The sequence below is a fragment of the Beta vulgaris genome, chromosome 3, assembly GCF_026745355.1.
Source record: "Beta vulgaris subsp. vulgaris cultivar EL10 chromosome 3, EL10.2, whole genome shotgun sequence".
Lineage (NCBI taxonomy): Eukaryota > Viridiplantae > Streptophyta > Magnoliopsida > Caryophyllales > Amaranthaceae > Beta > Beta vulgaris.
This window is the reverse complement of record NC_079204.1, coordinates 18,795,088-18,867,176: the sequence shown is the minus strand read 5'-3', so window position 1 is coordinate 18,867,176 and position 72,089 is coordinate 18,795,088. Positions and strand designations below refer to the sequence as shown.

The window sequence follows — 72,089 nt, the reverse complement described above, 5'->3', positions numbered from 1 at the left end:
ACCTTTAAAATAAAAATAGGAATGATGATCAATCCGATCCCATGAAAAGTCATGGGCTGCCACGATGTACTCAAACTCTCTACTTGTCCAACACTTCAGACGTGCACAAGTCTAAAGTTATTGCTATCCACGTTTCTTTTTACATGATTAACCAGTTATTACTTGTTATGACTCACAAGCAATACAGATAATATAATCATCAAACAAGCATAAACTTCCATTTTCATCTTAGGATTATATAAGTGATCAAATAACTTAACAACCCAAGATTAATTCCAACATTCACCTAGCCAACAACCAACCAATTTTTCAAAGGTATAAAATATCAACTTACCAAATAAGGCCCTCGGTCCTCATAAAGTAGTGAAATAATAAAAAAAGGGACAACATGATTCAATCATGATCCAAACTAATAAATATATATTAATCCCTCATATGAATTAATACAATAAAGTTCCCAAATCCCATTATGCTTGCATCAATCTTCCACACAAATATAATATAAATCTCACAAACAACATGTTTCACACAACGACATAAAACACGCAAATCCAACTTAATAGTAATCACATATGAACTCAATTAGTTCCCTATGTATGATACTACATAATTCTCATACTTAAAATCATGATACTAATCCAATCAACACATAGGTATGTACGTACCTTGTGTAGAAAAAACGAGTGGCCACTTTCACAAACTTAAAAGTCGCCCAAAGAGAATTCTCCGCCTAAAATAACCAATATAAATCCACAATTAATCCTTTATGAATTTACAGCAATATTAATAAAATACTTTAAACCCTTCATTAAAATGTTAAAGCCTTCTAGTATAGTACTACTATACTAGTTGCCAACAACTCTCAAAATTCATGTTTTAAAATCATAAATCTCCATTAATAATACTCTTTTCAAATTTCCAGCAGCACATTATATATTAAAACTCTTTCTAAACATGCTTAATGAAGGAATTATGTCCTTAACTTTATTGCAATTACTAATTATAATATGGATCGTAGTATGGAGATAATAAATTCATTAAATTGGATTGTCTATACGTCTTGCTAGAGAATGCTATAGAACTTCTTGTTAGAAAATTATAAACCTTAAGTCCAATATAATGGATCCTATTAGGTCACACAAAATAATTTGGATCAACAAAAGAAAAACCTAAAGCCCACAAGAGCTCTGGGGTGGCCAGCCAAGAGGAGGAGAGAGGGAAAGAGATTCCTAACCAAAATATGCTTATATATTTAGGCAAACAATCATAATAATATATTAGATATCTCTTAATATTCTTCTCTCTCATATTCTTTCCAAAACTCACGAAAACTCCATTAAAGAAGAAGAATAATTTCTTCCTTCCAACTAGCATTGGTGGAGTGTTTTCTTTTTTTTGGCAATTCAAAGTTATTCTTGATAACCAAAAAACACAAGTACAACCTAAGAAAGCAACAAGGGCAAGAAAAGAAAGTTACACTCTCCCAACCTTCTAGGAAGGGTTTGGAGATAACTAACACTAATTATCCCTGCACCACAACAAAATACATCACAAGCTAATCTCAAACAATGAGAAGCTGCCTTAGTTCCTTAGTACATCTACAAGCCACTCTATACACAATTTGCTTAAAATTTTTGTCTAGTATCTAAGCCATTTCCTCCAAACACAATATGATTTCTCTACTACCAAATGTGATAAATCGTTTCAGCAAAAAACATCAATAACATTCTGTCTTGAGGCCTCTTACTGTGAGCCTTAGCTGCAATGGCTTGAACTTCACTTGCTAGCATTCTATGGTGATTAACTATCCCAATCTGTTGAAGACACAGTTTCCAGATTTGTTGTGAAGATGGACATTCAAAGAACAGATGAGAGATAGTTTCACTAGCTCTTGAACAAAGAACCCAAGTGTTGTCAGTCAAGACTCGCCACTCGCACAGTCTGCTTTTGGTGGCTAATATTTAATGTAGCATTAACCAAGTAATGAACAGGGCCTTGGGGCTAGCCCTATTATTACATATAATTCTTTTCTAATGTACTTCAGGTTGTTATCCTCTCATAACCAGATTTAATTTTTTGATTGAGAAATAATCTGTAACATGAAGGTTCTATGTGTGGTGCTCCATGAATATATCTGTAACACCCCGAGCCATACAAAGTTGAGTATATTGTCACCAATGCACATCCAGGGCCAACAACTGTCCTCAATAACCAACATAAGTTCTTCCGACGCATTTTGTCCTCACTCATGCGCACCCTGAGAAACTTCCGAGGAGGTCACCCATCCCTAGACTACTCCTATAGCTAGCCAAGCACGCTTAACTGTGGAGTAACTAAGGAAATAGGCTCCCTAAAAGAAAGATGCATCTTGTTGGAATGAGTAGCCTGCTAAATCCCTTTAAAGCAATCATGAGGAGTATTACAATATCTCTGCTAGCCCAAATCTGCTTCAGAGCCCAAGAGAGTCAAGCTGGGATGATCATGGTGAGGGGGTTGCTATGCTTTATGTAATAAGCATGAATCCATTTGATCCAAATTCTATCTTGCTTCTGAGTGATAGCCTAATGGTGTTTGGCCACAACAGCTTTATTCCAGACAACTAGGTCTTTAAGTTCCACCCTCCATAAGACTTCTTCATGCAAAGAGTGTCCCAAGCAACAGAGGCCTTCTTACCTTCACTTTGGTCACTCCACAGATAGTTTCTATAGATGCTTTGAACTTCTTTCATAACGTTTTTAGGCAGCACAAAGATTTCACACCAATATAGCTAGAATCCTTGAAGAATAGAGCGAACAAGTTGAAGTCTAGCAGCATAGGAAATCTTTTTAACAGATCATGCCCTTACTCTAGCAACAGTCTTTTCAATGAGAGGTTTGCATTCCTGATAAAAGTGTTTCCTAGTTGTAAAAGTAACTCCTAGGTACTTAAATGGGAAAGAGCCCATTAGCATCTGAACAATAAGCTGCAGACCACTCTTCTCTTCCTCAGTAACACCTGCAGTGTACAAATTACTCTTCTCCAGGTTTGCCACAAGGCTTGAAGCATGAGAAAATTTATTAAAAGCATCAAATAGTAGTTGAAGGGAACTATGATCAGCTCTAGCAAACATTAGAAGATCATCAGCAAACATCAAGTGAGTAATATGAAGCCTCTCACATCTGGGGTGGAAATTGAAATCTGGATTATTCTTAAGGCTGCCAAGACATCTTGATAAGTACTCCATTCCAATTGCAAAAAGAAAGGGGGACATAGGATTCCCTTGTCTCAATCCTTTCTTAGCCTTGAAAGGCATACAAGGGGTACCATTTATCAATATAGAAAATGATACAAAAGAGACACAGACCATAACCCAACCAATGAATTTGGAGGGAAAACCAAGTTCACTCATCATCATATTCAAAAAAGGCCATTCAATAAAGTCGTAAGCCTTCTTGAGGTCCACTTTCATCATACATCTTGGAGATATATGCTTTGTTTTGTAGCCTTTAATGAGTTCAGTAGCCAGCAGGATATTGTCAGATATGTTTCTTCCAGGCATGAAGCCAGCTTGAGCAAGATCTATCACATCGCTGATCATGCTTTGCATTCTTCTTGTTAAAATCTTGGCAATGATCTTGTATAAGATTGTGCAACAAGCAATAGGCCTAAAGTCTTTCACATAAGAAGGGTTATGCACCTTGGGGACCAAAGTAATAAGTGTACAATTGATAGCTTGATACATCTCTCTAGTGGCAAAAAAGTGAGTGACAACATTATAGATATCAAATTCTATAAGGTGTTAGGCTTTTTTGAAGAAAAGGCTGTTAAAGCCATCAAGGTCTGGAGCTTTACTGTCTTCAATAGAGTTTAAAGCTTCATCAATCTCTTTGTGAGTTACTTCTTTAATCAACTCACTTGCAGCAATTTAGGACACCTGATTGCCATTTCTCACCAAGTTAACATCAATCATAGGCAGAGACTCTACTGTAGAGCCAAGGAGCTGCTTATTGAATCCAGTCAATTCCTTCTGTATATCACTAGATTTAACAAGTTGCCTCCCTTGATCATCATATAGCACCTCAATACTATTCTGATTATGTCTTTCCTTCATAGCTTGGAAGAAGAAATAAGAGTTAGCATCTCCTTGCTTCATCCATAATATTCTAAATTTCTGTCTGAGGGGAGTTTCTTCAACAGCTAGGAGCTTCTAAAGATGAAGGTAGTGAGTTTCTCTAGAGTAGTAAGCTGGCTATCAACTGGATTAAGCTTCAAGGCATTTTGAGTTTCACTAAGATTTTGCCTAGCATGATCAATTTGACTAGCTAAATAAGCAAAATCTCTTTTATGTAATCTCTTTAACTGCTGCTTAACATCTTTAAGCCTTCTCCATATATTCTGCATCATATTTCCTCCACTATATTGCCCCCAAGTGTTTTCGAAGATAGATAGAAACTCCTCTTGCTCAACCATATAATTAAAAATTGTTGAACCCTAGTTTTGATAATGACAAAGACACAAAGGAACAAACTAAGTAGTGAACTAATGAATTATTTAAGTGTATGGTGTCTAAGGTATCAATGCAAGGAACTGGGAGAATACGAAGTCAATGAAGAAGTCAAGAGAGGATTTCAAAGGCTAAGTAAAGAAGTTTCTATGTTGATACTGGAGCAAGCATTGGATCAAGAATAATAGAAGCTAGGCGTTTTATTTTCTAGTTCCAATGTAAAGGAACAAAGAAAGAATGGTAAGGAACTGTGGCAGAATATTTGAGAATGAAGCGTTTGTTCCTTGGTAAGGAACAAACTCAGTGGCACTTAGCAAATATATTAAAGGACTGAACTAATATAAGGAACTAGACTTAGGCGTGTACTTAGTATAACGTTAAAAGTAATGGAGTAAGTCATGCCTAGATTATAGGAAATTAGTTATTTCTAATTTCAAATGATAAAATCAGTTTTAAAAAGAAAATCTTTTTGGAAAAGATTTTATTTTTCGGAAAATAAGAAAATAAATATCCGGTTGTTAGAAAGATTTTATTTCAAAGATATTATTTTCTTAAAGATAGAAATTCAGATTTAAAGATAAAAAGAGTTTATAAAAACTGATTTTCGGATAATGCTCAAGGAACTCCTATTATTAGGAGTAATGGCTGCATTTATCCACGTTCATTTATAGTTCATGGGATCATGGGACATGATGTAAAACGTGTTCCTTAGGGGAAGGAACATCATGGGTAAATGGATTAAAACGTGTACTCTAACATTAATCCCACGTTCTTCATGATTAACACTATAAATATAGAAGTCTAGATAAGTTCCAAATTGTGTCTGACTAAGTAATTAAGTGAGTTTAACTTATTAAGTGTCAGTGCCTTCATTCTCTCATAATAGCCATTTGTTCTTTGCCTTCTTACTCTAATTCCACTAAGCTTATTTCGATCAATTGTATTTTGGTTTTTGGGGTAAGGGAACTTTGAGTGAAGTTCTGTAAGAGAAAGGCTTTGAGTGAAGCTTGTATGTGTGAGAAAACTTCGAGTGAAGTTGAGAGGAACTGCTGTTAAGGGAACAGTGGTTCAGGAACTTGAGTTTAGGAACTCAAGGTAGGGCTCGAGTTAGAATTAGGTTGTAACAGAGTTGTTTGGCCTAATTAGTGAAAGTGTTGAGTTTAAAATCCCTAGTGGTCGAGGTTGTTTCTTCTTGTTGGGCCCAAGAAGTTTTTCCTCGTAAAAATCCCTTGTGTTCCTTTAGCTTGTTTATTCGTTTAAGTTTTAATTTCCGCAAAAAGTTACGTTTATTTCTACACCTACAATTCACCCCCCTCTTGTAGTGTTCCTAGGGAAATAACAATTGGTATCAGAGCTAGAACTCACGTAAGATAGGAAACCCTATTGAGGAAAAAGATCCAAGGAACAATGAATACCACCGAGAAACTTGAAGAAGGTTATTCCACTCAAAGGCCTCCTATGTTCAATGGGAAGTACTACAACTATTGGAAGAACCGCATGGAGATATTCATCAAGGCTGAAAACTATCAGGTATGGAGAGTCATTGAAGTTGGTGATTTCGAAGTCACAACTACAAATGACAAAAATGAGGTAACTCTTAAACCCCTCTCTGATTATGACAAATCTGATTTTGAAAAAATGGAAGTAAATGCCATGGCTATTAAATTATTGCATTGTGGACTTGGACCCCATGAACATAATAGGATCATGGGATGCAAATCCGCAAAGCAAATATGGGATTTACTAGAAGTAACCCACGAAGGAACTAATGAAGTTAAAAGATCGAAAATTGATTTACTTATGAATCAATATGAACTGTTCTGCATGAAATCCAAAGAAAGCATCCGAGACATGTTTACTCGTTTTACTAACATTATAAATGAGTTGGCTTCTCTTGGAAAGTTTATTTCATCTGAGGAACAGGTTCGAAAGGTTCTTAGGAGTCTTCCTAAGGACAGATGGATGGCTAAAGTCACGCTCTTCAAGAAACAAAAGACTTCACTAAGTTCAACTTAGAACAGCTGGCAGGGTCACTTATGACTCATGAGCTTCACCTTGATACTGAATATGGTGAAAGCTCCAAATCAAAATCAATTGCTCTCAAAGCAGATGATGAAGATGATTCGGACTCTGAAGAAGAAGAAGCAGCCCTCATGGTTCGAAAATTTCGAAAGATGTACAGGAACATGAAGAATGGAAACTTCAAAGGTAAAACTAAGAAATTTTCTAACAAAGCTGCTTGTCATAAATGTGGAAGTACAGATCACTTCATCAAGGAATGTCCTCTTTGGGAAAATGACAAAACCAAAGAAAGGAACAAGGAACGCTTTGCTGAAAGGAACAAAGAATCAAAAGCACCTTTCTCTAAGGCAAATGTGCGCAAAGCTATGATAGCTGCTTGGGGAGATTCAGAGACGGAAGAAGAAGAGGAACAACCAACTGAAGAAACAGCAAACCTTTGCCTCATGGCAAACACTGACGAAAAAGAAGATGAAGAAAAATTGAGGTAAGTCAACATGGACTTGAGTCAGAACTAGATGGTAAAACTAGGACTGAAATATATGATCTTCTTTATGATGCAATTCTTGAATGTAGAGATGAACGTGAAAAACGTGAACAAACGGAACAAGCCTTAAAGGTTTGCAAGGAACACATAGAATGGCTTAAGAAAATGAGAACTGATGTCGAAACTAGATTTTTTGATTTGTTTGAAAAACTTAAAAATCAAAGAATGTTATGAGAGTTTGAAAAATGAAAATTATCTAATTAATTTAGAGATTTCACACTTGAAGGAATTTGTCCCTGTTCTGAGTTCCTTTGATATAAGATCAACCCCTTTGAAAGGATACAGATCTGAGATTGAAAAAATAATAAAGAGAAAAATATTTTAAAGGAACAGATCTGTAATCTTAAAAAGGAACTGGTTGTCGCAAGGAACAGAGGCAAAATCATGAAAGTTCCTAAGTGGATTGAGAAACCACAGACCAAAAGGAAGGAAGGTCTTGGTTTTGAAAACTACAAGAAAAGGAACAAGACAAAGAAATATGTTGATCTACCTAGTGAAAAGTTCTGTATGTATTGTGGCAAGGTAGGTCATTACATAAATCAATGTCAACTAAAATCTGAATGATTGGGAAAAATGTGACAATAAGTAAGAAAAAATGGGTTGTCAAAACAAATCCTAGTCAAGAACAGGAACCCACGAAAGATGGGGTTCCTTCAACTAACAACTAGTTGATTTTTGCAGGTTGGAGTGAGGGGGAACAACACTTGGTATCTCGATAGTGGTTGTTCCAAGCACATGACAGGAGACAAAACGAAGTTTCTCTCACTCACAACCTATGAAGGTGGCAGTGTAACATTTGGTGATAATAAGAAAGGTAACATTGTTGCTATGGGTAAGGTCGGTAAGTCACCATTACACTCCATTGAAAATGTATTTTTAGTTGAAGGTCTAAAACATAATCTATTAAGCATTTCTCAATTCTGTGACAAAGGAAATACTGTAAAATTTGATAAAGAAAAATGCTTAATCATCAACATTAAAACTAAGAAGGTTATTTGGAAGGAACAAGGAAAGGGAACACATACATTGTGGATCTAGACCTTGTTCCTCAAATCAATTTAACTTGTCTTAGTGTTATTGAAGATGATTCACTTCTATGGCACAAGCGTCTAGGACATGCTAGCTTTTCATTACTTGAGAAACTTAGATCAAAAGACCTTGTTTTAGGATTACCATCCATAAAATTTCATATTGATCAAGTTTGTGATGCATGTGCACGAGGTAAACAAGTAAGATCCTCTTTCAAATCTAAAACGATTGTAAGTACCACTAAACCATTAGAGTTAATTCATATGGACTTATGTGGACCCATGAGAATTCAAAGCAGAAGTGGAAAGAGGTATGTACTTGTGATTGTAGATGACTACTCTAGGTACACTTGGGTTATTTTTCTCCTAGTAAAGATGAAACTTATGATGAGTTCCTTGTCTTTGCTAAAAGAGTTCAAAACCTAAGTGGACATAAAATAATGCACATTAGATCAGATCATGGCAAGGAATTCGAAAATTATAAATTTGATGACCTAAGCAGAGATAATGGCCTAGATCATAATTTTTCTGCCCCTAGAACACCACAACAAAATGGTGTTGTAGAAAGGAAAAATAGAACTTTGGAGGAAATGTCTAGAACCATGTTAATTGCTAGTGAACTTCCAAGGAACTTTTGGGCTGAAGCTGTTAATACTGCTTGTCACATAATTAATCGTGCCATGATGAGACCTATCATTAATAAAACTCCTTATGAACTTTACTTTGGAAAGAAACCAAACATCACCTATTTTAGAACATTTGGATGCAAATGTTATGTGCATAATAATGGAAAAGATAATCTTGGAAAATTTGATGCAAGGAGTGATGAAGCAACATTTTTAGGATACTCCTCACATAGTAAAGCTTATAGAGTATATAACAAGAGAACTATGTGTGTTGAAGAAAGCATTCATGTAATCTTTGATGAATCTGACAAACATAAGTCAAGCATACAGGTTGATGACTATGAGATAGGGTTAGCACAATAGTACAAGGAACACAGATTCACAAGAAGAAGAAGAAGTGAAAGAGGAAAGGAACGAGGAATTCGAAAATAATGATTCTGTATTCTGTTCCTCAAGGAGGAGAAGATGCTCCTGTTCCTCTAAATGAAGGAACTGAGTCCACCGAGGCTAACAGAGGAACAACTGAGCAGAGTTCCTCATCCACTCAAGGAACTCATGAGGAACAACATGTTCCTATAAGAGAGTTTCAACCAAAACCTTGGAGATTACAAAAGTCACATCCTGTGGAACTCATAATCAGCACATATCCAAGAGATTTCAAGCAAATCCAAAGGAGTCTCACCTCACTGCTGTGAAGAGAATTCTTAGATACCTTAAAGGAACAGATGATCTTGGACTCTCATCAAGAAGTGATACATTCGAACTAAAAGGATATGCAATGCAGATTATGCTGGAGATCTTGTTAATAGGAAAAGCACCTCAGGTATGGCACAATTCCTTGGTCATAGTTTAGTTTCTGGAGTACCAAGAAACAAAACACAGTTGCTTTATCCACTGCTGAAAGCAGAATATGTAGCTGCTGCTGCATGTTGCTCTCAAATGCTTTGGATAAAACAACAACTTAGTGACTATGGAATAAACTTTGAATGTTTTCCTATTTATTGTGACAATACAAGTGCTATAAGTATATCTAAAGATCCAGTGCATCATTCTAGAGTAAAGCATATACATATTAGACATCACTTTTTAAGAGAAAATGTTCGAAAAAGGTTTGATTAAACTTGAGTTTTGTCAAACTGATTATCAGATTGCTGATATCCTAACTAAGCCTTTGCAAAGAGATAGATATGAAAATTAAGGCTCTAGGCTTAATAAAATATAAGTGATTGTTCCTATGTCAATTCCCCCCATGTTTGAATCAATTTGAGTGACTTTGTTGCTAAAAATAATTGTTTTAATTGCCAAGACCATTGCAAATTGGAATGTTGCAAAACATAACCATGAAGCAAAGAAACTAAACAACTCACAAATGTCACATAATACTCCCTTACTGTTCCTAAGGTCAAGAACATGCATAGTATGAAGGATATTGATATGTAGCATTAGTTGTTCCTATAGCACAAGTTCCTTAGCATTTATTTTCTTTCAAAAATTAAAATTCATAAAAATCCGAAAAATCCGATAAAATCCCAAAAATAAGGGGAACCAGTTTAATTAAATCTTGGTTCTTTTTATCTTTTCGTTTTCTTTTTTTTTTTTTTATTTTTGCTTTATTTTTTTTCCGCGTGTCATAATTACTATTACATGCAAAACTTCCTTCTTCAATTCATCTAAAGAAACCGTGTTCCTCTCAAACGTTTCATCTTCACCAAATCCGAAACCTCATCACACCCTTTGATACTCCATAAAAACCTCCAAACCTTCAAAATCATGGCAAAAACTTCAAGAAACTCACCTTTTCCAACACCAAAAACAAGACACTTCAAAAATGGAAATTTCTTCATCTCCAACTAAAACCCTTGAAACCGACATAATTCAAGAAAACCCCATAGAGGAACAGCAATTAGAATCTCCTAGAAGGAGCATGAGAAGAAGAAAATTGATTGGGGAAGACGATGAAGAAGAAACCCCGGAACAATCTCAGGGGGAAGAAGAAGAAACTGCACCTGTTCCTTCCAAAGGAACTGTTTCTTCGTCTTCCAAGAAAAGGGTCGAACGAAGTGAATCTAGGTATGTCTTGGGCTTTTGCGTCGATTTAGAATGGGCAAATAAAATTGAATTTCTAGAATTAACCTCCATTCTAAAGGAACAAGGCATGGAATTCTTGTTTGAATTCGCCTTTAATAATGCTCTTGTTCCTCTAGCTATGGACGAGTTTTGTGCAAATTTTGTTAATACTAATGGAACTTGCACAACTGAAGTTAGAGGCAAGAAAATAAGGTTTAATCAAGCAACTTTAAGCAAAGTATGGGAAGTTCCTTGCAAAGGAACTGATTTGTATTTTAAAAGGAAAGGAACTGTTTCCTTTCCGAATTTTCCTCAAGACAAAATCTTAGAATATTTTGGAGGAACAGCTGGCCAAAACAAATTAACCATAACCTACTCTCTCCCCTTCACAAAGTACTGTTTAACTTGGTTTGGAGAGCACTCATTCCTCGAACTGAAAAGAGGAATGAAGTGGGTCTCTTGGATATGTGTTACATGTTTTGCTTAGACCACCAATACAAATCAATTTCCCTTCCCTCTTCATTCAACATTTAACTCACTGTATTGAGAACCATTGTGTGATGGGTACGGTGCTCTAATAACTTCTTTACTTCATCATTTTGAAGTAAGACTTTCGGGTTGGACCACCATAGGCATCAAACAAGGGAACATCTTGAATGAGAAGACCCTAAATGGACTTGGCTTGTCTGTCCAAGAAGGTGTTCTCATTCAAGGAAAAATGGTTTCCAGTTCCTCAGGAAAAAGAAAACTGCCCAACTAGATTTGAAGAGACAATGATGTAATTTTGGATAACCTGTTCCTGTCCTAACCGAGGAACAAAACCTAAGAGGCGCAAACACTTGCCATAAGCCTAAACCCTCTGTTCCTCTGAGAGTGAGAAAAGCACTCGTAAAAATTGCTTCGTTCCTGTTCCTTCCAACGAGGACTCTCCTTTAGTCCTTTCGGATAATGAGGAACAGGACCCTCACTCTCAAGGAACCTACTACCACCACCATCTCCCAAATCTCTGTTCCTTTACAAAAATACCCTCCATTTCACCTTCGTCCTTCTCTGTTCCTTCAGTTTTGAGCAGTTGAAGGATGAAATAAAAGGACCAAACCTTTTGCTTCCACCTCCACAACTCTTCCACCCACACCACCATTTCTTCCTCCCATTTATCACCCTTCACCTTCTGTTTCCATTCCTGGAACAGATGAGCCTTCCATCAACCCCTCCAGTTCCTTCACAAAATCCCCATCTGCCTCTAGTTCCAAGGGTAAGGAACAGGAAATCCGGATGAACCTAACTGGGTTAATGAAGTCTGCCTTCCTGCACAACATATGATAAAATTTTACAATCATCTTCATTGGACTTTGGATGCCAAAACTGATACTATGCTAAGTCTTATGAAGAAATTGAGTGATACCGTGGTTGCGCAGCAAAAGAAGATGGACATTATGGCTCGTACTTTGGAGGAGCTGAAGGAACAGGTTGCACTACATCATGGGGTGGTGATGAAAAATTGGAGGATGTGGTTGAAGAAGAAGTTGTAGAGGAACACCATTCCCCTTCCCTTTCTTAGTTTCTATTGTTGTTTTGTTGTTCCTGTTTCTTTCATCAAGGAACACAACTTTTGTTTCTTCCTTTTTCTTTTCTTTCTTTGTTTTGTTATGGAACAAGTGCTATATAATCAATGACTTTTGCTATATTGTCTATGTTTCTAAATGCTTTGCATAATTTCTTCCTTGGAATGGCTAGTATTATGTGATTGATGTTTGAGCAAGTTTACTCTTTGATTTTCTAACTTAACCACTAATGGTGCTTGCATATTGGTCTTAAGGTGTTAAATCAATTCATCAATTCATGCAGATCTATTCTTTTTGAGGATGACAAAGGGGGAAAAGGATTTAAGGAACAAACTGTACATAAACTTAAAAAAAATTAAAATTGAAAAAAATTAAAAATTGGATAAGGTAAATGAAAAATCAAAAATAGGTTAAGGTAAATGAAAAATCAAAATTCAGTTACTCACATAATTGTGTTTTATTTTTCATTTTCTTCTTTATGTTTTTATTTTCATTCACTTATATTATTTGTTATTTTCCTTAGTTTGTACCTTTGTTGTCATCATCAAAAAGGGGGAAATTGTTGAACCCTAGTTTTGATAATGACAAAGAAACAAAGGAACAAACTAAGTAGTGAACTAATGAATTATTTAAGTGTATGGTGTCTAAGGTATCAATGCAAGGAACTGGGAGAATACGAAGTCAATGAAGAAGTCAAGAGAGGATTTCAAAGGCTAAGTAAAGAAGTTTCTATGTTGATACTGGAGCAAGCATTGGATCAAGAATAATAGAAGCTAGGCGTTTTATTTTCTAGTTCCAATGTAAAGGAACAAAGAAAGAATGGTAAGGAACTGTGGCAGAATATTTGAGAATGAAGCGTTTGTTCCTCTGTAAGGAACAAACTCAGTGGCACTTAGCAAAATGTTTAAAGGAACTGAACTAATATAAGGAACTAGACTTAGGCGTGTACTTAGTATAACGTTAAAAGATAATGGAGTAAGTCATGCCTAGATTATAGGAAATTAGTTATTTCTAATTTCAAATGATAAAATCAGTTTTAAAAAGAAAATCTGTTTTGGAAAAGATTTTATTTTTCGGAAAATAAGAAAATAAATATCCGGTTGTTAGAAAGATTTTATTTCAAAGATATTATTTTCTTAAAGATTAGAAATTCAGATTTAAAGATAAAAAGAGTTTATAAAAACTGATTTTCGGATAATGCTCAAGGAACTCCTATTATTAGGAGTAATGGCTGCATTTTATCCACGTTCATTGTTAGTTCATGGGATCATGGGACATGATGTAAAACGTGTTCCTTAGGGGAAGGAACATCATGGGTAAATGGATTAAAACGTGTACTCTAACATTAATCCCACGTTCTTCATGATTAACACTATAAATATAGAAGTCTAGATAAGTTCCAAATTGTGTCTGACTAAGTAATTAAGTGAGTTTAACTTATTAAGTGTCAGTGCCTTCATTCTCTCATAATAGCCATTTGTTCTTTGCCTTCTTACTCTAATTCCACTAAGCTTATTTCGATCAATTGTATTTTGGTTTTTGGGGTAAGGGAACTTTGAGTGAAGTTCTGTAAGAGAAAGGCTTTGAGTGAAGCTTGTATGTGTGAGAAAACTTCGAGTGAAGTTGAGAGGAACTGCTGTTAAGGGAACAGTGGTTCAGGAACTTGAGTTTAGGAACTCAAGTAGGGCTCGAGTTAGAATTAGGTTGTAACAGAGTTGTTTGGCCTAATTAGTGAAAGTGTTGAGTTTAAAATCCCTAGTGGTCGAGGTTGTTTCTTCTTGTTGGGCCCAAGAAGTTTTTCCTCGTAAAAATCCCTTGTGTTCCTTTAGCTTGTTTATTCGTTTAAGTTTTAATTTCCGCAAAAAGTTACGTTTATTTCTACACCTACAATTCACCCCCCCTCTTGTAGTGTTCCTAGGGAAATAACAAAAATTTTAAAAGGCATGTCTTTACTTTGATCATCAGCAACACACTGAATCACAAGAGGAGAGTGATCAGATATACCTGGATTCATGTAGTTCACCACAACATTAGCATAGTGAGCAAGCCAAAGAGAGTTGACAAGAGACCTGTCTATTCTGCTACAGGTCCTGGCCTCGCCAAGACTCTTATTAGACCACGAGTAAAAGTGCCCCACTGATTTGCATTCCCCCAAGTCAGATGTACTTAACAAGTGAGTAAAGTCTTGAGTTTCTGAAGTAGTAACATTAGCTTCATTGAGTCTATCCTCCACAGAAGCAACAACATTGAAATCACCCATAACACACCATGGAGCATTAATAGTTCCTTTGATATTCAAGAGAGCTTGCCGCATAGGTTTCCTTGTCTCCACTGTATGTAACCCATAAACAACAGTGAAGTATAGTTATACCCCCACTGCCTTTGTCCACAATAAGACCATGAATGAACTGAGGTGATTTACTAATGATAGTAACCACCAGTTTTGAAGGGTTCCAAGCTAACCAAATCCTTCCTCTATCAGAATAATCATAATTATCCTCCCATTTCAGGTTATTCCCAAACTTCTTTCTTACTTTCAAGTTATTGTGCTTCTTTACTCTAGTTTCTAGCAAAGCAAAGATATTCAGCTTATTATGGCTAAAGAACTTTTTTACTTCTACTACTTTACAGGGATTATTAAACCCCTGATGTTCCAAGTGCTCAGAATCATCAACAAGGAGATATGGTAAATGTGCTAGTACCAGCTTCATCCACCAAGTGAGTAATTATTCCAGGTCCTCCCACTTCAATATCATTTCCTTTTTTACCTCTAGTAACTATGTTCCATACAGAGGGTAGAGCTTTCTCTTGATGTATCTCTCTCACAATACCTCCTGTGTGGCTAATAGCTTCTTTAGGATCATCCTCGGCTTCTCTAACTTCAACATCACCCTTCTTCAATGAATTATCCCCAATAGTGACTTCTTGTATTGGTTCAGTACTTGTAAGAGTTGTTTTATCCCCTTGGCTAATGGGTTTAGGGACCCAAATCTGCTTAAGCTCTCGTTCTTTTGCCCTTTGAGGCACCTTCTTAGAACAATTGTGCCCAATAGCATGACATTTGAAGCAATAAGGGGGAGCCCACTCAAAATGCACCCTCTGTTCAATGATTTTACCATTAATATCTTCCATATTAATGGTTTTAAGCAACTCCTTAGTTACATCAACTTCAATGAGCAACCTAGCAAATGTAATTCTTTGTTGCTTAGAAGTACATTCATCTGCAAATAGGGGTACACCAATCATGCTACCTATCCTGGTCAATGATTCAGGCCCCAGCAGTTCAATGGTAAATTATAGAGTCTAATCCATAATGGAATCACTCGTAGCACTTCAGCTGGGAAATCAAAGTTAGGGGTCCATGCTTTGATAATCATAGGTCTACTGTTAATCATGCGAGGTCCAGAATATAATATCTCATTTCTATCTTCTATAGTGGCAAATTTAACCAGAAAAATAACCTTTTTCATGAAGAAAGACATTAGTTTTAGCAACATTATTCCATGATTGCTCTATAAATCTAGTAACAGCCCAAATACAGGGTGTTTGCCCAACAACATAAAGAATGACAGCAATAGCCCATATTTCAGATACAGATTCTACTTTAGTTCTATCTAACTGAACATACCTCTTACCTTCTTTCACCATGGGAGGGATTAACTTCAGTGAGGTCCATTTAGCCGTGAGTGACTTATCAGTAGCAACAGTAGACCATTTAACTGGTGTAGAAATCTCCAGGGTTCTCGCAACATTATTACCTCCTTCTCCTTGCTTCCCCTGTTCCCCTCTCTGGTTTCCTGAAGAAGTTTTCACCTCTTGAGTTCCAGAATGCTTGCTTTTACTTGCTTACATTTGTTCCTGGTGGAGTAACAAACAAAGCCTCTCTATTAGCTTGGAACACATTCTTCATTGCTTTAATCGTTTCTTCCATCGATCTCGTAACTAAGGTATTTCCAGATGAAACCCTAGTTACTGTTCCATTAGATTGTCCCTAATTGTTGTTACTTGTAGCTCCTCGAGCACTTTTTCCTTGATCTACTAACTGTTGTGGTGTTTGTGGTTTTTTCCGACGACCCATTGGTGGTGGGTGAATAGCTAGCTTAATCCCTAAGCTACCATTCACTACCCATGGAGAGAAAACCCTTTCAGAAGCTCCATTGGTGGAGTGTTGAACCGGGTTGGTGGACCAAGTCGAGGAATCACAATTGCGGTCCTTTCTCTGGGTTATAACAAGCTTTGTGGAATTCACGCTTCAAAGGTTAATACTAAACTATTATGTGATCCTCGATTGTATATGCATGTGATCCTGTTTGAAGTGCTTATTAATTAGATTCATGAAATTGCGCTTATACTACTTAGAATGCTACACTAGTACCAGTTTTAGCTTTTGCATATAGGTTTTTGGTCGTAAAGTTTAGTTTTTGTATGACTAATTTTAATTGAATTAACGGGATGAACTAAATTATGGATTGTTTTATTTAATTGGATTAATTAAATGGAGATTTAATTTGCTTTTTTTTTTTTTTTGCCAAGGGCCTAAATTTTAACTAATTCAACCTAAATTATTTTTCCGAAAATTAATTAAGGTGGCCGAATTTTTAAAATTTAAAAACCTCATTTTTTGAAATCTTTGTAACTATAGATCTAAAAAAAAAATTAGTAATTTTGGAAATTTTAATTCATATTATCAATCTAATTTTCATGTTTAAAATTGTTTATGTAGGAAAATTAATTCATGTGAAAGAAAGTTTTATGTGAATTAGAGATTAAATTTATGTGAATAATACTAAAATCAAATAAAAGAGAGATTTTATTAAAGTTTCTAAAATTTAGGTAATGTAATTAATCTAAAATTTTCATATTTAAATTCCTTATATATGATAAATTAATTCATATAAAAGGGGTTTTATATGATTTTAGGTTAATTGACATGAATAGACCTAATGTTATTTAAAATGAAGTTTTAATTAATTTTTCAGAATTAGGCATAAAGGAGTTTATGTTTAATTTATTTTGATCACTAAATTACATTATAGAAGGTTGTAATTTAATTTAATTCCACAAAACAAAAAAAAAGCAAAAAAAAAAAAGGAAGGGGAGCAGCCACGGTTGGGTGGCGCAACCACGGCTGGGTGGCGCAACCACCTGCTGGTGGGCCATGTTGGCTGCTCCGGTGATTAGAACGGCAGCCTTGGGCTGCGGTGGCAGCTGACCTGCTGCGGCATGTTTAACGATAGCTGCGGCAGCAGCAGCGTGCAGCAGCAATATATTAATAAAAACAATTTTGAGAAAAATCATTAAAATAGATTTTCAGAATATTAAGCAGATTTTCAGTTAAATATTTCCATAATTTTGTTCTTTAATCAAAATAAAATTAATAGGCTAGATTTTATAGGATAGAATCTTTAGGTGGTTAGGAATTACTTAAATTCTTTATACTCTTGCTGTAATTAAGAATATTTGATATTTTAATTATTGGCAAGTATAATATGTGATATTATTATGTGGCTTTTATATTTTGATATAATTGCTATGTATGACAAGTATGGCCCAATTAAGTTAGAAAATACGATCTGCGTATCGTGATGTATTCTTGTAATTTTATATACGATCTGGAACCGTTATGTATTTTTGTAATTTATTTAATTTAGTTATTATTTAAATCTTTTTGATACTTATGTAATCCAAAGAAGAGCCCATCAAGAGAAGGCCGATGACTAAGGTGGATGGAGATCCATGAAGAGTCCAAGAAGGAGCCAATGATGCTTAGTTCTTAGGATTAGTGGCCATAGTAGATCATTTTATTTTTGCATTTTACTATTCTTTAAAATGCTTATAAATTTATTGTATGTTGTTTATCGATGTGCTAGATATCACTAATTCATTACAAAATAATAAACTTAGGTCCCGCAAATATTAAGGTTTGCTTTTCCAAACATAAAGTACTTATCAAACCCTTAATTAATAGTAATAGGTCATGTCTCTGCAAGGTATTATCATTAATTTTGGGATATAAGTTAAAATTGCGAATTTTACAACTTAGTTTGGTTGTCCTTAACAAAAATTATCAAAAGCGTTTTGAATTTTGAAGCAAGAGATAATTAAGCATGCGATAGTTATCAATCGAAACAAGAGTTATAAAATGTTATAATTAGTAAAAGAGTTTACTTACCTTGAGAATGTAACGTCAAGATAAGGCCTCCGTCTGCTTAAAGTTGCATGTTGATTGGATCTTGTAAATCACTTATTCAAAGGGGACATTAATATTGAGTAGGTGGTCAATCTAGAAACCTTTTACATGTTTTAGGCTGCTTTATAAACATAACATTGAACTTTGTTTTATTTTTCTGTCTGTAGATACCATGTCTAATAACAACAACAACTCTGGTTTCAACATTCGTCCTTTTCTCGAAAAGGACGGGCTGAATGGTGAAAACTTCCTAAATTAGGAAAGGACCTTAAGACTCGTTCTGAGGTTTGAGGGTCGAGAGGCCGTCTTAGATAACCCACTTCCTATTGTCACTGATGAATCAACTGAGGCAGACAAACGTTATGCTAAACAGGCCAATGATAAGTCTATACCAATCACTTGCTTGATGATAGCAGCCATGGAGCCGAACCTCCAAAAGAGGTTCGAAACCAAGGATGCCTATACGATCATGCAAGAGCTGTGGGCCATGTTCAAAACTCAGGCCCGAGTTGAGCGGTATAAGACTAATCGGGAGATAATTGAATGTCACATGAAGCCGGGTCAAGCTATTGGCCCCCATGTTTTCACAATGATGGGTCTTTTTGAAAACATGAAACGACTTGGATTTCCTTATAGGATTGAGTTGGCTACTGACATCATTCTCCACCCATTGCCTGATAGTTTCAATTAGTTCAGAATGACCTACAATATGAATGAAAAGACTTTGCAAGAGCTGCATGGATTGTTGGTCAATGCTAAGAGGAACATCCCTAAGATTGAACTAAAGAAAGAGGTTTTGATGGTTCAAAAGGGAAAGGGTTTGAAAAATAAATGGGCAAGAAAGAAGAACAAAGGCAAGAAAGTTGTCGTTGTTGCTGAAAAACCAAAGCCAACCGCCAAGCCAAAGGTCGCTGCGGAAAGCAAGTGCTTCCACTGTCTCAAGATAGAACACTGGAAGAAGAACTGCCCGATTTATTTGGAAGAAAAGAAGTTTGGGGCTTCCACTTCATGTATATATGTTATAGAAATCAATTTGACTTCTACTTCTTTACGGGTCTTTGATACCGGTTGTGGTTCTCAAATAGTTAATGATGTGCAGGGACAAAAAATAAGTAGGAAGCTGGCAAAAGGCAAGGTAGAGCTGCGCGTTGGAAATGGAGCACGGGTTGCTGCACTTGCCATATAGTTTGCATTTGCCATCTGGATTTGATTTAGAACTAAATAATTGTTATTTTATTCCTGCAATAACTAAGAACATATTTCTGTTTCTATTTTGGATTCTGAAGGGTTTTGTTTTGAAATAAAGAACAAGTGATGTTCCATTTCTTACAATAATATGTTTTATGTCAATGCTAAATTGATAAATGGCTTATATGTGCTTGATAGGTCATTACAAGTCTCTAACATAGATAGCAAGAAACAAAAATCAAATGATTCCAACCTAACCTACATTTGGCATTGTCGAATGGGTCATATAAACCAAAAGAGTATCCAAAAGTTACAAAAGGACGGTATTCTTCCATCATTTGATTTCGAATCATTTGATGTATGTGAATCATGCTTAATGGGTAAAACGACAAAATCACCATTTACTAGAAAAGGTGAAAGGGCCAGCGATCTTTTATGACTCATACATACAGATGTGTGTGGTCCTATGAACACAAAGGCAAGGGGAGGGTTTAATTACTTCATTACCTTCACTGATAATTTGAGTAGATATGGATATGTCTACTTAATGAAACATAAGTCGGAATCTTTTGATAGATTCAAAGAGTTCCAAAGTGAAGTACAGAATCAACTTGGTAAGATAATAAAAGCACTACAATCTGATTGTGGTGGTGAGTATTTGAGCCAAGAATTTGATGATCATCTAAAGGATTGTGGAATTCTTTAACAATTAACTCTACCAGGAACACCACAGTTGAATGGTGTATCTGAAAGGAGGAATCGAACCTTGCTAGATATGGTTCGCTCAATGATGAGTCTTGCTAATCTTTCGATTTCTTTCTGGGGATATGCTCTCGAAAATGCTGCACACACATTATATAGGAGCCCGTCAAAGGCTGTAGAAAAGACTTCATATGAGTCATGGAATGGACAAGCTCTAAACCTGTCTTTCCTTAAAATCTGGGGATGTGAGGTCTATGTAAAGCGGTTACTATCAGACAGAGTTGCACCCAGGTCAGATAAATGTCTCTTTGTGGGATACCCAAAAGAGACAAGGGGTTATTACTTCTATAACCGTCAAGAGAACAAAGTGTTTGTTGCTCGTGATGGTGTCTTTCTTGAAAAGGAATTTATTTCTAGAAAGACAAGTGGGAGTAAAATAACAATTGAAGAAATTCGAGATGAGCAACAACAGGACATGGCTCACACCATGTCAGAGACGTCCCAACAAGACGAAAGTCATGTTCAGGAGATAACATATTCAACGCGTGAACTTCCTACCGTCCCACTTGAACTTAATTCAACTGAAAATCTTCAAAATGTTGAAAAAAAAAACATTTCTCTTGATGCTCAGGCCCCGTACAGGTCTAGTAGACCAATGATTCCAAACAAGAAGTTGGTTGCTTTTCTGTTAACTGAAAATTCTGAAATTATGATTTTGGAAAATTCAGAACCTACTACCTATAAACAAGATTTGACGAGCTAGCCAGACTCTGAGAAATGGCTTGAGGCCATGAAATCCAAGTTAGACTCCATGTCTGAAAATAAAGTTTGGACCCTGGTTGACTTGCCTGATGGGGTTAGCCCTATTGGATGCAAGTGGGTGTTCAAATTGAAAATAGACAATGATGGAAATGTTTATGCCTACAAAGCAAGACTGGTTGCAAAAGGATTCGGGAAAATTCATGGTATAGACAATGATGAGACTTTTTCTCCAGTAGCAATGCTTAAATCAATTCGGATACTTTTAGCGATTGCTGCATTTTACGATTACGAAATTTGGCAGATGGATGTCAAAACCACATTCTTGAATGGGTTCTTGAATGAGGATGTGTACAAGATACAACCTGAAGGTTTTGAGGATCCATAAAATCCTAAAAGGGTTTGCAAGCTTCAGAGATGTATTAATGGATTGAAGCAGGCATCTCGAAGCTAGAATCTTCGGCTTGATGAGGCAATCAGACAATTTGGTTTCATCAAAAGTGAAGAAGAATCTTGTGTTTACAAGAAGTTTAGTGGGAGTAGCTTAGTCTTCTTGGTTTTGTATGTAGATGACATACTACTCATGGGAAACGACATACCAATGCTTGAGTCAGTCATGGAATGGTTGAAAAGTTATTTCTCTATAAAGACCTTGGAGAAGCTGAGTACATACTGGGAATTAAAATCCATAGAGATAGGTCTCGAAGGATGATTGGGCTAAGTTAAGAAACTTATATTGATAAGGTTCTTGCATGGTTCAACATGGAAAATTTGAAGAGAGATTTCGTTCCCATGTCACATGGCATATCGCTTAGCAAGAGTCAGTGCCCGACTGATGAGTCTGATGAGTTAAAGCAAATAAGTAGCATTCCTTATTCTTCGGCTATAGGATCTATCATGTATGCCATGATAAGTACTCGACCAGACGTTGCATATGCCTTGAGCATATGTAGCAGGTTCTAAGCAAATCCAGGAGAAGCACACTAGACTGCAGCTAATAGCATCCTTAAGTACTTGAGGAGGACTAAAGGCATGTTCTTAGTCTATGGGGGACAAAGTGAGTTGGTTGTTGAACATTATATTGATGCAAGCTTCCAAACCGAAAGAGATGATTACCGCTCTCAATCAGAGTACGTCTTTCGTCTAAATGGAGGAGCAGTGAACTGGAATAGCTCAAAGCAAAGCACTGTAGCAGACTCTATGATAGAATCAGAATATTTAGCAGCAGTTGAAGCAGCTAAGGAAGCAGTTTGGATAAAAAAAGTTCTTGATAGAGCTGGATATTGTACCTAGTGCTATGGAGGGAATTGAGTTGTTATGTGACAATAATGGTGCTATTGCGTAAGCAAAAGAACCAAGATCACATAACAAGTCCAAACATGTGATGAGAAAATTTCACCTCATTCGAGAGATAGTTGACAAGAAGGATGTCAGAATCTGCAAAGTTCACACGGATGAGAACGTGCTTGATCCGCTAACTAATCCACTGCCTCAACCCAAGCATGAGTGTCATGCTAGGGCTATAGGCTTGAAGCAAATGTTAGAGTGGCTTTAGATTGTAATAGGTTTAGAGAAACTTGTTACAATGTAAAGACTTGATTTTGCTATTTATGTTTATGAGAATAAATTTTATATTATTTAATTATTGGTTTGGTATTAAATAAAATGTCCAAAATATATCTCGAATTCAATGGTTTTGTCAAATATGTGATTTGATGAATGAAACACCATAAGTGAACAGAATTCATAGAATATTAATGTTCCTAATCTAAGTCATTAAACTAAACATAAATGACTTGTTAAGAAGATTAGCATATAAGATAGATTGATAGCGTCGTTTCATGGGCTATGGGAACATGGAGATGTTTAATCAATCATATGGATATGTAAAGTTGATACATATCGAACAAGACCTACTTAGAAGTTTTATAATTTCGAAATTATATTAGTAGATTCCTAAGACATGAGTGGAATACTACTTAGCCTAATGATTGGTATAACTTTGATACTGTCAAACGTCATGCCGTATAAAGGGACTATAAATGCAACATTCGGGTTGTACGAAAAGTTGAGTGGGAGTTTTGGTTACCACAAGATTGAAAAGGTCCTCCTATATGAGATGGGATGGGTGTCTTGGCCCCTAGAATAGTGAAAATTTAAAAATGCATGGCCGTGCTCAAATGGATTATTTGATGATCATTTGTTTGTCAATTCGAACTCGGATTTCAAGGATTAATTTGAAAACTAGTATGAATGACATAGAAATATGATCATACTATCAAATTAAGACACTAAGAGACTTGAGGAATTAGATTTTGCACACTCGTCTCGGACAAGTGGGAGATTGAACGAATTATGTCCTCGACTTTATTGTAATTACTAATTATAATATGGATCGTACTATGGAGATAATAAATTCATTAAATTGGATCGTCTATACGTCTTGCTAGAGAATGCTATAGAACTTCGTGTTAGGAAATTATAAACCCGAAGCCAATATAATGGATCCTATTAGGTAACACATAACAATTTGGATCAACAAAAGAAAAACCTAGAGCCCAAAAGGGCTCTAGGGTGGCCGGCCAAGAGGAGGAGAGAGGGGAAGAGATTTCTAACCTAAATATGCTTATATATTTAGTTAGGCAATCATAAGAATAAATTAGATCTCTCTAAATATTCTTCTCTCTCATATTCTTTCCAAAAGTCACGAAAACTCCATTAAAGAGAAGAAGAATTCCTTCCTTCCAACTACCATTTGTGGGGTGTTGATCCGGGTTGGTGGACCAAGTAGAGGAATCACCAATTGCGGTTCTTTCTCCGGGTTATAACAAGGTTTGTGGAATTCACGCTTCAAAGGTCAATTCTAAACTATTATGTGATCCTTGATTGTATATGCATGTGATCCTGTTTTAAGTGCTTATGAATTATATTCATGAAATTCTGCTTATAGTACTTAGAATCCTACACTTAACATATTTAAAATTATAAGAATAATCAATTTCAGAAATTATACTATACTAATATGTTTTCCAACTTATAAAATTCTAAAAATCCATGCTTTGATAATTAAAAATCCAATATATACATAATAAGTAAGTCTGAATTTTGAAAACTTCAATACATAAATTAGATAAACTTAGATTCATAAATAAATCACCAAACTAAAGCTTTTAAACATAATCATACTAAAAACAAATCTTAAAAACATAAACTTTAATTTGAATAAAACTTGAGGAGGAAGAAAAGTAATCAAACCAAAGCAAAGGAAAGAGAAGGAGGGAAGACGTCGGAGCAAGGGACGGCAGCCTCGATCGGTGCTGGTGGCGCTGGCAGTCGGTGATGTCTGACGTGGGGAGGAAGGAAACCGAAAGCAAAAGAAAAAGAGAGAAAGAGAGGAGAGCGAGCTGAATTTTTTGGGAGAAGGAGAAAGAAAATAAAGTTGTGTGAGGAAAATTTGGGGTTTATAGGATTTATATATGTTTTCCTTGTGGGGTTAGAAAAAGGTGATTGGACTCAAATATAGTTTAATGATTGATGAAATTAGTGTTTGGGTCCCCATATCCAACTAGAAGTCATTTTCCCAATCCAAATAGTGTTTGGATTCCTCATACCCACTTTCTAAATCCGTTTTGAGTTTTTCAAATATTTTTCAAAGCATGCCTAAACAAAATATTTTAACTTCTTTACATCATTAAAATAATTCCTTTAACTTTCAAATAGTCAACCTTTGAAGAAATAAATCATTTAAATACTAAAATATATTTAAATATGAATAACTATACATTAAAATATATTTATAAAATTTATAAATTTACGGAGAATTACAAAGTAAATGTTATATTTAATGGTATTGTATCAAGTTGCTAGCAAAATTACAAAAATGTCATAATATGGAAAAAGTTGTCCAACATCAAATATGGCTCTGCACAGGAGGATAATTTCTCCATCCGAACTTGGCACAGCTTAACAAACAAGACCTTTTGTAAGGGGGGATTTCACTGTTAGAGTACTTTTAGTAGGATTCAATTCCATAACTCTGAAGTTTTAGTATACAAAATTTTATCAATAGATAGACCAAGTTATTATATACGAACTTGTGTTGGTTAATTTGAACTAAACTTATCTTGAGTTATGTGAACTTATCTTATTCAAACTTTAGTTATATCTATCAAATAAAATTATTATGAATTTTACAAAACATATATAATATACCAGTATAATTGATGGTGTATTACATCTTTTTCACTTATTTGAGTAACTTATTTTAACTTATAACAACCTATGATATTTTAAGTTTATCTGAATTTGAATCCTTATTAATCTCTATTATATAAGGCAACTCTTAATAGTTTTGGTATCCACTTGAATTACCTTAAATGCGCTTATTTTTTTGACAAATATTTTGTAATTTGATGTCAATATACTATCACTATTTTTTTACGGGCCCTCCCTAGGGACCCCATGATAAGATGAAGGGCCTTGCCAGACCGAAACCTCTCGCATGTTAACCAGGTCTGGGTTTGCGGGTAGACACTTTGAGAGGGGTGGGTAAGGGGAACCCCTCTTCCAAAGTGCCCCTAGTGGGGATCGAACCCCCAATCTTGAAATTGAAAGGTTCTTTCCTTACCAGTATTGCATGCATTTGGATCTAGTGTATAGTAATTCAAACTATATTTAGTTGACTTATACTATAGCAAATAATTTTGTCTGTCTCATTATCAGTCACTTGAATTTGTTAGTTAAAATTGTTTGAATAAATATATTATGATATATCATCATTTGAAGTTGGAATGGTGGAATCGTAAAACACCCTTTTTCTGACCTAATACTGGCATGATTTCAGTAATGACCTTATCTATCTGAATCTAATTTGAACGTGATAAATACCTAATATGAACTTCAGCTGAAAGTGAGATAACGTGATCTGCACTTAACTTGATATCGCAAATAACCCAATTTGCAACACAACTAAATCCTGAATAACTCTATATATTATTTGAATTAGAATTAGACTGACTCGGTCCAAAATTACCCAACTCAACATGACCCAAGTCAAATTTATTTTAAAAAGAATTTGAACCAAACATGATTCAAATGCCTGTTCGACATAACCTTAATTGAATTGATTCGGGGACACGAATTAAGGTGGGAAAAATAGATAGAAAAAAGTGGGGTGGATGATTATAAAGCCAAAGTTTGTAGGAAAACTAGAGATAAGTTTGTCAAAATTAGTATATTACAACTAGATGAGTACATCCTAAAATGGCATCGTTGTGACAAGATTGGAATAGGGAGAGTACTTAGCAAAATATTTTGTCCCATGTATTCGATCAATGGGGATATTTTTTGCAACTTGTTATTCAAATTTTACAAAGACCCTTAGAGATTAAATTCAAGGCCTAGTTCAAATATAAATCTAACCAAAGAGACAAAACTAAAGTCAATAAGTCAACTCAAGAAATGGTCAAACTTCTCCAAATTTAATTTAGCGCCAAAATTGAAGTGGTGGTTATTTCTCAACAAATTAAAGTAACCTCGGGAAATTTAGAGGGAAATTATGTCTTCAAAGCATTTCAAGTATGGTCCATGCAAATTAAACAAGAAAGTTAAGAAGAAGTCAAAAAAGAATTGATCATTGACAGAACACGAAAACACAACAAACTACAATTTATCTATATCCTAGTATGTTTTTCTATAGTTTCAACATAGTGTACCCTAAAATTAGAATTTTTTACTTTTTTTTTTTTTGATAATTTGGTTTGTCATTTCATTAAGGCAAGGTGCCAGCAGGTACAAACAATTGTATGCCACAAGGTTCAAAAAGAGAGTTTACGAATTACAGTATTAAAACCATAATGAGACTAAAACCAAGCAATAAAGTCAGATTGACGGTGAAGGCCTTGTTTGGCTAAAGAGTCTGCAACCGAAATGGATCCACGACCTTTATGAATAATAGCAGATATTAGGCCTTGCTTGAGAGAGGATTGAATACAATTGAGAGGAAAATTCAGGTTCCATGGGCCTCCATCACTAGAGTTACACCATCTCACCGCATTAAAAGAGCCCGATTCGATGATGATGCGGCGGGTATTAGACTTGGCAACAGTGGAAGAGACTTTTACGGCTCTTAGGATGGCATAGATCTCGGCACTAATGCTCTCCATACGGGGTATCGGGGAGGAGAAAATGCATTTGAACACTCCATTGCGGTTGCGAAGCACGCCCCCTACTGCGGAGACATGGATAACATGAGAGAAGGATGCATCCACGTTCAATTTAAGATGATTGAGGGGAGGAGGAGGAGACCATATTAATGGCGGAGAGGGGCTATCAATGAAGATCCAGGGGCACTTCCGGACCACCTTAGACACGATGGATTTCTAAAAACTTCTTTCGAAAAATAAAGGAATGGATCACCCCATCCTTTGATCCACCAAGTTAACCTTAGTAGAATCATGTCCTAGATGGATTCAATAGGAGATGGATTGTTGCAAAATATTCTAGCATTGCGCTCCTTCTGTATTGACCACAAGATGATGAAAAAACTTGCACTCCAAACTTTTTGAACAAAAACTGATGCACCCGAATAGGACCATTGACCATAAAGCCCTTTTAGATCATTAGGGAGAGGCCCATGAAGGTTCCAAAGACACATCCACCACATCCAGATGTTCCAAGATAACTTGCAAAGTTGTAATGGAGAAATAAATGGCAGCAATCTTCATAATGATGGTTTCAAAGTACGCAAACATTAAGAGAATGGGGAATAACACCCAAAGTTGCCAATTTATTCCTTGTATTCAACTTTCCAAGAAGAGCAAACCAAACAAAGATTTCAATACGATGTGGAACTAGTCCACGCCATAGTCCTTTGAAATAGTCGAAAGAAGATGAATTGCTAAGTTTGACAATTTCCAAGCCACGTGATTTGACAGTGAAAGTGCCAGATTATTCCGGAGTACAGGAGAAAAAGTCAAGGCAATCAGCCGAGAGATGCAATCGATCAAGAAGAGATTGAAGAATTTGCCTTTCATAGTTATCTCGAACTCTAAAAGCACGGGCCTAGGAAAAATTCCACACCCACACGCAACCATCCCAAAAACCCAAAGATGTTACAGTTGAGTTTTGATCAATTGCACTGGAGAACAAATGACCGCATACCATTTTAATTGGTTGGTCTCCTAGCCATACGTCATCCCAAAACAAAGTATTTTTGCCATTACCTACACGTTTTCTGAATTTTGATGGTGGGAAGAATTTTGTAACTGTGTATTGAAGAATTGCAGAGCATATGCTTTTCCATGGACCCCCATTAGTCGGTTGATGAGTGAGAATTTAGTCTCACTCATATGCATATTTTGGCAAGATTTACATGATAATTTTGAATTCAAATGCGCTTTTTTTTTCCTTTAATTCCCTCATTTTCATCCTCTAACGATGCATGCTATGTAGATGGAATTTCATGGCTCTTTCCCCGTCCCCTTTGATCACTAACTATTGTTTAAAGTGGTTGTATTTGAGGAAAAGTGCAAATGGAAAAAGGAGTGAGCGCTCCCCCAGGCCCCTTTTGATTGGGTTTCTTAATTAATCAATAGCATGACTATTATATACTTGCATTCTAGTTGGTTACTTGAATGTTTGTTGATTGATGCCTTAGTCAAATTGAGAGAGGAGATTAAGGTTGATGTTTATGCTATTTTCTTGCTTAATTGCTCGTGAGAGTGAGATTTGAGTGAGGGTTTTATAAATTGGCCATGTAGTTTTATGCACCATTTGAGAGAGGGCTTAGACCTAGTTAAGAGCCAATAACCTCAATTAGTTGCTTGATTCTTCCCTCTATACTTCGCGCTTCTTATTTCCAAAATCATGATTGGGTGGTGTTTATCCCCTTCTCCCAATGTTTTTATCAATCAATTTCTTGTCTAATCATTTAGCATTTTCTTAAGGTCTTATTTAATTAGTTAATTTAGTTCTTAGTTTAACAAACCAAACATTTTGCTAAATTTTCGACTTAGCTTGCAACAATTAGCAACATTAGTGTTCTTCTTGCTATTCCCTGCGGATTTCCATCCTTACTTATCACTTTACCTAGTTTAGTGATTTAGTTAGGTAGGTTTTACTTGACTTAGGAGACTTAGGAGATTAGTAACGACCTAAATTATCCTTTGTCAGCGGTATAGCCAGATAACACTAGTGGAAAAATGAAGAAGGGCTGCGCTGAAAATGGCATGTAGGGCTGCGCTTTTTGACAGCAGCCCTTTCAGTAGCAGCCCTTCACTTTTTAAGTAGGGCTGCGCTAGAAAAGCGCATCCCTTCAGCTAGAAGGGCTGTGCTTTTACCTAAAAAGCGCAGCCCTTCCTACCAAAAAAAAAATTAAAAAAAAAAAAAAAAATTTTCGACATTTTTTTACTCATAATCTCACATTTTCTGAAATTAAACAGAAGAGAAGAGAAACGAAAATGAAAATACTAAACCCAAAACAAAAAAAAAAAAAGAACGAAACAAAAATGAAAAAAGGAACAAAAACTAATATACTAAAGAGAAGAAATTATAGATCTGAAAATACAAGAACATTAATCAAAACAAAGATGAAAATACAAGAACATTAATCAAAACAAAGAGAAGTATACAAGAACATTAATCAAAACAAAGAAAAGTATACAAGAACATTTAATCAAAACAAAGAGAAGTATACAAGAACTACCTCCAAACATTAACCTAATAATGTTTAAATACATAAAACAAAACCCTAATACATAATTAAGGAAAAAAAAATTCCGAAAAACTTAAAATGGCTATTTGGAGGCTTAAACGAACTCGGATGGCTTAAACTTATACAAGAACATTTGACTCGTTGGCCCGTTCCGCTTCCGAAAAGGTATCACAATAGGCAATCGGACTCCGTCGACATGATTAGTGCAAATCATTTCAGCGTTTTTGTCGCAACGTTTCTGGGAGTTTTTGAGAGAGAAGAGAGGATGAGAGAGAAGGAGGAGAGGGAGGAGGGACGTGAGAGAAGGAGGAAAAGGAATAATGAGGGACGTGAGAGAGGAGAGAGAAGAATGAGGGATATATTTGACTAATCCCGCTTAATATTTGAATCCCGCGAACTTTTTTATTTCAAATTTTTTTAGGAAGGGCTGCGCTTTTTTAAAAAAGCGCAGCCCTACATAGCAGAAGGGCTGCGCTTTTTTAAAAAGCGTAGCCCTTCACATAGTAGGGCTGCGCTTTTCCTAAAAGCGCAGCCCTACTATGTGAAGGGTTGCGCTTTTTAAAAAAGCGCAGCCCTTCTGCTATGTAGGGCTACGCTTTTTTAAAAAAGCGCAGCTCTTCACTAGTAGGGCTGCGCTTTTCCTAAAAGCGCAGCCCTTTCTGTTTTTTCCCCTAGTGTAAGCTAATGTGAAATTGGTGGTGTATTTGTATTTACAATTAACCACTTAACGCCAAAGTGAGTAGGGCTCGTTAATGTAGCACCAGACCCACTTTAGAAGGAGAGCGAGCCATGTTGCGGGCCATGAGATTCCCAACATTAAGTCCACCAAATGATTTCGGTAACTGAACAAGATCCCAGGATACTAAAGCGATAGAGCGCTTCCCATCAACACCACTCCCAAAAAAACGCCATTGAATGCGATTTATTTTGTCAATAAACTCCTTTGGGCATGGGAAACAATGAGATGAAGTATAGGGGGAGGCTAGCCAAGGAGGCTTTGATAATAGTTTGCCCTTCCAGGATGAGAGTTTCTTTTGCATTCGGTCAGTTATAAGTTTCCAGAAACTGATTCGTGAGGCATTGCCTCCCGATAGGGAGCCCCAAATACTTGAAAGGCAAACACCCTATATTACACTGAAGAGAATTTGTTGCGTTCCGGAACCAAGATTATTGCATGTTGATGCCGATTAAAGAGCTTTTGTGGAAGTTGATCTGAAGGCCGGAGGATAATTCGAAAAGGATGAGGGTGCTTTTTATATATATCAAGTAATCAAGGTTTTGAGGGCAAAAAATAACCATATCGTCTACATACTGCAGATTTGTAAGGTTTGGGCCCCCGAAGATACTTCAACCCCCTCCCATAAATTTAGGGATGTAGCCTTGCGCATGAGTAGACTTAAAGGCTCAACCACCAGATTGAAGAGGAAAGGTGATAATAGATCACCTTGACGTAAGCCTTGCTGCAGTTTGATGGGTGGTGTTGGGCACCCATTGACCAAAATCGAGGCAGATGTATTTGTTTCCTTTGCAATGTTTAACTTAGTTTAGTGTTACTCGAAGTGTTGTTCACCACTTCACCTATCTCATATTATAATGGATGTACTTTTTTCCTTTACAATGGAAACTTGCGATTAATTTCTTGTTACTATTCTTTATTTCTTTAAGTTTGCAAAATCATCTCGATGTTGTTACTATAAAAAAAAACGTTCTCATCAGATAATTTTGGTAAATTTTCATTAATTAGATTACTCATATGTTAGTTAAAGATCCTTCAACCTTTCATACAAGGATCAATAACTCGAACGGATATATACCTTTTAAAAAACTTCAAATCCCAAGCAATGGAGTGTCATTGACTTATTTGCATTTTTACATTAACATAATTTCATTGTGTTCAGGGTCCATAATTCCCAATTTAGTCTTGAGTGTCATCGACTTATTTGTATTTTTACATTAACATAATTTCTTTGTGTTCGGGGTCCATAACTACCATTTTAGTCTTGGACACCAAAAAACTTTCCACACGTCTGAAGATAAACATGCAAATGCCAATCATGGATTCCGTAGAATCTTGCAATCACATCGACATCACTTTTTTCGGTGTCTTAAGATCCTTAAAGAAAAAGAAAAACGGTGATAGATTTTTTTTGAGAGGAAAACGGTGATAGATGAATAAAAAGTAAGGAGGATTCGAGGAAGCAAACAAACGAAAAAGATGGGCTGAGGGCATCTTTAAATGATGAATACCTGCCTTGACTTCAGGGACTTGGTCTTCAGTATATGGAAAAAGTAATCCAATTGATTTCTTCTCTTTTCCATTTGTATTCCACTGCCAGGCAAGTGGGTTACTTCATCAGATATTTAGTATGTTTTGTTCGTGTGAGTGTGTATTAAATAAGAAAAATATGCCTTCATCCAAGTCAAAATGATAAGCTTAGTCTTCTAAATTTAAACAAATACTCCGAAAAGATGTCATATGAAACTCTAAAAAGATCATGGATGATTAGTAGGACAACTAATAGGTATAATTACATTTTAGAAGTACTTCAATAGTGAAGTTGAAATAGTAATTTCAGTCTTTTGAAATTTATACCACCTATTCTTATTATAGAATAATTGTCCCATATACAACTTCAGAAAAATCGAAAATCAAATCACAAATCTAAAAATAGATTAATATTAGAATTAAATTAGTTTACATCACTATATAAAATAGGGTAGTAGAGAAAGGATGGGAAGGAAAAGACAATAGTAAAAGACTGAATAGCAAATTGCTCGTAATCAAGAAAGAGGAAAGGTTCATATAATTCTACTTGTGTGTCCTCGTCCTATGTCTCTTATTTGCTCACAACTCACAAGTTGTTTATCATTTAGCCATACATGAACTATTAAAAGTGTTATGATAAATAATTACTTATAAAGATGTAAGATTATGTGACACCTAATCATAGAACAAATCTGTTGTTTTATAATAAGAACCAACTATTCATTTGCTCTTGTACAATTGATTGTCTTTAGCATGATTTTGGGTTCTTATAAGTACATATATCTCAAATAAATAAATATTTTCTCCTAGTAGACAAGGAAATCTTATGATATGATCAATAATTGATATTTGATCATAGAGTAACAAGATAAAAATATACACAATAATTGAAGGTTGGGACTTGGGACTTGGGGAGTTGGGAGTGTTAGACAGAGACCCACCAAAGAAGACTTCCAAGTTCACTCGCAGCAGCAATGCATCATATCCCATGACCATGTGGAAATTGGGATACCGGATACATGTCTTGTTGATAGGATATGACATTGGAGAGCAACTCTATTTTTTATTACTTTTAATTTGTTATGCCTATTGTTGGTTTCTATTTAATCTAAAGTGGTTATACGTTGAGAAAGGGGATTATTAATGTCTTTATCTAAGTGTATTTTTTATTAGTGACACTAATTTTTTAATCTCTCTCCCATGGTATGTATATTTATATAATGTCTTAGTGTCTACTATGAGTTTATGACCCCTCCTAGTGGGGGACACGAATAAAGCAGTGTTTTAAGTATATTAAATTGGGAGATTCAAGATATTATCTAAATTTAGTTTCATTTTTTTCATTTTTTTTTTATTTTTATTGAGGATATTTTTTTAATCATGTGTATGTATATTTCACTTTCTTGTTTCATACTATATGTCAGTTATAATGTCACATAATTAACACTTATTTCAAAATATAAGCTAAGCAATACCCTTTTGAACAGTTTATGAATTAAAACAACATAAGCCATAATGGTTTTGCTGCAAAAGTTTGATCAAACCCCAATTGAAGAACTTTGGGAGGTCAAATATCCTTTTCCTATTCCTAACTAGCTTTGGGGTTGATCTGTGCAAGATTCTAATCTAATATAAGACTTTTTACCAAACTAAGAGCAAGAATATCGGTAGTCTGGAGCACCGAGTCTCAGTGCAAGATTATCATTCTATAGGATGCCCAAAAAAAACATATTGATAATAGGTCAAATTCACTATATTCTCCAAAGATTATGAAAATATCATGGGAATGTTGGGAATCTAACATTAGCCTTGATGTAAGGATGTAGTCATGAGAAATTTGTATTCTCTTTCGTTGAAAAGTCAAAGTGTTAAAGATCTATAATAAATGTTTGCTTTGGTCAGCCAAAACCTATTTGGATTGAGGTTGATTTGTAATATTCTTTAAGCAAATATGTCTGCACATTACAAATTGACACTAGGTAAAGCTCAAACTGAGCAACATATGTACTCACTACTCCCTAAGGAAGCACCACCTAACAATGTGTACCTCTTTCGCTCATACTAAGCTTTAGTGCAGAAAGTTCTGTAAAAGAAACAAGAACATGCAACCAAAAAATCTCCATGCAATACTAATTGCAAAAAACGAGTTTTAAGTTTTGGGCACTAATTCATACCCTCACATTTTTTTTCTCCTATCAACCATTTCTATAAGGGGACCATTATCACAAATTACATTACTTTAGCTTCCATGTTGTGACTTGTCACTTGCCATTGTTTGAAATTCAGTAAAATCAAAAGTCAACTATAAATGGGACAGAACGCCTAACAAATAATTAAGGACAAAGGCGAAACATAATTTCAAAGCGTACAATAATGATGGCCAATAAACTAACGTCTACACATCGCAATCAAGGAAGAAATAAAAAATATCGACTGAAAAAGAGAACTAAAAATGCAGTTCTAGTTTTCATCCAGAAGAATCAAGGGAAAGCTTTTCAAGTTCTCGAGAGCCTTGATTTGCAGCTTTCTTGAGCTCCAAAGCCCTTTTATAAGGCGGAGCAATGGGAGGTTGCACGGGATCCAAGCTCTTGTAAGTCCCTTCGGCAACTTGAGGTAATGGGTATGACCGGTCTGAGTCGTATCCACCAAGATCTCCACAAGCCAAAAATGGAATATATACCTTATTTGGCCCTTCCAACCATGCACTGCTGCAGTCTGTAGTAACAAGGCACAAAACCAAACATACACAAGTATAACCATCCATTATAAATAGAGAAAAGCTAACCTCAGAATGTATGCTAGTAAATTCTTTTTCCCCCTTGAGTAGGTAGCTTTGCTTAGCCGTGAGGTTAAGGTGGCTGGCCATACTCCCTCTCGTGATCAGGAGATGGTACTTGTGTGTGTGTGTGTGTGGGGGGGGGGGGGGGGGGGGGGGGGTTTGAGGGATATATAATCATACCATGTCAATATAACAAATAAATCGAAAAAGAATAAGCATACAAGATTATCTACTTGTGTGCAACAAGTTGTTTAACCATAGACCAAGTGGACAAACATGAGGTTGCAGTAACATTCTTGTAATATTGATGATGAAAATGCACATGAACCGACGAAAAGGTAAAAGACTATGAAATACACTGTACGAAAAGCATGTCTCACCGTTTCATATATCATGATTACAAAGGTTCTCCATTTCTACATATAACGATCAAGTAACTTTAAGTAGGGTATGACATCTTACTATTAGAGAGAAATGGATAATAAGGCCATAGTTTGATTTTTTGCTCTTCTTCAATTGAAAAGAGGACAATCAGTCTCTATCATCAAAAGGACTATTCAATAAAGGTAATATTGATGGAAGTAAGATAGGGAGAAGTGTGGGCACCCAGTAGTTAAAACTCCTATTGCAGCCACTCCAACCACTGGTGGACCAACTACATCTGTACCTCAATTCTTGGTCCTGAGGGTCATCCAATCTCGAATACTCTCCCCTCCCATGCTAATCTATACATATTTCTTTTTTGAAAGTCCCATATTTTATCTATACATTATTATCCGTAAGCTTTTTCTTTTATGTTGGGCCCTACATCCACGGCCCACCCACTTTCTTCACTCTCCTTCGTCTCAGTGCAGAACTGCATATGGGATCGAGACTATATCCGGAAGCTTCTTTTTCATACCTGATTATCGTTATCCTCTCACGACCAACAAAAAGGTTCCCAAGATAGCTGTGGAAAAAAATTATGAAGCTTGAAACGTCCCCAGTTTAATTATTTTGTCCACATAAAGGAGCAAGCTTGACTTCACCATGTCCAGGATTCACAGCTAAGAGATGGCGGATACCATGGTACCAGGCTACCAGCAATGGTACAAGGGTGGTGATTGGAAGGACTGTAATTGACAGATAAATGTCATGAGTTATGACTATTACCATATTACCTGGAGCTATTAAAGAATCTAATAAAATTAATTAGATTTAATATCTTTGAATCCGGAGGACAAGACTAATGGATTGACATTTCGGGCAGAGGTGGTGATGAACTATTAGCAGCCAAACAAAATTGTTCGTATGTTTGCTTGGAGGTGCTCAAGAGACTACACATTTTAGTGTTGCAAGTATTCATTGATCCAAGTCATACCCAGTAAATTCTCGAGAAGCCAAAAATGGGGAAAAAAACCCCTTATTTGGACCCTCTAATTAATCCATGGCTGCATTCAATAAATGCATGACATGCAACAGACAGATGCAAGTTCATCCATCCACTAAAAGCAAAAAAGGGGCAAAACAGTATCATACTTGTAGAATTACCTTTGGCAGGTATTGGTCCACCATTGACCGACTACTTTTGCCAAATTCCTCACATTGCTTATGCTAAATTATGTGTGCATGACCTGACTTACAGCTAGGAATCCGTGTAAGATTGATGTTTATGCACACGAACCGAAAAACCTTGGTGGGTCCGGGTCCATATATATACACATACATACAGAAAGCATGTCCCAATCATTCTTTAAATTTCTTGGGTAAATAAGTTCCAATAAAATCAACCGACAATGTGATTAATTAAATTTCAAAGAATAGCATGCATCATTTAAGCATATTACAAAGAGCTAATGCTTACCTAGATCATCCGCTCCAGACGGACTGCCAATCTCCTTCAGAAGACGATATAAATCCTTCTCACTGAATCCTTCAGGAGGTGAGTAATCCTCACAAACTGCAAATGCCTCTGCAAAACAATCGTACTTTTCTGCATTAGCCAGCATAAAAATCCTGACGAATCCTAACTCTTTAATTCATAAGCTCTAGCAGCTATACACGCCAATATCTGATAATGCTAATAACATCCATCTAACATCTAAAGAACCTACAATTTATGCTCAATACTTGATATTATCAACATTCATGTAGTATTTGCTTAGTGGAGATAGAGATACTAAGGAGATAGAAGAATTTTTTATGTTGATTTCAGGAATTGGTCAGAGCATAAGAATCATAAGATAGACAAACTGATTATCCTTACTTCCCAGGGAAGGATTTGATAGTTAAATGCTTGAGAACTGAGTTACAGCAGAACTAATTGAATCCTTACTTCCCAGGGAAGGATATGATAGTTAAATGCTTGAAAAGTTGGTGCATATAAGATTCCATACAACACAGAAAGAGGAGAACAAATCTCCAATGACATGGAAAAAGGGTTAAATCAAAGATAAAATTTTCTCACCAATACTAGAATTACGGCTGCTTTTTGGTTTTGCAAATGTCACTTTGGGGAAAAATAGTTTCAGCTGCAGCAGAAAAATAAAACCAAAGGGGATATTTTGAGGTCAGATCATGAGTAAAAGAGTCATAAGAGAATGTTAGTCCATGATAATTGTTGAAATATAGAATTATTAATGATTCTTTTGCCTGTAAAATTCCATTCTTCAGACAGGATGAATGAAAACAGAGCTCGCAAACAACACCTTTGAAAAAAAGATTTCATGTAATACATTTCCCGCATATATAATATGTTAACACATTAAGATTACTAATTTAAGCAGCATAGTGACAGAGGAATAGCCACATAACTTTGACCACCCAGCTTCAGCTTCAGCTTCTTCTTGCTTAGAGAGGAAAACCATATTAGAAGATGGTTCAGAAAAAATTTACTTACTTCAGTCAACGAGGATTGTTATATTCTGAGACATGCCAAAACAGTTAGAAATTTAATCATATTCATGGGCGGGATAGAATTTAATTTAAAGGAAGTGGGGATCAATTTCTTTATCAGAAGACAGATATTCTTTGTTAGATATAACTTAATCATGATTTTATCAATAGTCAGAACATCAATGTACAATCACATTAAAGTTCCTCTTGCACCTGAAGTATGATCATTGCTGTCTTAAACAATGGATGACAGACATCACAAGTCAAGAAAAACTCTAAAGTGGAGATCATTACATAAATCTTGTAGAATCAGTTCCAAGTGTTTACCTGGCAATAAAGGAGACTCGTGTCTTTGCCGCGGAATATCTTTGCAATAAATTTTCCTCCCTTCCTCAATATGTGAGTGACAATTGTCAAACCCTTAAAGCAAAATTTCCAAATAGTCAGTTCTAACATAGAAATGGACAATTGACACAAATCAAACACACACAGATGGATGCAGGATTCAAAACACAAGCCCAGTTTCCATTCAAACATTCTGAAGCAGAAACAAAATATGCACCCAGATGTTTCCTAGGAGAAATCATTTATATCTGAAAAGTTAGCTTCAATTTTTCCTGGTAAGCTCATAGCTGAAAAACAATTAATCTAGCGTTTACTACCATGTTTACGTATTCTTTCAATAATACTACCAAATCCAAAATATATAATGGTGGTTAATCTTTGACATAAGGAACAGCATTCCCTGTATATTCATCAAAATGTAATAGAAAATAAGATAGTTACCTCTACTCCCTGAATAGGGAAAACATGCTATAGAAATAACAAGACGATCATAGTATCATACATGTAAGCAGTAAGTGCAGAACAACATCCACTTGGTTGTATTGATCTATTTGTCATGAGTTTGAGTAATAAAGCAGGTCAATGTAAGAGAAGAAGAATATATATATTCATATTTGATTGTACGAATAGGCTCTCTGATAATTGGCACAATAGCTACATGCAGTTGGCATGCATAAGTATTATAGAAGCGGCATAGAATATTCCTCTCATTCAATATCGACGCTGTATCCAGGATTTGGTGCTGTACGCAAGATATGTAAATCATTCATGACCTTCACTTAAGATAATAAATACAATTCAGGAGCTCACTAAGTTTGACCTTTTTCCTTCTTTAGATTTATAAACATATAAACCAAGCTTAAGCACTTCCAACCATCCTTCACATACAATGGACATATGAGTACTGGTGAATAAGCATGTCTACATATAATATATCCAACTCAAAAAATTACATCTATAGTAGTAACTATTGTCTTTGACTATGCAGCATCTACTGATAAGGAAATCACTAACCGCCAGTATGAGCTGAGATTGAACAAACTCGTCCATGTCATGAAGTCCAGTAACTGTGCATCAAGGAACCAGCCAAAATATAGTTATCCTAATATTGCAGTAACTACAGAAGCAATTTCTCTTTAGCCACAAGATAAGATTATATTAAGCTATAAAAAAAACAATTTACAGAGCTTATATGCATGTGAGTCATGGAATAAGCTAACCATCAGGTGCACCATCACAAACAACCAAGTCGGCCTTACATCCATCAAAATGTCGAATGACCTGGCAAATAATTGAGCTTTAGGCATTAGCCAGCCAAAGGATGGAATGACCAGCAAGTAAAACAATGTACAACTGCTAGCAAACTTTGATTTATGACCATATAAATTCCAAGTATGCATGAAGGAGAAACTGGCAAGTACATGGATATTTTGGAGCCACTACACAGCAATGACTGATAACAATAGTTCCTCTATCAATATAAGGTCACAAGGAGAAATCACCAGCAAATAAGCAAAACAAGAACAGAAGCAACTAAATACATATCAAGTCCACATCCATAAAACATATATCAGGGAATTGACTCCTGAATCTTCCCTCAAACAGTCCTTCAGAGGCTAGTTTTCTTTGACCAAAGATTGACCAAAATCATATTTAAGCTTTACCACCAAGATCAATAAACACGAAAGAATGAGAAGCAGACATAAATATTGCCCTGTCACCAAAATTCAGCAACCAAACTCATATTTGATGATTGTGGAGGAGCTAATCCAAACGTATATTCTTCTAACACAACCTAGAGAGCATGGTCTGAGGCAAAAAAAAAAAAAAGTAAAAGTAAAGTCAAGAGAAATGGAATAAGTATGCAATATGCTCCCAACACCAGTCATCAAAGCCCACAACCCATATAGTAAGTGATCTTCAAGTAATGATGACTGAGAATTTAGTCTCATTCGTTTAGGTTATTAGAGTATCTTTTCTATGACAATCTTACATTATTCGTGCATTTTTTCTTATTTTCATTTCATATTAGGATGCTTGCTAGCAATTAGGAAATTTCGTGTCTTTCCCCCTCCCCTTGACGGCTTGACCAGAACTCTCCCCTTTAGTGATGTGTTTTGATGGGAAAAAAAGGAAAGGAGCAGGCACTCCTTACAACCAAGGAGCGGCACCAATGATACAAGGAACGAAATTCGATACGAAACGCGGGACGGAAACGGAAACGGGAAACGCTACCTTGAGTGAATCGGGAACGTTTGGTGTTATGAGTTATGACAGTTTTTTTAAAAGGCCCAACTATACCTAGCCCACTTTAATGCTTTCTTTAAAACCCTAATTGGTAAAACTTTAAGAAAAAGTCAAAAAGAAAAAAAATAAAGAGAAAGGGGAGGGGCACACCCACGTAATTAGAAAAAACTGACTGGAGGCCCATTAAATGAAAAAAAAAAAGAGAGGAAGACAGAGAAAGGAAATGTCGAGAGGCTAGGGAAAGAATGAGAGAAAGCCAACTGCCGACCGCCGCTGCCGGAGATCCGGGGATCTGACAACACCATCTGGCTCGGAATTCTTGCTAGAACCAAAGCCCCATGGTAATTTATCCTAGTATAAGCATTTTCCTCTTCAATTTCCAGATCTAGGTTTTCGAATCAACCCTTGATCTGCGATTTTTCATCTTCTTTTCTTTCCTCCTCTCTCTCTCGGTCCTCTAGTGTCGACCCTTGAAGAAGAAAAAGGAAACGCCATGACCACCGTACTGAGACGCGAACCGCAGCGATTTGGGTCGCGTTCGTTCCGCGATTCGGTACGAACGACTCAGGACGCGATTCGGCCGTACGTCCCGCGTTCCTGGTTTCACTGAGCGGCACTCCTTACAACCAAGAAGCGGCGCTCCTAGAATCCTCAGTCAAGAGCAGAACAAAACCAGAAACTCTGAGCGACTGATGAGTGATGAGCGGCCACACCGCCCCACCCTAGACCTCAACCAATATATTTGGCTAGTAAGAGGTTGCTACTATTGTTATCTTCGAAATCTGGAGGCAACTAGGACAGTCTATAGATAAAGAGGCAGATATTGAATGGTATGTGGATAGTGAGCCCAAAGATGAAGACCCCAACCTCATGCCGAAAATATTACCCCCCTCCCCAAGGTCACTGTATTAGGCAAGCCCCATCTTCCTCCTCTTCCACCTTTGATTTGGAGAGTGCCATTACTTCCCTTTCTCTCACTCAAAATCGTAAGCTTTCTATGATGGAGGGTATGCTTAGAATATGATGGTGAAAACAAACCAAATCTGCAAATACCATGTAGAGAGAGGCAACTTTGCACCACACATGTAGTACCTCCATTCCCGCACCCCCAACCACAACATGGCACGGTCCCCAATTGGCAAGATAGCCAACCCGCCTACCCCTACTACCCTCACCATGATCCCCTTATAGTTATAGGGAGTCTGGTCGGCGGTGGCACAAACCTGGTTTACTCGAAATCTCACTTATCAGATTCCATTGTATAAGACACAATTTGTTATGAAGAATTTTCCATGATATATCTGATCCATGCATCCTAATAAACCTTCTGCGCCACCCAAAGAAGGATGGTAGTGGTAGACTAGTAGTAGTGGTAATGACATTTACCCACTCTCTTCTTTGGTAACCCCCCGGTTACTCCAGCAGTTGGGACCCTCATCCAATGCCCCACTTATGGCAATTATGGAGATCCTCTGCCTAGGATGAACTAGTCCAATGGCCTAGCCATTGCCCTTTCCACTTCCTTTGTTTGATTGCACATGATTCATGCACTCTAGTGCATATACTAAGTTTGGGAGGGTGTTTATATTGCAAAATATAAGGCTGGAGTAAATGCATCAGGGGTGAAGAAATTATTTGGGGATAGTCAACTTTGGAGGGGTATTCCAGTTGAGGGAATGGAAGATTCTTGCTTGTGGTCTTGGTCTATACCTTGCTTAGTTCACGCTCAACACTTACAACTGTATGGAAAATGGAATTAAGAATAAAATGACAAGAGGAAATTGGAGGACGGCTTCAAATTTTAAAATTATACGCTAACATATAGCATACATCGAAACAATTGCAATTCTTGCATCATGTTACCAAGCATAAATATACAAACCCCAAAAAAAACTTTAACCTCCTACCACTTCAGCTGTTCTTGCATTGGTTATGTCACCTTGCACTTGAATAACTCCTTCTATTGGAGCCATTGGCTGCAAATCGACAGCCACTATAAGAGGAATGTCGGTATCCCTGCATAGCAATAATATACAAACATGAATTTAATCATCTGGTCCCCTAAAAAAACAACACGCGTTTGCAAAATTCTCACATCTGAAGTACAATATGCACATTTTTCAAGCTGTTACATGTACAAGGCCTTCGTTTAGTGGGGAAATATCTTAAGCCAGGGCATGAAAGCAACTTGTATCTTTATAGCTCCAGCATTCACTGGTTTCAAAGGTCTTTTTAGATTCTTTTTTTTCAGTCTGTATCTAGTAAATGAGATTCGTAAAGAGGAAGAAAAACAACAGCCACCCTTAGTCTCGACAATGTTCTGCAAGGACCTAGGATCGGTTGTCCTGAAGAGAGATTAATTGCAGAAGAAGAAAAAAAGAAAGGAGAGAAAAAATTTTATTGATAATTCCAAAGGTTGTAACAACTTTCACAACTTTTGAGTGGTTAGGTGCCTGGCTTACTCGAAATATTTAATCTGAATATTTTACTAGAATGAATCTCCCTCCTCTCTTCTATGTTATAATCTCACTGGATGTTCTTCTCACTTTGACAAACTCTTCCTACGTCACATGATTGCGGCTTGCCTACTGAATTTGCATTACCCACTATACCCTTCCTGTTGCGCCTCACATAAGTAAATTGTAATACCGGCTTGGGTGGGAACATGATAGGTTCTTAGACTGGATATGATTAACACCACCAATATTACAACTTACAACTGACTTAAGATCCAGGTATATGGCATATACATTTTGACAAGACAGAAAAATCTGGTTTACAGCATCACAAAGTATCCTCCTTGGAAAAGTTTAGTAGGATTAATTCTCAAAAGTTTGCTTTATTAGCCTCTTCATTGTCGATTTATTGTTAGAGGCAAAGTGGGAAAACAAATTTAAAATTCATCATGAAATAATTGGAGAAAAATTATTGTGCAACTGATTTTGTCCAATTTGTCGCACATAGGCCACCATTATTAAAGTTCAAAGAGTCTTTTTCATTACAATGAATCAATTAAATGTCCCATTGACTATCAAATTAAAGGCCAAGTAAGACACTTCAAATCTGGGGCTAGTGTTGTTAATATTTGGACCTTGACATGATCTCCAGGTCTGCAACTTGACAGTGTAGTAAACACCTCCAAGCATAAGTGCCATGACCAAGGTCACATCTCATGTGAATAATATTCCCGCACTTGACAGTTATTCCGAGGAGAGATGATAGACTCCCTTGGCTGACGACATAAGCCATCATTGAATAGCCATCTGGGGATTCAGCATACTTCTGGAAATTGTGCAAGTATGACAGTAAACCATACTATGAGGTAAATTTCTAAAGACTATATCATCAAGTTATTAACAATCTAGTAATCAATGTGAGCTCCCACCAGAAGGCGGGCTTGAAACAAGTGAAGATATCGTGGTACTCATGAAGTTACGACTCAAAAAACTTCAAGGACACCCTTGGTCATGCATGATCTTATGGCAAATTGCCTGATGGTTTTGCAAGATTGATGTCTAAGCATTGGATAAGAAACCTAAGGCAAGCAATTATGAGGCACTCAACTTAATCCACTTTCAAATCAATAACAGAACAATAACCTTACATTTGAACTCAGTGCACCCCCATTAGTGCCAAAATGGTTCATCCGAAAAACTGTGATACAAAAATAGAAGTATGCTAGAAAACCAATTGTTTCTCCAGTCCCTCCCTCTATTTGTGCTCGACCAATGTGTCTTAAGGAGACATGACTAGCATCAGGTCCTAACAAGTTTTCAAAAACACTTATGGGTACAACTTGTAATGTGGAGATCAGAGTATGAGTGACACCATGTGATGGAGGTTGACGGCGGAACTAGAGTAAATCAAACATATGGAGATGTACCTGGGTAGATATAGCATCATCAGATGCACGATACACTCATGCACCACAAGGTCAGAGCATGACAACAATACAGACACATCTCATGCATGATCGTAGTAAGTCAATCATTTCATGGCATACTCAATGAAAAGTTCGAATAGAAAATGACTAGCATCAGACCTTAATTTGAGTCTCTAATAGATCCAAATTAGTTCACTTAACTAGATTTTGACTCAAGTCACAACTCACAAGACTATGTACCCAGAAAATTAATATAAAATATGGTCAACAATAAGCTAGAGATCAACTTGGTCTAAGCAAAGATAACACTCGCATTCAACTCTAACGTTGTCTGACTTAAAATTAATTTATAGTCCACTACGAGCTTGCTCGTTATCACCCTGCCTCTTAATCATGTCAATTTTGTGATGTGCTTAACATAGCACTTGACAATAAGCCTTGTCGCGGGATAGTACATAGGAGCTGAGTTTGGAAGAAAGCCGCTTGTTGGGCCAAGTCTCAAGCAGTAGCATGTTGGCACCACAAAAGAATTAAAAATGTAATGATGAGAAATGACCATGAAGTAAAGCTTTTAAAGAAATAAGCCATGTGGATTAAGTAGCATAATAAAGCTCAAGAATCTCCCTTGGATAAACCTATACGCTACATGACTTACCGGCCATTACATATAGAAAAAAAAAATCCTGGCACATCAAACTCATGGTTTGATTTCAGTTCTCATGGAATCCTAAATGGATTTAGTGCATTATCCATGCTTACAGTCCATTTATTTTCTAAGAAAGAATACATAGAAACAAAGAATTTCAGAGTGAAAATATTTGAATCTTTATTGATAGATGGCTGCATTTCTTGAAGAAAACTCTCTGCATAATGCAAATATATTATTCAACATTCTCAATTCCTTAGGAAGACAGCTTGAATCCTCATTGGCACAACTTCAGCAACATAGCAACCCAGCGTTACTTGGGCTGTTGGGCCATTTATTTCAATTACTTCCTCCGTTTCATATTACTCGCTACACTTCTCAATTCACGGACTCCTAGGCAATTTTTGGAGAAGAGAGAGGTAGAGAGTAAAAAGAAAAGGGACCCATGTGAGAGGAGAGAAGAGAGATAGAGAGAGTTTATTGCCCAAAAAGGAAGTGTAGCAAGTAATGTGAAACTTCCCACAATGGAAAGTGTAGCGAGTATTATGAAACGGAGGAAGTATTTACTTGATATACTAAGGCAAAGCATGTTATTTCCATGGTGAAGACAATCCATGTGATGTTCTAGTTATGAACTTTTAAATTTAGTCTGTGAGACTGTAGCAACAAGGATCCCTTTCCACCCTAAGCCTGGAAACATACATGTGAAGCATGAGGGAGCAGCAATATGTGCCACATATCTCGAACTACATGAGACATGGTAACAAGAGTGCTACAGATATATGATTCAAACATGACTGCTCTCTTTAACAAAATAAAGAAGGTAAATGTAAGCAGCCATGGACATGTCTCATTTGTAAAAACCCTTTGTATCAGAGTCAATTAGGAACCCCCCCCCCCAGCTCACCATTCAAACACTTAATAGTTGCAACATCCATACAAATGGCCCCTCAAAGAATCAAAATTGAGATAAAGAAAGCAAACCTTGAATCAGGGGTAAGCTTTGCTGGGAGATACAGCTTCCTACTCAAAACCTAGTACCACAATCCAAACATAAGACTTTCAGGACACAAGTTCTCACAGGATTCACACAAATATTGATCAGCTATAACTATATTTAATCAGTTAACTTTCATATTTTCTGTCAAAAAAAAAAGTTAACTTTAATATTTGATAAAGACACAGGTAGATGTACATGATTCAGAATATTATAAGAGCAACATGAAGATAAAGTTAATTTTACAGAAAAGCATATCATCACCTCAAGAACTAGGCCAGTGAGTAAATTAGTATTTATAGATCAATATCATCCAAAAAAATTGGCCAGGTTCAAGTACGGTAAGGTCGTGCAAGTATATCCCATAATCAGTGTTCGAGAGTGCAAAATCAAATTTACTCAGTACTAGGATATGCTTGCATTTGTGATTTTATCAAGTTGAGTGCAATAAAGTAAACGATGTAAATGAATAACAGAAGTTGAGCAACAACACAAAACCTGACTCCAGCTACCAGGTGCTGCACAAAGGTCCACTACCCTCTTCACCCCTGCGAATTCCACCATCAAGAATTTAAAAAGGATGAGTTAACAAGGTACACAATCTGAGTAGGGGATACACTACCTTCAAATATATTGAATTCCTCATCAATTTGAAGGAGCTTAAAGGCACTTCGAGCTCGCCATCCTTCTTCTTTTGCTTTTCTGTAGTAAATATCCTACAAGATCAAAGCAACTACCTTCAAAAGAAAACTTGACTTCATTTGTATTTCCAGATGAAAAAGATAAAGGAAATGCACAAACCCTCTTGTCCCTTGAAGCTTTACCCATTCTTGACTTGACGCACGGCAAACTGAAGTTCAATATAAGTTTTTAGTCAAGAAAATCAACTTAAAACTGATTTATTGAAGTAAAATTATGCATTCCCAATTGCTAAACAAACATTTAAACAGCAAAACCCACAGTGACAAATCCCAAAATTTTAGTATGAAATTCAAACTTAAAATCAATGTAATACCATAGTCTTCTAAGCTCTAGCATATAAGGAGCATTTCACCACAATTACAATGAATTGAAATCAAAATATCAACAAACTAAATTGTTCTTCAATTAAAAAATCTTGCCTATAAAGTTCATAATCAAGACACGAACTTGATTAAGAGATAAATGAAGCTTTCATCAAATCATAGTAAAAGGAATCTCTCTCAACTACACTGAAAATACCAAGTAAATATATATAAGGAAAAAGAAATATGGAATGTCATAGTCTATAAAATGCATGAGCAATTCCAATTTACACATGCATCAAAATAATGGCGTATCCTGATCAGTGGCGTATCCAGAAATTACAGGATAGGGGTACGGATGAGAAAAAAATCAAATAAAACAAAATACAATACTTGAATTGATTTACGAGTAAAAATTCAAATAAAAATACAATGCCAATATCAATGAATGATTCAAATTACAAAATTTAAAACGACAAAAGTACATGAGTTTTAAATAAATAAAAATTACAAGTGCATCTGACGACTTTTCATAGATTGGAAGCACTTAAATACATCATCATCACTAACTTGCAAAAAAAAAATCTCTCTCAATATAAGTTTCACAACATCTAATTCCAAATTCAACTAATTTCAGTTCACAACCTCTATTTCAATTTTACAATTTCTAATCTCTAATTTCAATTCAAGTAATCTCAATTTCATTCCAGTAATCTCTAATTTCAATTCAAGTAATCTCAATTCCATATTTCCATATTTCACAATTGCACAACATTTAAATTTCACTTTCATAATTTCTTATTTCAATTTAAAATATCAATTCACATCAAAATGAGAGTCTATAATTTATAAATTAGCAGAAAATATATTAAAAAAAAGGGCGACCTAATGCACTGGTTCTGGCCTTCTGGCAACTGGGCAACTAGGGAGTGTGGGCGGTGGGCGGTGGCGTCGTGACGACAAGAATAACTCCGGCAGACCGGCTGTCGGGCGTCGGCAGTAGAGGCGAAAAAGAAAGAGAGAGAAAAGAAAAAGTATGAGGGAGAAAAAAAAGAAACGTCACTGACCAAGTGACCAGAGGAGAGAGAAAGAAGGGGAGTAGGGAACGCGTGAGACGTGAGTAATGTGGAGCATCTGTCACTTGCAACACTTTTTTTGAAAATGGGGGTATAGCTCTTACCTCTGTAAATCCGCCACTGATCCAGATATTGTAGCAAGTATAAGTTCCAATACGTCAATGTTACAAGCAATAAATTCAACTGAAAAATCGTAATGGTAAAATAAGCTTACAAACAGAGAGCTTCTGGTGGAAGGAGGTCGCTGGTTTTCGTGTGCCGTGTGAAGCTGCCGACCGGAATGACAAGAGAGAGGAGACTGGGGAGGTAGATTATTTACTCATTTGGTAAACACAAACTTTTATAATTTAGCTAAAATTGTCAACAACTACCTAATATATATCACTTTTCATAAACAACTACCTAATATAAAACTTTTTTAATTCAACTACCTAATACAGCTATTCCGTCAACATAACACTACCAAAACCGTTAACTTTTGAATTTTCCGTTAATTTTTCGAAAATCCCCAATTACATGAACCCTAACTTTAACCATTTTAAACCCCATTTTAATAAATCTTAATTTCATCAATTTTCCCCCAAATCCCAATTTATAAACCCATATTTCATTAATTTCCCCAAAACCCCAATTTCTAAACCCTTATTTGTTAAGTAATTGGGGATTTCATTAATTTTCCTTAAGTAGAAATGCTCCACCAAAATTCATGGATGAAAATACATATTTGAGCTTCCTCCATGCAGTGAAAGTTTAACTAAATCTTTCAAAGTAATCCCAGATTTTTGGGGGTTTTGAGCAATTTTTTTAGGTGGGCTTTATGATCCCTTGATTTAATAAGGGTTTAAAAATTGGGATTTTGGAGAATTAATGAAATCTGGGTTCATAAATTGGAATTTGTGGAAAAATTGATGAAATTAAGGTTCATCAAAATGGGGTTTCTTGAAATGATTGAAATTAGTGTTCATGTAATTGGGGATTTTCGAAAAGTTGACGGAAAATTCAAAAGTTAACGGTTTTGATAGTGTTATGTTGACGGAATAGCTATATTAGGTAGTTGAATTAAAAAAGTTTTATATTAGGTAGTTGTTTATGAAAAGTGATATTTATTAGGTAGTTGTTGACAATTTTGGCTATAATTTATATGAAACGGAACTCACCTTCAACTAATGGTGTGGCCACCCCTTCTCTCCCCCCTCTTCTTTCTGCATTCTTTTTTTTACTTTTTTTTTTTCTCTTTGATTCTCTCTCATTTTTCCTATTTTTTGCCTCATTTTCTCTCTCCTCTTATTTCCCCTATTTTTTTCCTATTTTATCTCTCCTTTTATTCCCTCTAAAATCTACCATTAACACATTGATAAATAAAGATGTGACCAGCTAATAATAAGTCCAAACTAGATCTTATAATGATGTTCGTGTCACCTTTAAAAAAAGCCCAAGCGTGAATCTGTTTTCGGATAACCCTATCCGAATGTACGTGTAACCCTTATTATTTGTAACCTTATATTATCATATGGGGAATTCATTACTTCATAACAAGTAACGATTATTATTTGTACCCTTATTTTATCATACGAGTAACCCATTTATTACTACAAGTAAACCTCATATATTTTTCAAATGACCCATTATATTATAGTAGTAACCTCATTAGTTAAGAAAAGTAACCCTAATTAAATGTATGAGTAACCTTATTTATTTGTTTGAGTGATATCATATGTTCACAAAAGTAACCCCAACTATTATATAATAGCTTGAAATATTTACAAAAAGTAACCATAATAAATGTACAAGTAACCCCTTAGTTCATAAAAAGTAACCCCATTATATATTTAAAGTAATCTCATTTATTCATAAAAAGTAAAACGCGTTGCTTTTCATTGCTAAGGTGTTACTTTTAGTGAATTAGAGATTACTTTATCGAATGCTAAGGGGTTATTTTACTGACACTAAGGATTACTTTTTATAATGTTAAGGGGTTACTTTTACTGAAAGTATAAATTACTTTTTGTAATTATAAGGGGGTTACTTTTTATATAAATAGGGGTTACTTTTACTGAAAGTATAAGTTACTTTTTGTAATTGTAAGGGGAATACTTTTACTATAATTAGGGGTTACGTTTACTATAACTAGGGGTTACTTTTTGTAATGTTAAGGAGTTACTTCTACTAAAAGTAGGTGTTACTTTTGTAACTATAAGGGGTTACTTTTATTGAAATTAGGGGTTACTTTTTAATTATAAGGGGTTACTTCTACAATAAATAGAGGTTACTTTTTGTAATTATAAAGGGTTACTTTTTGTAATTATAAGGGGTTACTTTTGTAATTATAAAGGGTTACTTCTGCAGTGAATAGGGGTTACTTTTTATAATTATAAGAGGTTACTTTTACTGAATTGGAGGTTACTTTTTGTAATTATAAGGGATTACTTTTACTAATGAAAAATAAAAAAAAAAAACTCAAATCTCCTCTCTCTTCCTCCACCACAATCGTCGCCTTAGATAACTGAGGAGAGAGAGAAAAAAATCCAAATTTGAAAATTCAATATCAAACTCAATTCCCTTAGATAACTAATAAGTGATTGATTCTTATCTTGAATCTATTGAAGCAAACCTCTTCAAAATTCCAACAGTTTCCAACTTCCATATTGAATCAGACCTATAGCCATCACCGTTGACACTTCTCGACTATCAGCCATGACGAAACACCTTTTGCAACTACATCAACACATATTACATCCTTCATATTCATCCTCCTTCGATTTCAACATAATTATTGTTCCTCTAAATCATGAAGATATTGTGTTTTTTTTATTAATTTAAATGATAAGTGAAAAAATCGAATGAATTGAATAAGAGTGAGAAAATTGAGAATAAAAGAAGAGAGAGAAGATTGAGAATATTAAAAGTGAGAGAACCAATTATACTTCCTTTTGATTGTTTTTGGGCTGTAAAATTCAAGGAATTTTTTTTCTACTACTGTGTTTTAGATAGTTCCTAAAACCGTGAAAGTTTTGTTATGTTCGTACAATACACGCGCATGGCCACACCATTTAATATGGTGTGGCTAGTTGTACCAAAAACATTCTGTTTGGTAAATGCCGCCCTGGATTTTCCTACTAACGCCCTGTATAAATACATATACATGTATTTATACTTTAACACTCACTATCCCACTCTCTTGCACTCTCCTTCACTCTCCGTCACTCCCCCACTACATCTCTTTCATCAACAAGGATCTCCCATCAAAAACTCCGGCAATTTTTCCGGCGACAATAACTCCGACAACTTTTCCGACTAATTTTCCGGCCACATTATTGCATTATTAATATTAATGAAATTTTATAATTTTTTTAATATACAAAATCAGACTATATTGACTTAAAAAAAAGTATCTAGGCACCTAAATTAGGTGCCCGAACCTGTGGTCAGGCACCTAAATTAGGCGCCCAACCACAGGTACAAGCACCTAAATAAGGTGCATGTACCTGTGGTTGGGCGCCTGACCACAGGTTCGGGCACCAGGCGCCTGTACCTGTGGTTGGGCACCTAATTTAGGCGCCTGACCACAGGTTCGGGAACCTAATTTAGGTGCCTGAACATTTTTTTTAAGTCAATATAATTCGATTTTGTGTATTAAAAGAAGTATAAAATTTAATTAATATTAATAATGTCGTCGAAAAAGTTAACGGAGATATTGTTCGATCATCTTCCCGCCGAGGCTGACAAAGAAAAAAGGTTTCGATTGCGAAGGTTCGTTCATCTGCTCCGGCGAGGTTCGTTCATCTGCTCGCCGACGTCGTTCGTCTCCCTCGTCTGTTTGTCTCTCGTCCTCATCCTTCATCTCCCCGCTAACGTCGTTTGTCTCTCGTCCTCGTCTGTTCGTCTTCCTCGTCGATTCGCGCTTCATTCTTCGTTCAACGACAACAACGACGCAATTTCTATTTTTTTTTCGTTTTTTTGTTTTCATAATTTTTTGTTTTTTTTTCGTTTTTTTTTTTCGTTTCTTAAGTTCAGTTTGTAGTTAGATTTCTTTTTTATTTTCTGTTTTTTTATTTTTTTAGTATTATTTGTTTTTATTAGTCATTTACTTGTAACTGTTTTTTAATTTTGCTTTTCTATTTTACATTTTATTCTTTTGTAATATTGATGTAATTAGATTTTTCATCTTTATATATTAATGAACATTTTATCTTCTGTTTGTCTGCGAATTTAATGGATAGTGAATATGTTAGTTGTTTGGTTTTAATATTTCAAATTTAATTGGCAAATGCAAAAAAAATAAAATGTCCGTACCAGGTCATATTGCTGTAGTTTTGGCTAGAAACCGCGGCAATATACTGGATTTTTTCTGATATAAAATAATAATATTGATGCGGTTTTGTTCTAGAAATTGCAGCAATATTGAAATATTGATGCGGTTAAAAATCGCAGCAATATATTATTTACCTATTGCTGCCCCCTTAATTGTTGCGCACCCAAAATCGCAGCAATATGCCACTTTTTTATCGCAACAACAAGCATTTATTCTACTAATGCTTCAAACCAAACTTAAATATAAATGTACTATCTATAGAACTATAAATAAATCAATATGCCACACAAGCTCTCCATTTCCGAATGCCATGACGTATCATCTGCACACCTGTAGATGTCAATGCACTAGAGAAACTGCTCACCAAGAATGGATCATCACAGGATCAATAAGGCAAAGCCATGATCAATACATTCAAACAAAACATGTAGTCAACAAAGCTGAATACTACATAGTAAATAATAAACAACCTTACTAAAATTCCAGCAACATATAATTTATTAAAACTCCCTTTAAACGTACTTAAACATGCTTAAATTCACAAATTTAATCAATTTCATAGTTTAACACCCTAAAAATCCATGTTTTGATAATTAAAAAATCCAATTTAAACATAATAATCAAATTTTAATTTTTATTCTTTCAATACATAATTTATATAATCATAAATTCATCCTTAAAATGGTAAATTAAAGCTTCTAAATATAATTAGTACTAAAACAAATCATAAAAGCATAATCTTTAATTAAAATTTGAGGAGGAAGAAAACTAATCAAACCAACACAAAGAATGAAAGAAGACAAAAAGGCGCCAGCGTGAAGATAGAAGCGGCGGCACCAACCCGGTGGTGGTCGGCGGTGATGGTGGTGTGAAGTGGATTTCTTGTTGAGGAAGAAAGTGTTCCTTGGAAGAGAAGAAAAGAATAAAGAACGAATGACGTGAAAGAGGAGAAAGAAAACTATGGCCGCCGGTTCTATGTGGGAGGGAGGAGAGAGAAAGTTTTTGTGTGGGTAAAATATTTGGGTTCAAGATATTTATAGGTATGTTTTTCTTTTGGGCTTAGGAAAAGGAAATTGGGTTTTAAGTAGAGTTGAATAATGAATATGATTGATGAATAGAACTCCTAAAGTCCTAACACCACTAGAAGTCGCTTCTCCTAGTCTAATTAGTACTTGGATTCCTCAAGCGGTCAAGCCCATTTAATTTAAACTCCTTTTTCAAATCCAAAAAGTATTCTAAATATTTTTCAAAGCATGCCTTAACAAAATATTTTAACTTCCTTAAATTCTTAAAATAATTCCTTTGACTTTCAAACTAGTCAACCTTTTAAATAAATTATTTTAAATTAAATTATATTTAAATATAAATAAATATATATATATATATATATATATATATATATAATATATATATATTTATATATATATTTATATATATATTTATATATATATTTATAAAATCCATACATTTGCGGGGGATTACAGGGTTAGAGGAATCCAACTATGCAAATCACCCAACCATTAAATATTATTAAAGCCCAAACATCTTTTTCTAAGCCCAAAAAGGAATAACTATATAAACCCCAAAAATTTCCCACACTCTATTTTCTCTCTCTTCCTTCCCCTAATTTTTCGGCTCCCCTTCCGTTCTTTTCTCTCTCTCTTTTCTTCTCTCTCTCCCGGTTTCTCCCTTCATCCCTTCAGACCACTGTCGACGGCAGGCACTGGCCACCGCCAACCACCAGCGCCACCCCTTGTCGCCGGTTTCTCCCTCTTCTGCTTTGGTTATTTTCTTCCTTCTCTAGTTTTATTTAATGCAAAGTTTATATTTTTAAGGATTGTTTTATTGTGTTTATGATTAAAGTTGTAGTTTGATGATTTGAATATAAATTTCGAATTATGTAATTTATATAATGAAGTAATTAAATTACAGATTTATATATTATGTTTAAATTAAGGTTTTAAGTATCAAAGCATGAATTTTTAGGGTTTATAGTTTGAAAATCATAGTAGTCTATTATAGTTTATGAAATTGATTACTCTTATGATTTTGATATTGTTAAAGTATGTTTTGAAAGGGTTTTTAATAAATTATAAGTTGCTGAAAATTTTATCATTAGTATGCTTATGATGGAGTTTTTAAAATTAAATTATGAGTTTTTAAGGATTTTATACTAGGGTGTGTTAATAATTGAAGTTTTGACGATGGGAAAAGTTTTAACACACTTTCAAAGAGGGTTTAAAGTATGTTAATATTGCTGGAAATTCATGCAATATTGATTGGTGGTTATGTTGATTATTGGTAGGCGGAGAATTCTCTTTAGGCGACTTTTAAGCTTGTTAAAGTGGGCGCGAACTTTGTCTACACAAGATACGTACACCCTATGTGTGGGTTGGATAAATATAATGTCCGAAGGATGGGATTTATGTAGTATCATGCATAAACAACTATTTATATTTCATATGTGATTTTATATTCAATTGAATTTGCATGTTTTATGCCGTTGTGTGAAGCATGTTGGTTATGATGATGACATTATGTTTGTATGCATGATTGATGTAAGTATATGGGATTCGAAAATTTTATTTTATTAATTCACATGATGGATTAATAATTATGTTGGTATTGGATCATGAATTGGATCATGTTCTTCCCTTTGGATTATTTAAGTACTTTATGAGGACTTATGTCCTTATTTGGTAAGTTGGTTATTCACCTATGAGAGGTTGGTTTGGTTGTTGACTTGGATCAACAAATAAATAAAGGTTATGAATTTAATATTGAAACTATTTTTAATTGGGTTGTTAAGCTGATGATCACCTTATCTAATCCTAAGATAAAAATGGGAGTTTATGCATCTTTGATGATTACTTTGATAATTTGTTAATCACTTAAAGCGGAAGTGAATAGTAATAGCTTTAAACTTGTGCGTGTCTGAAGTGTTGGACTAGTATGAGTTAGAATATATGGTGATAGCCCATGGCTTTTCTTGGGACCGGATTGATCACCATGTCCTATTTTTATTTAAAAAGTTCCTCGATATTGTAGGTTAGGAGAGTACAGAGTCGCGCCCGTACTTCGTATTCTAGATTGAAGACTGGTTTGGTTTGGACAACTCTTTCCATTGCCTATTCCATCTAAATTAATTAACTTATAAGTTGTGGAGTCTAGTTCAGTAAAAGTAATCTGCTATGTTATTATATTATTATTTATCCATGCTTAATGTTTATTAGTATGATGTTAGGTTTTATATTTATTTACTAGCTATGTAGTACTCAACTTTGCTAATTACGTGCTTCATGTGTATGTGTTGATCATGGCTATGCCTTATTGATTCTGTGACGAGCCATTTAGTGAGCGGTCTCTCGAGATTAATTGAGCATTGTCTATCACAGGTTTGAAGATTATGCATCATGGGTTCGGAAAGTCACGGAGAGCTTGTGTTGACTTCATTATTCTATAGTTGACTTTTACATTTGTGGTTGACTTTTGACTTTATGTTGGTTTGACTTTTGGTCGACTAAGTTTTATTTTCAAAGTTATTTATTCTTATTATGTCCGCTGCAAAATTCTGAATAAGTCGATATGTTATCACACGGGCGATAATGCTTTGATAATACTCTAAGTTCTATATTAAAAAAGTATTTTGGAATGTAGAGAATTGTCGGGGTGTTATACATGTATAGTTAGAGGTGATTATGCGTCGAGCTTTAGCTGAAAAAATTTGGCATGTGTCTGGGCCAAAACCTCCGGCCAAATTTATTGAGCCAAATCTCGTGTTTTCTAGATCGACCCCAAATTTAGCCTAAAATTCCGAAATTGAGTTGTTTAAAGCCCGCTTTTTTGTCCTAATTTCGGACCGAAATATTAGTATGCCCAAAACCCGTTATTTTTCGTCTTGGGATAATATTGATCACATCTAGTGCAACTATTTCCCCCTCCTCATTTATTTCTTAGGTATTTTCCTTTATATATTCTCTCTTTTTTATTCTATTCATTTAAAAGTAAATTTGAGTTCATTAGTTGACTTTTAAATTGACAAATTTGTATCTAATCATTAAAAGACTAGTGGTTCGAAAAAAATCGTGATTTCTTTTTCAGTTCAAAATGGAACACGCACTTGTTGATAGTTAAATTTGTTGTGGAATTTTAGCGTGTTTTGTAATTAAAAACTAGTTATTAGGCCAGGCTATGCCCCGGGTAAGAAAAATTTCATTTATTAGTATTGTACTTTGATATAATAGCACTAAATACAACTTGGTCTAGTGGTTAAAACTTTAGTTCATGAACTTGAGGTCACGGGATCAAAACCTATACTATGCAATTTCTAATTTTTTTATTGTACATGGATTACATGAACTAAAACTCTCTAGGGAGAGCGCCATGTGGCACCGTTTCTGGTTTACGCACGCCTTTTAATATATTAGTATAGATATTAGAAGATTCGTCATGGAAATGCATATAGATAAATTGTTGTATAACTTATATGCGTATTTGAAGAAACTTTTCAATTCAGCACTAGTTAAAACTTAAAAAGTAAGTTGTCATTATTGGTAATCATACATGTTCAATATCATTTTCCCCCCCCAACAAGTTCATATTACTTTTCACAAACTGTGCATCTACATATAGTTGGTTGAATATATTGCTATCATGAAATAGATAGTTTTACTCAGTGTCTTGTCACGAGCTATTAATGTATTGTAAATCTAAGTGAATTAACATTTTTTTATAAGACAAGAAAAATAACATTAGGAGACCCTCCGTACGAGAAGAAGTCTTAATGCACCGTTTACAAGGATGGAGGAGAGGATTGACTTATTACAAAGATGGATATCAAAATAAGAATCTACAAAATGGCCTACATTAGCTATCTAATATGTTGATTTATTCGCCTCGTGCAAGATGTGTCTGATATGCCATGAGTGCAAGCTGTTGAGTAGTACTCGGATATCATGATTAATGTGAGCTATCTGTTAGGGAGGAATCCAAACTTCTTTAATTGCATTGATAACGAGAAGATTATCCCATTCAATGAAAATATGCTCGATGCTTGAGTTGAGGGCTGAAATGAGGCGGTGGTGGAAAACTAAAGCCTCAGTAATATGAATAGGAGCAATGCCTAGGTTGTAAGTGGATGCCTTGTTTAAATTACCAAAGTGATTTCGGATTATAACACCTAATGTTGCAGATGAACTCTTCGCGAACCATCAAAAGTTGAGTTTGAAGGATTGGGGGGGGAGGGGGGAGGTGTATTGCTCTGAATGAGGGGAGTCGGTAGATTGTAAACCGTCGATGTAGTTCGAATACTCCGCTCCTTATGGACGAAATTGGCCTTATGAAAGACTCTGTAAACATTCCACTTTTCTTGCTGGAAAGCAATATAATTTCTTTCTTTCCATATACTTCAAATAAAGAATATGAACTTATTAATCACATTTTTTTGTGATTTAGGGCGTTCGAGCGGTTCTAAAATAAGGGTGTGACTTATGATCACATTGAACCAAGAAGAAACCTCATTGATATACCAAAGAGAGGTCACAATGGAGAAAGTGATAAAAAAATGATCCATATAAGTCACATATATGTGCATTTGTTATAGGCAAATAGATGTATTACTAGGGCAATTTTGAACATAAGTTTGTCACCAAATAGACAATATCTATAAGTTGTATGACTTATGTATTTCACTAATTTCTATTTTTTTTTTATTGAGTTGTCTTAACATTTGAACTTGTTCAATCACCAATCTACAATATGTGTATATTATGTTAACCAAGAAGTATAATGGCTTAATACTTTTAAGCATATATTTACTATCCAATGAACACTAAATTGTAAGCTATCAGGTTCTTCAGTGTTGCTAATTAATTCTTTAATCTCTATTCCACATCGTACTTCTTTGACTACATTTCGACTTGTGCCCAAGATACTCACCCTCTTAACATCTGTGGCTTCTACTAATGATTAAGTAGTCTAATATATGCACGTAATGTGTGTGTTGATATACAAAAAACACACTCCTTTCTACGCTTGCTACATTTTGTAGGCACAAGTTTTTAGGAAAGGTAAAAAGCTATAGTGTAGACATAACTTCATAGGAAAACAACAAATATTTGAGAGTTGTATATAGGAAGATGACAAAATTAAGGGAATATTTGTACTTTTTGGATAAGCCATGGTTACCTAATAAAGAAATGTAGCAAAGGTAAAAGATATATCCATTCAAGAAAATTATACCGAATGAATATAGAGTGAAGGAGTATTGGTAGAAAAAATAGCTTTAAAATTTTATTTTGACAACTTATAACTAACTACATAGGGTTATTTTGGCATTTCAGGAGATAACCAAATTACTCAAGTATTCCCATCGCATTTTCCAATGCCAACTTTTTGATTAATTGACAACTTTATCTTTATTATCCCATGTACATTGACAACTTAACCCTTGACTAACATGTAGCAAATAAAAATATTAGATGTTCAAGATGGTGGTGATGAATTGATGACGATTTAAAATCGTGGTGATGAACTGTTCCGCAGGTGGGGAAGATCGCAGGGCACAAGGTGGTTTCGATCGAGAGTGGTGGTGTTCGCAAGGGGGTAAGGAGAGGTGGTCGAATGAGGTGGGTGGGAAGGGGGCGGTCAGTGGGGCCATGGTCTCATAGAGGGGTATGAAGGGGTAATCTGCAGAGGTTTGGTGGTGTAGGCAAAACGGGGGTGGTTGGCAGTATTGGTTGTGTGGTTAGTGGTTATTTGTTTTAGTTAAGTTAAGTAAAATTAATATTAATAAATTAAATTAGAATAGATTAGAACAAGACACATGTCCAATTAACCCATTATTCTATTGGTCATCAACCTCATTCAACATGTTACGGTTCAAAATGAGCGGATTATGCTAAAGGTTGGATTATTGTAAAATATCAAAATGTGAATTTAATTTAAGCAAACGATCCAAAGGTCGGATTATTAGAATCAATTTTTCCTTTATATTTCATGAACAATATTTTGCATAAACGCTATTTGCGATACATCAACACTATTTGTAATTTCATGAACAATAATTGTTTATATCCCATTATACGAGGTCACCTTTTTGTTAGACTGACAACTTAACCTTATTCTAGTTGTATTGCATAAACACAATTTATATTCCATGAACATGACTTCTCAGTTGCATAAACACTATTTTACATTTACACGAATACTATTTGTAGTTGCATGAACGCTAATTGTTAGCATTACATTTTTCGAGGTTACCTTTTTATTTGATTGACAACTTTAGCATTATTGTTCCAGGTACATTGATAATTTTTTTATAGGATGTAGATTAATAATATTACCTTTACTAACATCTAGCAATTACTCCATCCGTCCCATAATATAAGTATTGATTATGTTTTTACAAGGGAATTAAGGTAATGTGGAATCTTGTTTTATTTGAATAAAAAGATTCATTTATATTGGGAAACACTTAAATTATATTTATCTTTCTAACAAAAATAAAAATAAACATTAATGTTGCATGGTTTAATGTGTATAGGAGTTTAATGAGGTAAAAGGTTCCGGCCATTTATATCTATACAAATATATTAAAAGGCGTGCGTGTCAATGTATACACGTCACGTGGCACCTCTGTTACTCCACCAGAATTGTCCAACGTGTACAAAAAGTCATGTCAATTAACAAAAGTAAAACTAGCTTGCAACAATATTTGAACCCGTGATCTCTTACTATTATACATGACACAATTACCATCTCAACCAACTTTTAATCATGCTTTAAATGTTCACATTATTATATTTGTACCTTTTAAATGTTAAGTTTTCCTTAATATATTTTAGCAGGAATGAAAAAAATGCATATCAAGTAGGAGATATAATACCAACCTGGAGCAACGCCCAGACCCAAATATTAGTAAATATATTAAAAGGTGTTCCTAAATAAAGAACGGTGCTTCGTGGAACTCTCGATAAATGAGTTTTAATTCATGTAATCTATATATTTCCTCCGTAACAAAAAGATTGCAACATTTCCTCTCGACACGGACTCCTATGGAGTTTTTCCTAATGGAATATTAGGGGTTTGGTTAGAGTATTAGTGGTATGATTAGACTTGTAAGGAGAGAGAAAGTGGGTCAAAACTGACCACCATACCAACCACCACGACCACCACCGGACCACCTTCACCAGTCACCACAACCACCGCAACCACCACTGCCACCACTACCACCGCAACCACCACTGCTACCACAACCACCAGAACGTACAACACCTTCATTACCACCACCTTATTTCTACCCAAATCGACATTCAAATCAAATCCAAATCGCCACCCGCTTACCTTTGCCCACCACCTGCAGTGGTTTTGTCGGCACGAACGAGGGAACATTTCCCCACCACCCACTGCCACGAGCGCCCAGAAAATTCGAACAACAAACTCAGAAAATTCGAACAACAAACCCAGAAAATTCGAACCCAGAAAATTCAAACAGCAAACCCAGAAGATTCGAACAAAATCAAACCCAGAAAACCGATCAAAATCAAACCTAGAAATTTCGAACGAAATCAAACCTAGAAAATTAAACGAAAACGAACGAAATCAAGCCTAGAAGATTCGCAAGTCAAACCACGAAATCGCGTTCGATTTGGTGGTATGATTGTGGTGGTGGAAGTAGGTGCTTGTGGCTTTCGATTTGGTGCTTGTGGCGATCGATTTGGCGGTTGGCGGTGAGATCGACGGTTGGTGGTGAGGTAGGCACTGGGTGGTTGGCGCTGGTGGCAGCTTGGCAAGTGGTGGTTGGTGAGGTCAGCAGTGGAGGAAGGTTGATGATGTTAAATTAGGGTGAAATAATTAGTGTTAGTATTTTTTAAGTTTAGTTGTTAATGTTGTTTAATCTTCATAATTGGGGGCATTTTGGCAATTTCATACTTAAAAACTTACCTAAAATAGTAAGAAATGAAATTGTTGCAATTTTTGTGTTACACCCCAAAAATGGCAAATGTTTGCATTTTTTTTTGTTACGGAGGAAGTACAATAAAAAAATTTAGAAATTGCATAATATAGGTTTTGATTCCGTGACCTCAAGTTCATATTACTGAAGTTTTAACTACTAGACCAAGTTGTATTTATTATAATCATTTTAAAGTACAATATTAATAAATGAAATTTGTTCTTTTTTGGGGCGTAGCCCGAGCCTAATAACTAGTTTTATCATTAATAATGGTGAATTGGAAGCTGAAATTGTGAGAAGTTTTTGAGAATTAAATTATTTTTATAAGAGTATTTTAGATATAATTATTGATTGAAAATAGAAATATAATCTATATTTTGAAACACTTCAAAAGGAAAAGGGACTTGTATTATGAAACCGAGAAAGCAGATGTTTATCATTTCTCAATAGAGTAGATAACAGAGATCTTGGAACTTTGCCAAGTAGCCGTAGCAGTCGTAAGTCGGTTAAAAAGAAGCGCGCCTTTGTGTTTTTACTTTTTAGGTTGAATTTATCTGAACAATCTCCCCCAATTCTTTTCTCACTCCATCTTCATCGATCATCTTCTTCATCTCTGTCAATCGACACTTCGCTAAAAATCTTTCACTTTCTCTCTCATCTACCGCTCGTGACGCCATTGTTGTTGCCAATTGTGATATCATCATCGCAAACGCGGTCATCTGTTTCACTCTATCTCTGTTTTTCTTTACGTTATTTCTGCAATTTTCATTTTTCTTGATTTTAGTTGTTGTTGTTGTTGTTTCTGTTTGTTTTTCCGATTTTAGGGTTTTATTTCTCGTCGAAATCCTGAAGAATTCCGCAATTCCTCACCATGTCAAGTCACATTCGTTACAATTTGGCTCACAATCGAACCAAAGAAAACGTAAGGATAACTTGATTTCTCTTTCTTTTTTTTCGAATATTAAATTCTGTCGAAAATGAAGTTTCTAAAATCTGAATTCAAAAACTTTTTATCTTTTTGAATGAAACAGTTGGATAGATTCATCCCAAACAGATCAGCTATGGATTTTGACTATGCGCATTACATGCTGACGGAAGGGTGGAAGGAGAATTCTATTTCTTCGCCATCGAAGGAGGCGTACCGGAAGCGTATGAAGGAAGTATTCGGCATGAACAGGTCCAGAATTCTTGCATTCAGCAACAAACCACCTGCACCAATTCCCTGTACCACCAATCAACTTGACTTGGATCATGCTTTTGTTGTTAATCATAGACGACGTCGTATTCCTCAGGTATATAAACTATGCTCTGTAATTATGAGTTATGACTCTCCTTTCATCATGTCATCTAATTGGTTATTTTATGCATATAAACTTCATATACTATATACTATGATTTTTCGTATGCTATGGTATAATGATGCATTAGTTGAAAAATTATGTTGTTTATGTGGCTTATGTTGATCAGAAATCATAGATTTGTTTCGTTTCTGTGTCGATTATTGCACATTTCTATTCTATGAAAGAAGGAAAACAATCATGAAGTATGAAACTTACTGGTTTTTGTATCTTTCTTTTTGGAAATTATAGTGGGTAACCGTGTGCGTTAAACTTTTTTTTGTTTTGAAAACTCTAAACTTTGAGGAACACTTCAGAAAACTTATCTATGGTAACTTTGGAGACAACTTCCTGCTGTGAAATTTGGGTTTTTTTTTTTTTGGCAAAATGGTAGATCATGGATGGTTTGCTTTTTTTGTTTTTTTCTAATTAGATGTGATTTTCTATTATGATCTTTACAGCTTTTTCTTGAAGTCTTTACTCAATAATTACGAGTTAGTTGAACTTCTAGTATTGGATTATTTGATCCGTTTTAGCATATGATAAAAGACCACCTATTGTCACCAGTTTTCCTAAGTTCTTAAGAGAAGCCGAAACAAAAAGAAAACATGAATTAATCTTATGATCATTCTGACATATGGTATCATGAGGCATTGCATTGAAAAATCCAGTGACTTATTTGTGATGTGATTGTTACATAAAGTATTTGGCGTGGACACTTTTTTTAAATATTGAAGTGCTGACATATATGCTTTAGACTCAAAGTTCCTATTGTCTTTGTATGCTCCGCGCTTTTTAGATCTTTGCTTGAACCTAATCTTGATTTCTCAATTATATAACAGACTTCAGAGCGTACATTGGATTGCCCCGGTTTGATAGATGACTACTACTTGAATCTTCTGGATTGGGGTAAGAGCAATGTTCTTGCTATTGCTCTTGAAAATTCTGTATACCTTTGGGATGCATCCACACATGCTACATCAGAACTTGTGTCCATATCTGATGATAAAGGCCCAGTGACGAGTGTGAGCTGGGCGCCTGATGGTTGTCATATTGCCATTGGCTTGAACAACTCTGAAGTTGAGCTCTGGGATTCTACAGCCTGTAAAAAGGTGAATAACTTTAAATAATACATCCCTGTCCTTGTTGCTTTTTCGTCTGCTTTATGGAAATTCATGTTTGTTTTTGTTGGACTCTTTATTTTCACTCTTGTAGCTGAGGACTTTAAGTAATGGCCACCAAGCTCGTATTGGTTCGTTGGCTTGGAACAATCATATTCTCACCAGTGGATCAGTGGACAGTAGTATCATCAACAATGATGTGAGGGTCCGGGGTCATGTAATTGAAACCTACAGAGGACACCGACTTGAGGTTTGTGGGATAAGATGGTCACCTTCTGGCCGATATCTAGCTAGTGGAGGCAACGACAACTTGCTGCACATCTGGGATCGATCAATGGCAGGTTTAAATTCTAGTACTCAGTGGCTGCACAGGATTCAAGACCACAGAGCTGCAGTTAAAGCCCTTGCTTGGTGTCCATTCCAGAGTAATATGCTGGCCTCTGGAGGTGGCATGAGTGACCAATGCATCAAGTTCTGGAATATTCATACTGGTGCATGCTTGAACTCAGTCGATACTGGGTCCCAGGTCTCAGCTCTGCTGTGGAGTAAGAATGACCGTGAGCTGGTGAGCTCCCATGGGTTTCCCGATAACCAATTGACTTTGTGGAAATACCCGTCTATGGTGAAGATGGCAGAGCTTAATGGGCATACCTCTAGAGTACTTTTCATGACTCAGGTACATTAGTTTAGTTTGTTGTTAAAGTAAAACTTCTAGTAGTATCTCTCAGGTTAGCTCTTTTTTGGTGCTTTTTTCTGATCATTTGGAATTTGTGTTGCAGAGTCCAGATAGCTTTGCTGTAGCTTCTGCAGGGGATGAGACCTTGCGGATTTGGAATGTGTTCGGAACTCCAGAAAACACGAAACCTTCAAAAGAAACAGCTCCTGAGCCATTTGCTCACGTGAATCGCATTCGTTGATAACCCAATCTGATCTTCGTGCTTTGAAGGAAAGAAACTAACATATTTTTTTGCTGCAAGGTTGCTTCTACTTCAAGGGTATGAGCTGCTTTGTCTGAGGCTTTTGTAAAGTCGGAGCAAGTGCTGCAGAAATAGCATGCATTCGTTTTGTGTACAGAGAAATAGTTACTACTTATACATCGTAAGTTCGTAACCTAAGGGCATGATAGTTATGCCTTCTTTTTGTACATGGCGGCACTCCCCCAGTTACCCAGTATCATTTGTAAATACAATTCTTCAATACTTAACAAAAAGATGCATTTATTGATCACTCCTCCAAGTAAATTAAAGAGGTGAGTTTTGAGACCTTTTGTACTAGTCTGTTATTGCAGAAACCGAAAAAGCTGCAGCAATCTAATACCTTATTGTGTTTAGCTTATGTTTTCTCTAAAATGTTTGCGCTGAGGAAGGATTGGCAGGAGCTGAAATGGTGTTGAGAGAGAGGTTTTGATATAACAGTCTGGAATTATGAGTGAGGATTCTACGGTTGGAACAAAAGTCAGTGAGATTATCTGGCGACAATTGAGCATTGCTTTGCCACCTTGGGAGGTTGGCCTTCAAGTGCAGCAATAACTGTAGAAAATATCCCCTACAACCATTTTAAATCCGACGTGGTACAACCAAATCCTTCTCAACCAGCTTAATTGTTAGTCTGTTACTACTTGTCCAAATACGATTTCATGTGTAGAACTGGTATAGATAACTGTTATAGTCGCTCGAATGTTAAAGGCGGTTGTAACTTTCCGGTTACCGACCTCTTCCACTGACTCCGACTGCCATATGTCACAAACTTACGACCACTTTTTACCAGTCGCTTGGGGGTGGCAAATTTCCGATCACTCAAATTAGGTGCATGGCGGTCTCAACTCCAACAGTCAAATATTACTAATTAATAATTACTACTGATTAGATGCCAGTTGGAAAGTTTAGTAGCTCAATTTACCAGGCTTAATTTGAAGCTTGAGCTCCACCCAGATTACTTAGGTGTTAGGTCATGTTGAGCTCAACTCAAGTGCTAAATTTGGAGTAAGACTTTGAGCTGCACCTGTTATACAAGCTTAGTCGAATTCTAAATCGAACTAAACTAGATAATTTAGCCTAAAAGGATTTTGAAAAAACACACTTATATGAATAATTAGTGTCAAATATATCAATTACTAATACAATATTGAAAATAAAATATAGTTGTTGAGCCCAGGGAAAAGGGAATTTTTCATAATTTAGTGTCTTTAATTTGCAAGCCTAAAAACCACATACATTTTAATTTGAGTTCGACTCGTCAAATACTCGAACTATGTGTGATAATTGACCTCCAATCTTAGTTCACTAACAACAAGTTAAGTCAAACGAATGAGAGGTGAATTTTTCGCCGAATCGTGTTTGAACTATTCACAAACAGAGATATATTAGGAAATCCAATTTAAAACTTTTTCCAAACATCTTGAATTATTATTACGGTATATTTTGGGACTTTCCCTAATTCTGAACATTTCTATTTTTCTCCTATACCCACACGCTAGCTAGTCAACCATGCATAACATATTCATCTATATCTATATAATACTATAAAGCAATAAGGATTTGCTTATGTGTCAAGAGCAAATTGAATTGCTGATGTGTCAATTCTTTGTAATATCTTTTACAATTTTTTGCCACGTGTATTTGTCTTTAAATATTTTTGTTATACATTACTTTTTTTAGGCATATAATTGGAAAGCTATTTAAGAAAGTTCTCTGTTATGGAATGTAAATCAACTAAATTTTAGGAATCGATTGCTATTAATTAGTAATTACTTATGCATCATAAAACTGCCAAAAAAAAATATCTCCTAAATCCGATATTTTAGGCACTAATTAAAAAAATCATATCCCCTAAATACGGTATTTTAGAAACTAAATAAAAATTCATATCCCCTAAATTCGGTATTTTAGTTACTAATCATATATTTGGCACTAATTAAGAAATAAATTTATAGCAAGAAGCTGATATTTTAGGTACTACTTAAGGTATAAGAACTATTTAAACGAAATGTTTTACTCTCTTCTTAAACCCAAAAACAAAAGTCTTAACAGATTATAATATCTTAAAGTTTACCAAGGGACGTATTAATCATACAATAAGGTGTATTATAGGTTTTTTTTAAAAAAGTTCAAATTATAAGATCATTGACCACATATTGATACCATCAAAATTATAAGTTCATTGCAAACTATAAAATCGTGGGCCGTCATTTTACAAGGACTACGATGTACCCCATGAAACGATGATAATTATTAGTGAGTTACAATGTGATTAGCAATACAATACACGATCCACGATAAAATCAATAATAATTGATATTAGCACCTCATGTATAACATGAAAAATAAACATCTTATGTATTAACACTTAGCTTGCATAAAAAAATAAACAACTTATGTACCAACACTTAGCTTGCACAAGAGAATAAACATCTTATGTACTAATACTTGCACAAAAGTCTAAACATCTTATGTACTAACACCTAATATTAAACTATCAACTAAAAAATGAATTAGCCAATATATAAATAGATAAAGAACGATAACAAAGTCCCAACAAAAGTTAACTTTTACTTGGCTCATGAGATTTGTAAAACTTAAAGGAGGGTAGCCTAATTGTAACAACAAGCATGAGATGTCTTAAAGTTTAGTATAATAACAATGGGACCCTTTTCATTGTACAAAATATCACATCGTAATATTTAAAATCCGCTAGGAATATGCTATCTTAACTGGTAAATGTATGGCATCTCTATGTAAGGTTAAAGATTAAAATTACACATAGAACTTATGTGAAATTTATTGTCCATAATTTTAGTGTAGTTGTATCTTTGTGAAGTTTATATGTTATATAGTATATTTGTTCAGTTTATTCACAACAACCAAATCACAACTAAAAAAAATAATATTACCATATATATGAAATTTAAGAGCTCATAATTTCTAGGTGTTCATCTCAAAGAAAAGATAAAATGTCACATAATATATTTCCACATATAAATTGTTTTTTATTTTTATATATTACCGTTCATTTGGTACAAGTATTATTGACCTGGGTCAGTGAGCTAATCACAAACTCACAATAAAAATGAAAAAAAGGGTGAATTGTGCATGTAACAAATAATTGACAATACAATTTATTCTATATTTTACTTTCCAAAATAAATAAAAAAAGGGTCAAATAGTATGAAACTTACAAGCATTAAATTCTAAGAGAGGTGCATAAAATCTTACTTTTATCTAGAAGCCAAATATATAACCTTAACAAAATCAAAGTTTGCTAATAAAGTTCCAAACTGTAACAAACCCTTACTTAGAACTCTCAGTCTTCACTGCCATAAAAAATCTGTCTTTTTCCATCTCAATTTGGACATCTAGAAAGTGAATCATCATCTTCATATAAAAAACTTATGTAGATAACATCTGAATCTCAAACATCCAACGTCAATAGATAAAAACACAATCAAATTCATTTTTTCTCCATTTTCAAAAATATCAAGTGTGTTTGATGAGTCTGTGGTCAAACTTTTTGGATAACTTTTTTCGAATAAATCTGGTATTGAATGGGAACTTTTTAATAACATAAGATTCAATTGATCGAATGTAGCAATTTTTCGAATAAATCTCCATTTTATTTATATATGACATTGCCCAAATTCAGGAGAAAGATTCAATTAACTATAACAATTCTAGCTATGTTTTCAATCTCCATTTTTGGTTTGTAATTTGCATGGGTTCAATTAGTCATATCAAGAGTTACCAGTATTAGGGTTTGAAATTTTATTTGTGATAAAGATCACGAGATCTCAAGATAACAAAAGAGTGGGGGTGAGAGGGACTGTGGAAAGTAGGAAAAAAAGTGGTTGCATGATTGAATCCCAATAATGGATCGAATTGTGATTTTATTTGATCCTCAATGTGAAGCAATGAGTAGAGCAGAGACTTTTTCAGTCAACGTCGCACGATAATATTAAGTACATCAGTCATTGAACGCACGGGTTATAAGTCAGTTTTAAAATATTCCTAATAAACGATATGATTATAAAAAGTTTAAATCACGATCTAATATTCATCCCATGATTTTTGGAAAAATTAAACATCATAAAATCATAAAATTTATAAATAAAAAAAATTCCGTGCATTTTGCACGGGTCAAAACCTAGTATACATATAAAACAAGGTTCAATTGGCTTATGTGTCAAGCTAATGCTCATATTGCCACATGTCATCACTATACTTATTCTTATTCTTTTAGTGCCACATGTACAATGGATCAATTACAATCTTATAAATTTGGTAAGTTTAAATCAACAAATGGAATTGCTTTACAATCATATTATTTACGGCACAGTTGCTAACTAATAGTAAACATATATGATAAAAACTATTTTACATTACCATTTGTGTAACTTATCAAAAAAATAAATGTTATTATATAAGATGTTCATGTAATCACACCCTAATATAAACTGATTTTCTTCCACTTCTTTCTTTACACGAATAATAAAAAAATTCATGAATTCAAATAAAAAAAATAAAACTACCATGTTAGCACAAAAACAAAATGGCGTTACCGTAAACAAAAACAAAAAAGATGAAGTTTACTACAAAAAATTTAAATTCATAAAACCCTAAATATTTAACAATGGAACAAACTTATATTGTCTATTTATTTTTTACTAACTTTAAAATTATTGTGTCACTCACCGGTAGAAATCATCCTTATTTCAATAATCTTAATTCTAAATTTTTTTATTTGATGGGTAAAAATCCTAAAATATTTAACAATAATTGTCTATTTATTTTTACTAACTTTAAAATTATTGTGTCACTCACCGGTAGAAATCATCCTTATTTCAATAATCTTAATTCTAAATTTTTTATTTGATGGGTAATTTTTAAATTCCTAATTGACAGTTATACTACGAATATATTGAATTAATTTTCACTAACTGTTAAAACTTAGAATCTTAAATAAATTTCTCACTCACTAACTGTAATAAATTACAAAATTTTCAATACATTGGCATATTGACTATTTCATTCCAACCTTAGCTTATATTATTGATTTTTCTCACTCACTATTATCAATTTTAAGAATTATATGACTCATTTTAGTATTATAATTATATGATATATATATATATATATATATATATATATATATATATATATATATATATATATATATATATATATATATATATATATATATATATATATATATATATATATATATATATATATATATATATGCTAAAAACTACATGGAAACATAAAATCAGTTCAATTTCATCATAATTAGTCAAAATGAATTTTTTTTTAAATGAACTTACCAAATAATTTCAACCTATATTGACCCATTTAGAAAATTTCTTCAAACTCCATATCAATCCAACTCCATATATTCCCCCAAAAAAAAAAAAAATCCAACTCCATATATTTGCGGTTTTGCATGCGGTCTTTAAATCTTCTTCACTTTGTAGATCGAATGATTCTACACCTTGGTTGTATCAAGGAATTATAGTAACCATGCTTCAAATGCAAAGAACATGGAGATCAAAGGCTTAATTTCTTCATAAAACCCACATGCATGAGTTTTATATTTGTTGTTGATGCAAAAATCGATGACTTGGAGTATAATTTTGATGGATAATTTGTAGTTTTAAAGTATAAAAAAATGTAGCTAAGAGAGATTTGCTAAAAAAACGTAGATAAGTTGTATGCAATAATCGGTAATAAGATAGGTTTGGTTGTAATAAGTTTTAGAATCATCTAGGCGTGGGTTGTAATAAGATAGAGATTGTATGTAGAGAGAGATTTAGAATCAATTTATGGAGAAGATGATGTATGTAGTTGTAATAAGAGAGATTGTATGATATTTTTTATTAAGTTAGAACACATAGTGGACTTGGAGGCATTATTTTAAACCAAGGGCCAAATTGTTTGAAGCATCATTATAGTAAAGTGGTATGCTCATTTATGGAGAATACAAAATTTGAGCCATTTTGATTGTGTCCAAATATAAGAAAATATAACTTTTACAATCAAAGTTAATCTTTAAATAAACACTATTTTACTAGCTTCCATTTCACTCTTTTTCACTAAAGGAAAGAACTTACCACTTCAGATATTCAAATGTGTAAAAAAATTATATGGACTTGGCCCACACTAAAATCGTATGGATCTATGCTAATTCATGTTATTTATTAAAAAAAAATCACTATTTAAAAAATAGATATAATATCTGAGTAAATATATATTGTAAAGTTTGATGACGTGGAAAAAAACTGCAAACTTTGCGCTAGCAGACATTGAAGCTAAGCTACAAAGTAATGGCAGCACATTACGTAAATTCAGCGAAATGCCATATCCTAATGATCTGATCATAGAAGACGGGAAAACAAAATGATAATGGACGAGCTTTCCTATGACCGAGGGAAGTTAAAAGAGGAGTTCCAGCGACTGTTTCAAGGATTAACAACTGAGCAACGTGGAATTTACAATGAAATTATGTCAGCTGTATCACGAGGAAAAGGAGGGGTGTTCTTTGTATATGGATACGGAGGAACAGGTAAGACGTATCTTTGGAGATTGTTGTGTGCTCATTAAGGCGTAAAGGAGATACCGTTTTGCCAGTCGCATCAAGCGGAATAGCTTCTTTATTGCTTCTGCGCGCGAGGAAGAACTACTCATTCTAGGTTTGGACTCCCGTTATAAATGTTGCTGAGAACTCAACATGTGTTGGCATTAAGCCAGGCTCGGACTTAACCGGACTCCTTATGAAGACAAAGTTAATCATATGGGATGAAGCTCCCATGATGCATAAATACTGCTTTGAAGCTCTAGATAGGAGTTTAAAGAATGTTATGCAGTTTGTGAATCCTGCAAATCAAGATATCACATTTGGTGGCAAGGTTGTAGTTTTTACTGGTGATTTAAGAAAAATATTACCCGTGGTGCCTAAAGGAAGCAGACAAGACATTGTCTTCTCAGCAATAAATAGTTCTTACTTATGGGACTTTTGCCGAGTACTTAGGCTGACAAAGAACATGCGCCTCACAACAGGTTCAAGTAATTAAAATGTTGATGAAATTTAAGAATTTTCATAATGGATACTCAATGTTGGAGATGGCTAAGTTGGAGGGCCAAATGATGGTGAGGCCGATATTGAAATACCCATGAAATGTTGTAGATGGGGGACATGACCCTATTGCGACAATAGTAGAAAGCACATATCCTGACATAGCGAATCACATTTGGGAACCAAGTTATTTTCAAGAAAGAGCTATTCTTGCTCCAACCAATGAAATTGCTGAGACGGTTAACGATCACGTGTTATCTCGATTGCCAGGTGAAGAAAGAACTTACTTGAGTTCATATGC

The 72,089-nt window shown here is 35.1% G+C and overlaps 2 protein-coding genes across 9 annotated transcripts; one reads left to right on the top strand and one right to left on the bottom strand.

Annotated features, from left to right (window-relative positions):
- Positions 1 to 34,501: 34,501 nt before the first annotated feature.
- LOC104889093 (putative tRNA (cytidine(32)/guanosine(34)-2'-O)-methyltransferase) lies at positions 34,502 to 48,360 on the bottom strand. 8 transcript variants are annotated; one of them, XM_010674235.4, is made up of 14 exons: positions 48,219 to 48,333; positions 48,109 to 48,124; positions 47,814 to 47,911; positions 46,726 to 46,774; positions 46,547 to 46,640; positions 46,423 to 46,472; positions 45,912 to 45,961; positions 42,306 to 42,414; positions 39,372 to 39,432; positions 39,166 to 39,218; positions 38,134 to 38,226; positions 37,379 to 37,442; positions 36,776 to 36,883; positions 34,502 to 34,868 (listed from the first exon to the last, which is right to left on the bottom strand). In XM_010674235.4, the coding sequence occupies exons 4-14, from the start codon at positions 46,750 to 46,752 to the stop codon at positions 34,621 to 34,623; spliced, it is 957 nt and encodes a 318-aa protein (XP_010672537.1). In that variant the 5' UTR covers positions 46,753 to 46,774; positions 47,814 to 47,911; positions 48,109 to 48,124; positions 48,219 to 48,333; the 3' UTR covers positions 34,502 to 34,620. The 8 variants fall into 8 exon arrangements, with proteins under 8 accessions (XP_010672537.1, XP_010672538.1, XP_048497189.1 ...); XM_010674236.4 differs by lacking the exon at positions 48,109 to 48,124 and having other exon boundaries at positions 48,219 to 48,337; XM_048641232.2 differs by lacking the exons at positions 47,814 to 47,911; positions 48,109 to 48,124 and adding an exon at positions 47,046 to 47,135 and having other exon boundaries at positions 46,547 to 46,626.
- An 11,996-nt stretch (positions 48,361 to 60,356) lies between these two features.
- Positions 60,357 to 64,954, top strand: LOC104889092 (cell division cycle 20.1, cofactor of APC complex). The gene is made up of 5 exons (XM_010674233.3): positions 60,357 to 62,191; positions 62,301 to 62,561; positions 63,449 to 63,718; positions 63,822 to 64,403; positions 64,507 to 64,954. The coding sequence occupies exons 1-5, from the start codon at positions 62,141 to 62,143 to the stop codon at positions 64,642 to 64,644; spliced, it is 1,302 nt and encodes a 433-aa protein (XP_010672535.2). The 5' UTR covers positions 60,357 to 62,140; the 3' UTR covers positions 64,645 to 64,954.
- The last annotated feature ends 7,135 nt before the right edge of the window (positions 64,955 to 72,089 follow it).

Coding starts and splice junctions, on each gene's coding strand:
- LOC104889093 (XM_048641232.2), bottom strand. Junction 46,627..46,725: donor AAGCTTCAAGGGACAAGAGG/GTTTGTGCATTT, acceptor TATTTACTACAG/AAAAGCAAAAGAAGAAGGAT. Junction 45,962..46,422: donor CACCTGGTAGCTGGAGTCAG/GTTTTGTGTTGT, acceptor TTGTGGTACTAG/GTTTTGAGTAGGAAGCTGTA.
- LOC104889092 (XM_010674233.3), top strand. CDS start 62,141: ATGTCAAGTCACATTCGTTACAATTTGGCTCACAATCGAACCAAAGAA. Junction 62,192..62,300: donor ACAATCGAACCAAAGAAAAC/GTAAGGATAACT, acceptor TGAATGAAACAG/TTGGATAGATTCATCCCAAA. Junction 63,719..63,821: donor ATTCTACAGCCTGTAAAAAG/GTGAATAACTTT, acceptor TCACTCTTGTAG/CTGAGGACTTTAAGTAATGG.